Source organism: Lolium rigidum, chromosome 7 (genome assembly GCF_022539505.1).
Source record: "Lolium rigidum isolate FL_2022 chromosome 7, APGP_CSIRO_Lrig_0.1, whole genome shotgun sequence".
Classification (NCBI taxonomy): domain Eukaryota; kingdom Viridiplantae; phylum Streptophyta; class Magnoliopsida; order Poales; family Poaceae; genus Lolium; species Lolium rigidum.
The window spans coordinates 135,030,146-135,088,184 of NC_061514.1; the positions used below are offsets into that span (position 1 = coordinate 135,030,146).

Genomic DNA, 58,039 nt, shown 5'->3' on the forward strand with positions numbered 1-58,039 from the left:
GGCGTCATGCTGAGGGCTTCTTGCTCATCCCGGCGCGCCTGATCTACGGGGAGATGGAGGGGACGGCGACGCAGATGGCACGTGCAAGGGCCGGCGCCATCGGTCTTCGAGGGAGAGGGAGGGGCGGGAGGAGAGAGGTGGGAGGTAGAGCCCCGCGGGGAAGAAGAGGAGGAGCAGGTGATTGGGGGAGGAAGAGGATGCAGGGATTGGGCAAGTGGGGAAAGGCGGCTAGGGTTTTCACAGCTCTTTTTATGCACCCGCGCAGTCAAAATATAGACGGCTGAGATGCAACGTAAGATCCATCCGACGGTCAGAAAATGGACATCCCGGTGGATGCGCTGTGAGGCCCCCTATGGGAGGCATCTATTATAGGTTAGATAATGGATCTGGAAATCTTCGTATTTTCTATATACTGGATAGTAATTATTTTTTCCCTCATCATAATACTATGTTGTAGAACATTGAAACATGCTGGTTGATCTTTAAATGTGTGGCAGATGTTTGCTGTTGTTCGTAGAGGATCATGTCCTGGAGGCCAAGGCCAAACCCATTCTAAAACGGATTCAATCCACTGCCGATGGTGTTGCCCACAACGAAGATGTGATCGAAAACCATCCAACAAACAAACCTTTGATGTAGTGTGAGTAACAAAGTTGTCACTGCCACACAAGTTATTTTTTTACTATTGACCATTGAATTATGATGCTTAATATGGACACGGGATGACATGGGTGAATTTTTTTAGTTAAAAACATAAAACTATTTGATATTGCTTTGTTCTGCAGCGCGACTTGACAGAAGCGAGGAGATGCGGTGATGCGTGGTAGGGTAAGACTATGAGCATTTTAACATGGAGGTACTTGACAGAAGCGAGCCAATGCCCAACATCTAGGACGATGAGACAGTCTAGAAGGATGGTGGTTGCTTGGCTACCAATTGCTACGGATGATCTCTTGACCATTTTCCACAAAATTATCTTGTTGACCATTCTGGTCAGCATGATGGACATGACAAAGGATAAAAAGGTCTCGAGGTTTTTGTGGGAAGTTCTTTTGACCGATGGCTATATGTTGGTTTCTTTGTGGTAATATCCTCTTATGATAATATACTTACACCATTCGTATAGATACATTCACACTTTTATTGTGCTTGCAGTGTAAAATAGATTCACAATTTATTATTTTTCTATCCCGCCGCAACGCGCGGGCACTATCCTAGTACTACACTATACTACCTCCGATTCAAGGAATAAGGCGCCCTCATTTTACGTGTTTTTCGTTTGACTAAGAGTTACTTCAAATATATAAAGATTATTTGTATGAAATTAGCATCATTAGAAAGTGTTTTTCAATACGAATCCAACGATACTAATTACATATAATATAACCAAGGTTTTGTTGCTCAATTTTTATGGTCAAAGTTCGCCTTGAAATACGCGTGCGCCTTATTCCTTGGGACGGAGGTAGTAGTAATTAAATCACAGCAAGTGATCAATTATTTGCCATAAAACTTGCACATTTAGATTCTTCTTGACGTATTCATAAAAGGTGAGCACATCCAGCAAGTAAATTTCAATGAGAAAGAAAGTATTATTGGTATTGTGTGGCATGAAAAAAATATTAATCTAGGATAGAAAATAGGAAACGCGTCCTAGTACCACGTCCCGTTGACATGTACTCCGTATATTATTCCTTAGTATATACGGATTTTGGAAAGGAAAAAAAGGTGTAACCGGCCACCACACGCTTATCTGTGACACGCGTAGTATGCATGCAGGCAAGAATGCAATCTCCCTTTCTCACCTCCCTAGTTCCTCTGTCCCCGCAAGTGCGGTCGCCGTCGATTCCAGCTCTCCCTCCTCCAAACGGCGATTCTCCATTTCCCCTATCCCTAGCCGCGCAGCGCCTGCGCCTCAGACTGTAGCAGCCCAGCTCCAGCTGCCGCAGGCGCGTCCCGTACTCGCCGGACGCCAGCCACTTTCTCCCTGCTCCGCTCGCCAGTCACGCCACCCGTCGCGCCGCTCGACCGGATCGAGCCCCGGAGCAGACTGAAGACACGACCCTCAGAACTCGGAGCTCCTCCTGGCAGCAGGACGGCTAGTGGGAGAACAAAGACGGCGCAGGCTGCAGTAGGTACGACGCCCACGGTTGGCGGCCGGATGTTGGCGAGCTAGGCTAGGAAGATGAGCCTCACTGACGGGGATGGCGTGCCGCATGCTGCGGCGTGCGGCGGTCGGGCACGCCCCCGAGTCCGGCAAGGACCATTGCAACAGCGGCGTCGATGGAGAGCTTGTCGCGACAATCTGCGAAACGCTCACTGGAGCATTCAGCAGCCAAAACACAAGTAAATGTCCGCTCTTGTTCCTTGTCTTTAATTTTGCTTTAGGTTGCAAAATGAGTGGCCAGTCTGGTACACATATACTCACTACAGGAAACGACATCTTTACCGGGTATCAAAAATACCCGGTGAAGGGCTAAAAACACCCGGCGAAGATTTCGCCGTGTATAACACTCGGCGAAGACGACACGGCAAAGACATGGCCGGCGAAAAACCTTCGCCGGGTGTTTTTTGTCGGACACACGGCAAAGATCCTTTACCGGGTGTCAAGAATAGACACACGGCGAAGTAAAGCGGAACTCCGTTTCCCTTCTGTCTGACGGCGCACTTTCTTTGCCGTGTGTCTTTTTCGTGGTGCACGGCAAAGAGTAGACAATGGCCACGTCATCGCTATTTCTTCGCCGGGTGTTTTATAGTGGGGTACACGGCAAAGAGCAATGAAGGCCACGCCATCGCAATTTCTTCGCCGAGTGTTTCCTGCTGGGGTACACGGCAAAGAGCCATGAAAGCCACGTCATCACAATTTCTTCGCCGAGTGTGCCTGCGGCTGGGACACACGGCAAAGAGCCTAGCACAAATGTTTTCCCCCTGTTTTCTCTAAAATTCCTGCATTTCACACACAATTATGCATATAATGTACAATATAGCAGAACATTGAACTCCAATACCAACAGTTAACATATACTACATTGATGTTACGAATAACACACATAAAGGAGTAGAAGTTGACATATCCAGCGAAGATGATACAAGTTCACCAATCCTCGAACGCGACAAACAAGTAGAATGGTCACAAGTGCTAAAACCACACGAACTGAATCATTCTTCCTCCTTCATACTGGTTATTTACCCCTCCACTGGTTGGTTGGTTTATACTGTGCAGTGAACTTCTTTTTTCCTTCCATCGTCACACCGTGCTCTCGAAGGTATCCCGGAGCTGCACCGGCCATGGCTGCTGTTGCGATGGAGCGTTGGCGAGCCCCTGCAGCATCTTGATCACGTCCACCGTGTCGTCCAGGTAGTACTTGGCCATGCTCGGCTTCTTCCCGACCGTGCACGCGAACACCTCGCTGGTCAGGGGAGCTTCACCCCATTGTTAGCCGGACACACAATGCTCTGTAACATGTCCTCGTCGGACCGGTCGTCTCCGATGCAGAGAATTAAATCCGGTGGCTTCCTGCTGCGCACCATGGATGACAGGAGGCTCTCCACGACCACGCCTTTACTGATGCCCTGCACGACATGGAGATATTTGTGGCGTGTCAAACAATATTGATACTGAGAAGTGGTTGCTAGAGAATGACAAACACAACTAGTTATCCAATTGAGCCACAAGTCGCTCTTAGGTAGAATTGGGACAAAACAAGAACGACCAGGTGTTATGCCCACGAATTCTCGTATCCACACCAGGGACTGGCCCAAGCAGATTCACTATCTGTTTCATGGAGAAGATATATAGATTGTTTGTTCCAGGCAATCAAGCATGTGGCGGTCTGGTGGATGAGGACTAGATCAGATTGGATTGGATCCGTTGCCTTTAGTTGGACAGCTACGTTTGGTTGCTTAGGTGGTGTTCAAACATGTTTTTGTACAAGTCTATACAAGCCAAATTAATTAATTTTCTTTCATTTGACCAACTGCGAACAAACAGATTAATTGAACATAGAAAACCGCAGGAGGAACAGCCAGCCACAAGGAAGCTTGCACGCACTTACCTGAGGATTAACCTCCACGATGTGCGGGCCCCTCTTCACGACGAGCGGCTCATTCGCGAGCACGCTCTCCAGATGGTCAAGCAGCTCTTTCCTTGTGGTGATGCCAGACTATGCTGGCATGAGCCGAAATCTGGATCTGCCTCATGGTGATGCCAGACTATCGCGCATTCCTTATGCTCGATATATGAACCATATGTTGCCTCGGTGTAGAGGCTCATCACAGGTTCAGCGGTTTTCTACCAATCGAAGTCTGCTACCAACCCACAGGTCTCCCATGGAGAGTCCCTGCTCCACCTGCAATCGCCAAGAGTTGATGGACATCACAATTTGAATCTGAATGCATTCCCCCAGTATTCTAAAAGAACACTAGAACAGTAAGGTCAACACTTTATATATATTCATATGATAATTGGGTCAATGGACCAAATCACACTCTTCACCAGCCGTCCTAAATTTATTCTTGAAGCAAGAATGTTGATTCCAGGCGAATTTCAGAGGTATGCCATAGCTTAGCCATCTAGTATATCTGTTGGTTGCTCATTATCAAATGTATTGGTTCTAATATCATGGCTTAGTTCACATGCTTCCTAAGATTTGATGCAAATCTAAAGCACAGTAAAGCAACATTGTACCAAATCTAAAGCAGATCTTGCTAATATGATTGCTTAGTTCACATGCCAAGTGTCCAGAGATCTCACCTAGTGAAGTAGCCATGGTCAGCGGCAATGCCAAGCTTCTCACACGGCGCAAACCACTTGCTCCATTCATCTTGCACCTCCGCCTCCTCCTGCACCTCCTGGACGTCGCGCCCCTCGCTGCGCGCCGGGTTGACGATCTGCACGAGGACGGCGCGGCCGCGGAGCTCGGGGTGCTCCACCAGCAGCTGCTCTGATGAGGACATCTCTATGATAGATACAACCCATACTCCTACAACCACATCTCAGGTACATTCGTTACTAGGAATCCTTCCTGATATATATGAGAATATGATGCTGCCTAAATCAAATGTATTTATATTATTTAGGAATGGATCTAGCATGGACGCCAAGCATTGGATTAGGAATGTGCATGGAGATGGCAGCAGACCTGCAAGGATTCAGGATGACGTTGCAAGCGAGGATTTCAGAACATTGAAGCCACCATAGTGAAGCAGCGATGCTTGGATGAATTATACAAGTTACTCCGACATAAAATTCGTCCAAAGAGTTATTTGTGGTGCTGCGTCACCTTATTTAATGGGCCAGGCCCATGTATTTTCGGATTAGGTATTTTAGGGAATTTTAAGAGGCCATATAAGTGGAGGAAGGCCCATTTAGGGGTGTTTTTGGCCAACCCTAGCTGGTTGGACGAAAATCCCTTGACTTCCCCCATATATATCCCTCCGTAGCCGTCATTAGAACTTGGATTTTTGATTAGATTAAAAGTTAGCCAATTGCTGCAACTACGTGTACTTCTTTTGAGGCCAACGCCCAGAACAAGACCGACTATTCAGAATCCCACCATTATCAATCAAGCTTTCATCTCTATTCGCAATATTCTGATTGCATCTTTAGTTCTTACTTGTTCTCGATTTCAGGTAGGAATTAAGACCCTTGCTGGTCAGGCTGATCGTGCTCCCGCAAGATCAGTAACTCCCGGAGATTGTCCTAGCGATTGCATTGGCGCACGAGCTTTGCACGTGTAGTCGGATCGTCAAGCACGAACTCCACCAACAAATCGATTTATCTTCATCTCATCGAAAGATCGGACACCTTTGCCCTATCAAGTGGTATCAGATTTCAGGTTGCTCGGTGAGATTACAGTTTTCCTAGTGTAGATTTGTTCTTACCTATAACCCAGAAAAAACCCTACAAAAAGAAGTTAGATTAGATCACCCGTCCCATAGCCCCTGCCAAGCCTTTGCATGATCTTTTCAGTTTTTGCTTTTTGAGTCTTTGTCTGCAATCGTTGTGTCGCGTGCTGGTCTTAGCGTCTAGAGTCGTTAGAGTTTCGAGTTCTGGTCATAGTAGTCACGTCACCGCCGCACCATCTCCGCTTGCAGTCCTCGCCATATCACCGCCATCATACACTTCCGCCACATCTGCCATCAACTCTTTGTTGTTCCCCTTTGATTCCCATCATAATAGGGTCTTTCTTGATCTTTGTTTCTGAGATTTTCCGGGTTTTAGATCCGTTTTCTTGGTCAATTTCGCGTTTTCCGTCGGAATTCTGATAGCAGTCTAGCTGCAAAAAAAAAAAAAAAAAAAAAAATCGAAAAAAAAATTTTCTGGGCGCCCGACCATAGAGACCTCTATGGTCTAGCGCCAAAGGGGTAGATTCTGCAAAAAAAAAAAAAAAAAAAAAAATCCGAAAAAAAAAAAAAATCTGGGCGCCCTACCATAGAGACCTCTAGGGTCAAGCGCCAAGATTGAGTCCAAAAAAAAAAAAAAATAATAACCTGGGCGCCTTACCATAGGTGCCAGTTTCGCTGCCTCTTGTATCTTGTGCCACGTCGTGACCTCGTTGGTGATTTAGGCTCGCGTCTCTAATACGATCTAGCCTAGGACCAGCACAGTACCTTCGTTGAGCGTTTACTCAATTTGCAACGCTGATTTGATTACTGTGCCACCATATCACTATACTTTGCCTTCCCAGAGCTCCACAGATTTCTCCACGTGCTTTGTGTCGACACCTGGTAATCGCTTTGTGCAATCTCGGGAAGAAGCTGATCTTTGCTGGTTGCCATATCGCCTTCCTCCTGTTTGGTAAGAACTTGTAAGAGCTTTGTATTTTGCTTGACGAATTGCGCGTGAACCACGATATTCCGTAGTTTGTAGGCATATACATTTGTGCTTTTTGGGTACTAACCATGACAGGAATTGAGGACCCAGCCATCGACCCGAGTACCATGACGACTACGGAGATGCATGTACAAAAATTTACAGGAGATCATGATCAGGTTATATCTTTACCAGTTTATGAGGGTAGATATAATACAAATGCTTATTTTGATTGGGAGTTTGAGGTTGACAATATTTTTGGATGCCATGATTTTAATGAACATGAGAAAGTAAGAATTGCCGCCCAAACTTTTATTGATCTTGCTTCCGTTTGGTGGGACTGGAATTATAAAGAGAATATTGATAATACACCTACTACTTGGGTAGATTTAAAATCTGTTTTGCGACGTAAATTTGTGCCTCTTTCTCATCAACGTGAACTGCTCCGCAAACTTGAACGATTAGAACAAGGTAGTAATACTGTGCATGTTTACTATCAGGAATTTAAATTTTACATGTACCGTTGTGATATAAAGGAATTTGAGGAAAGTACTAGAAACATGTTTTTCAATGGCTTGAACCCTGATATTAAGGTTATGTTTAAGTATATTCCTCGTTCTACTATTGGTATATATGTTCGAGCTTGTGCTTTTGAGAAACACATACAGGAGAAAACGTTGGACCATTCCAACTCTTTCAAGTCATGCACACTAGCACCGGTTGTTTCTTCCAACGTTCCACGCATGGATATTGTTGTGCGAGTCGCCCAGCCACAGACTTGTGACACGTCGCTGCGAACATCTTCTACGTTGGAGTCACAAGGTAAAAATGAAGGTACTGATTTTGTCCTTCCACATGTGACTGATGAATTCCATGATGATTTACATATGTCATGTGATCATTTGTCTATTGAGTTGATTGAGGATAGAATGGAGATGCTTCCTAGTTTTGTTCATGAACTTGAAATTGATGAATGCAATGTTGATATTCATATACCATGTGATGAGGTAGAAAATGATTTTGCCACACCGCCTATATTAGAGGATCATACTACTGATTTGCATGTACCATGTGGTAGTACCACTGAGATTGATGTTGTTGTGAGCGCAATTAGTACTGTATTGAATTCTTCTTTGACGATGTGCGCGTCCACTGAAATTATTAATACTGAAATGGATTCTTCTATTGATTTAAGTACACCCACTAAATTGCATGCTACAATACCAAATGTTTTGGGTGCTTCTTTTGTGGATATTCATGCATCTATCAATTCGAGTGTCCCAAATGAGTTACATGCTAAGAAAGATTTGTTGTTGGGTGTACCAGTTGATCACTTTAATCTGTCTTGGAATATGAGTGCACCCACTGAAATTATCATTGATATGACTAGCAATCTTTTGGTTGACTCTAGTTATGACAGACCTACAGATTTTTGTGTACCATGTGCTGTTTTTCATTCCTCTATTGATATGAGTGTACCAACGGAGACTTTTGTTTCCAAGGATGATCATGTGTTAGGAACTTGTGTAACTGATATACCAACTATGTTAAACACACCTACTGTACAAGTTCATTCTTCCATATCTCTGAGTGCACAAACTGAAATTCTTGCTCCTGATATCGCACCTTGTGACTTGAAAGATGACTCTAGTATGGATCATATAAAACTGGTTATGAATAATGAAGTGTTGTCTAAGATTTCTCATGCTAATTCTTTGTTTTCTGTTGTGATGGATCCACCTATATCCTTGTCACATGCTAGACATCAAATTGATGAACTTCCTTGTTTAAAGAGTGTCTACGCCCCTGATGTTACTTTTCATTTGGTTGGGGAGTATGTCAGCACCAATATTTTTATGGTACATAGGATTTGCATCATGTGTGATGATTCTTATAGTTCCAATAAAACTGAATTTGTGAATATGCTTTCTCATTTTGATATGACCTCCAATGTTGGTATTCATTCTATGCCAAATAACTTGCTGCAAAATTGTTTAATTCAACATGATGTGGCTAGTAAATTTGAGACCTTACATTTTGGTTTACCAAATTTGGGATGGTTTAATGATGAGCATTATAATTTGAAAGGAGTTAATATGTGCTTCACTTATATCTGCAAACTGAGTTGTGATAAATGTTTAATGGGGATTAATGATCTTCTACGCTACTACAATACTGGTATATGTACAAAATTAAATGGGAAACATGACAGAGCTGTTAAAATGGATGACATATACATATACCATGCATATACCTTGTCTCTTTTGTTAGCATGTTTACAGAATAAACATCGCCGAGGACGGCTTTTCTTTCAAGAAAGGGAGGATGATGAGGACATGATTACCTCCGATTGAAGGCATATCTTGGTGAAAAAGATGAGACTACGTCGAGGACGACTTCAATTCAAGTAGGGGAGGATGATGAGGACATCTCTATGATAGATACAACCAATACTCCTACAACCACATCTCGGGTACATTCGTTACTAGGAATCCTTCCTGATATATATGAGAATATGATGCTGCCTAAATCAAATGTATTTATATTATTTAGGAATGGATCTAGCATGGACGCCAAGCATTGGATTAGGAATGTGCATGGAGATGGCAGCAGACCTGCAAGGATTCAGGATGACGTTGCAAGCGAGGATTTCAGAACATTGAAGCCACCATAGTGAAGCAGCGATGCTTGGATGAATTATACAAGTTACTCCGACATAAAATTCGTCCAAAGAGTTATTTGTGGTGCTGCGTCACCTTATTTAATGGGCCAGGCCCATGTATTTTCGGATTAGGTATTTTAGGGAATTTTAAGAGGCCATATAAGTGGAGGAAGGCCCATTTAGGGGTGTTTTTGGCCAACCCTAGCTGGTTGGACGAAAATCCCTTGACTTCCCCCATATATATCCCTCCGTAGCCGTCATTAGAACTTGGATTTTTGATTAGATTAAAAGTTAGCCAATTGCTGCAACTACGTGTACTTCTTTTGAGGCCAACGCCCGAACAAGACCGACTATTCAGAATCCCACCATTATCAATCAAGCTTTCATCTCTATTCGCAATATTCTGATTGCATCTTTAGTTCTTACTTGTTCTCGATTTCAGGTAGGAATTAAGACCCTTGCTGGGCGGGCTGATCGTGCTCCCGCAAGATCAGTAACTCCCGGAGATTGTCCTAGCGATTGCATTGGCGCACGAGCTTTGCACGTGTAGTCGGATCGTCAAGCACGAACTCCACCAACAAATCGATTTATCTTCATCTCATCGAAAGATCGGACACCTTTGCCCTATCATGCTCCATCCCCAGGAACTTGAGCCCGATCCGCTTGAAGAAATCGACGTCGTCGACGCCGACCATGAGGCGCCGGCCCTTGTAGGCCTCGGAGACCTGGCGCACCACGTCGCCCGATGGTGGAGGAGGCTTGCAGGCGGCGGAGGACGGTGGTGGAGGAGATCGGCGCGCGGGGAACGACGGCGGCGGCCAGGAGACCGGTCGGCGCATGGGGCAGGACGGCGGAGGCTTATGTGGGGCGGGACGGTCGGCACATGGAGCAAATCATGGAGGCGGCTGTTGGGGGCGGCGACTGCTATGGGGCGGGACGGCGGCGGCTGCTAGGGGTAGGACGGCGGAGGCTTATGTGGGCAGGACGGCGGAGGCTGATGTGGGGCGGGACGGTGGCGGCTGCTGGGGGCGGTTGCTGGGAGGAGCGGGCAGCGAGCTTGGAGGAGGCGCGGGCGGCGAGCTTGGAGGAGGCGCGGCTGCTGGGGGCCGCCGGCGGGATTGGATGAGGTGCGGGCGCGGGATAGGGTTAGCAGGCGCGGCGTTCTTTTCTTTTATTTTTGACGAAGCGCGGCCCAATTCGGTCAAGATTTGGTTAAGTCCTGAAACGAGCTCTTCGCCGGGTGTTCTGCCCTAGACACACGACAAAATCGGCTTAGCCGGGTGTCTTCTCCAAAATACACGGCACATATATCTTCGCCGGGTGTCCTTTTCCAAAATACACGGCACATATAGCTTCACCGGGTGTATTTCCCTACATACACGGCAAATCAGTTTTTTTTTACCAAAATACACAGCATCGTCCCATATTATATAATTATTATTCTGGTTTGTAATTTATAAATGTTTTCACCATTATTATTTCCATTTTCTTTATTCAGGTCGTTAGAATTTTTGTTAAATGGGGCCACACGAAATGATGTATGGCCAATGGAAATGCATAGTTTGCCAGAACGAGGCCATACCGCGCACATGTGTGTTCTCTGGGACGGGAATCAATGATGTGTGCCTGGATTTCATATCGTGGCCACTGAAAACCCATTTTCCATTGAGTGTCGAAATGGGTTTTTTTGTGAAGCAGGTATAGAGGTGCGAACTAGGTCAAGGGAAACCCTGCACAACTGTCGAGGGTACTCCTCGGCAAAGCCCTCCGTTTGGAGCTTAGGGTAGATGGAATCATGTAGGCTGACACGAGACATTGGTTATCAAACAAGCGGGGAAAGCGATTTACCCAGGTTCGGGGCCCTCGATGAGGTAAAACCCTTACGTCATGCATGTCTGATCTTGATTATGAAAATATCGGGTTACAATGGGGTGTCGAAGGTTTCGGTTGTGATCTCGTCGAGAAGCTAGGTACTACGAGAACCTAGCTCTGGACTTGCGGTGGCTAAAATTGCTAAGATTGCGTGTGTCCCTCGTAGCCCCTCTCCTGGCCCTTATATAGAGAGCCAGGTCTCGAGAGATCTGTCCGGGTACGACTAGGTTACAAAGGACCCTAGTTCTAGACTTTCCTTGTTTGATTCGTCTTTTCGTCTTGTTCTTCAAGGAATCTTCTTCGGCACCGACGTAGCAGTCCACCTTGCCATCGAGTGTCTTCATGGGCCTCCAGTTGGGCCATTCGGGATAGGGCAAATAGTTACCCGAAGGGTAATGCCCACGTCAGTAGCCCGCGAGTGTCTAGCCGAAGATATTTCGGGTAGAGACTAAAGCATGCTTCCACCGAATATTCTTTCCCCTTGATAAATCTTGCCCTTCTTGCAATAGCGTCATCTCCTTCTATCGGGTGCGCGTCCAGCGCTCCCGATGGGAGTAGCCCCCGAGTCTAGGTACGGATGCTTGCAGTCGTGCATAGACTCAAGTTGAGCCACTCGAATGTTTTCTTCTGCCGAAGCTTTTTACAGGTCTTCATAAGTCATCCGATATGTTTATATCGGGGCTTCAATTTTTCAAGTAAAGTTTAATGCGTAAAGGATATCGAGTAATGTGCCCAGCTTTGTTGCTTAACTGCCGATTGCAAAACAACGCTACTCTACACAGAATCAAGTCCCCGGGCATGATCCTGGAGTGCAAAAAAGTTTGTCGGGTGCGCAATCGGCGCTCCCGATGGGAGTAGCCCCCGAGTCTGGGCACGGGTGCTTGCAACCGGGTGCAGACTCGAGCTAAAAGATACGAATGTCCCAACCTTTTCTTCAGATATTCTTTCCATGCCCTTCTTTGCAAAATAGTCTTCGAGTCCAAAATTTATCGGGTGCGCGTCAAGCGCTCCCGATGGGAGTAGCCCCCGAGTTTAGGTGCGGGTGCTGTAACCGTGCGTAGACTCAAGCCAGCCCATCCGATAGTTTTGACTTTTTCCTCGGATGCTTCAAGCGGACTTCACGACGTCACTGATGACATAATTATTGTTGTAGTTCTGACTGACAGGACGTGACCTGACGGACCCATCCTACTTCTGCGCGGTTCTGTTTAAGAAATGACCACTACTTGCGTGCAGTTACCAAGGTGACTCCTCGATTTCTGCGACCGATGATGAGAAGAAATCTCCTTAACAAATTTCTTCATCACCTCCTTCGAGTGTATGAGATTCAACTATGGCAATTGACTCCCAACTCAATCCTTCATCTTGCCATTTTCATTACCCTCTGTGAATCGTTCTTGGGCATTGAGCCTCTTCTTCGGCACCGACGTAGCAGTCCACCTTGCCACCGAGTGTCTTCATGGGCCTCCAGTTGGGTCGTTCGGGATAGGGCAATAACAGTTACCCGAAGGGTAATGCCCACGTCAGTAGCCCGCGAGTGTCTAGCCGAAGATATTTCGGGTAGAGACTAAAGCATGCTTCCACCGAATATTCTTTCCCCTTGATAAATCTTGTCCTTCTTGCAATAGCGTCATCTCCTTCTATCGGGTGCGCGTCCAGCGATCTCGATGTGAGTAGCCCCCGAGTCTAGGTACGGATGCTTGCAGCCGTGCATAGACTCAAGTTGAGCCACTCGAATGTTTTCTTCTGCCGAAGCTTTTTACAGGTCTTCATAAGTCATCCGATATGTTTATACCGGGGCTTCAATATTTATCCCGCGGTTCTTACGGCGAAGCGCTGCCGTAGATCTCCACCACTGATGACCCACAAGTATAGGGGGTGTATCGTAGTACTTTCGATAAATAAGAGTGTCGAACCCAACGAGGAGCAGAAGGTGTTGACAAGCAGTTTCGATGAAGGATTCACTGTAAATGCTCACAGACAAGTATTCAGGGGTTTTGATATAGCAGATAAATAAAGTACAAGTAAATAAAATGCGAGAGTAATAGTTGCAGCGAGTGGCCCAATCCTTTTTAGAACAAAGGACAAGCCGGTTTGTTTACTTATGATGACCAAACGTTCTTGAGGACACACGGGAATTTAGTCTAGTGCTTTCGCTTCATATAGTTGATTAATCTTCATTGTTTTGATAAGTGTTGTGTGGGTGAACCTATGCACAAGGATAGAAGAACGCATACGCAACACGTTCCACACACCCACCCCACGCGCTAGCTCTCCGGGAAGCCGTAGGATCCCCCGCCGTCTCCCGCCGATACCGCTGGAAACATGCCGGATTTGAGCTACGCGCCCGCTTTTCCCCGCCCCTGACTTTCTGGAAAAATCATTCTTAGTTCCGGAACGTGTCATTTTATGTGGCCATCCTTTTTGGTTTCGGACGTCTCCCAACAGGAGTACTGCCGCGCTCGACGCGGCGAAACGGGAGGTCTTTGCCTAGTGTCTTCATTTAATACAAGGCAAACAATATCTTTGCCGTGTACTTTCCAGATTACACCCGGCGAAGACAATTTCTACCGTGTGCTTTCTAGAATACACACGGCAAACAAAAGCATAGGTGGGTGGGCCTCCTAGAAAATTTGACTTTGCCGTGTACCTCCAAAAAACACCCGGCAAAGATGCTCTTTGCCGGGTATCTAACGGGAGACACCCGGCGAAGAAAAGGGCCGTTACTAGCCTGCCAACTATGCGCGTTATATGTCACGTGGCAGCTTTCTTCGCCGTGTGTAGCTCTGAGGTACTCGGCAAAGATTGTCTTCGCCTGGTGTTTCTCTTTGCCGAGTGTATTTTACCTGATGTGCCGTGTCATATTTCTTCGCCGGGTGCTAACACCCGGCACAGTTTTCTTTGCCGTGTGTTGTTTTTTGGCACCCGGCGAAGAGTGGCTTTGCCGTGTACCCGTGAAAATACACCCGGCAAAGGAAAATATACACGGCAAAGATACGTTTTCCGGTAGTGACTACCCGCTTCTCCTATGATTTATAACTTCTCACTTTGTTAGTTCATTGCAAAATCAGTGTTGGATGTGTTGTACCTTGTAATTTCTAAACCTGCAAAATTTGATTGTGAGCTCCAAGATGATGTTGAACTATGGACTCTCTACACACAAAATATAAAGTTCCAGAATTTTTATCTGATGCGATCCATGAATAAGATTAGTTAATAACCTGTATAGGCAAGGCATGTTTTCTGATGCAAATATTGTTGGCGTTGCTGCTCATCCAATTTCCTTTCCCATTAGGAGCACTGCAAAAATGAGCTCAATTTTGTTGTCCTTTCAGATGCTTCTGTATATATTGTAAAAGTTCTAGATTTAATCTTCCTCACTTTGCTACTCTGCTTGGCTCCTCCCTGCATTTCATAGAACCAGCGCCCAATTTTGTATGCTATCTTAATTTTTTCACGAATTGCAAGTTCAGACCACATGTCTTATATTTTCCATACATCATGCTATTAGCCTATTACTGTGATCGTCAAAGTTAAGTAGACTGCAGCATAGACCATAGTGCACATTTGACCCAGTCTTTCGACTGAACTTCTGCTAATTTATAACTGTTGACACCAAATCAATCCATGAGGACCGGCCAGAGCGAAGCTGCTGGTATGGCAAGCGACGCCGCTCGTCTAGGAAGCTACCTGCGCTCGTGGATGCCGTCCTCGCCCTGTGGCAGCGTGGTATTGCCGGGGCATGTGTTCGAAGGGCGGCGACGCGGGAGCTCAAGGCTAGATGGGGACGCCGAGCCAAGATGCCCTAAACTGTATATGGTCTTCCTTCTTAGGCCACTAAAAGAAATTTTATTTCCTGTGTGTTGTCTGATTTCGCAAGCTATCTTCAGATTCCTCCGTGGCAATTACAGGATAATGATAGCATAATTGCGCCTCTTTCAGTGTTACCTTTACTTTGTTTAGTACAGCGTGTTCTATTTTCCATGTGCCCTTAAATGGTTTGAAATTAAGGAGAATCGTTAGGAATTGATCATACAGAAGGTATATCGACTCCTTGCATAGAGTAGATAGTCATATCTTGGTACTGCATATAGTAACCACAAAAGTAGAAGAAACACAAAGCTGCACAGCTGATAATAAAAAGGATACATAGTGTAGCAGTAGCATACTATGAACTAACCAAGGCAAATTCACAGATGCATCAACTGTCAACGCTAACTTAGACATCAGATAGTTGTAGCTGCTTTCTGTAGACATTTGATGTTAGTTCCTTAAGCATTGAATCTTGGCAGCTGTTATCTGCAAACATATGGAGCTAGCTCCTTAATTAAGCAACAAACGGTCTATTGACCATAGACCTGCTCCTGCAAAAGAAAAGAAAAACAGACGATCAGCTCCTGTTTTGTGCACACAATTGAAACTGACACACTGTTGATTAGGCTGGCATGCAACCGTGTTGAGATGATAATATGACAATGCAATATGCAACAGTAGACTACCACGCTGTTGACTAACATAACAATCAATGTTCAAGAAATCGTGAATCGCTAACTTATCGGTCCGCCTCAAAATGGAGATTAATCGCTTATCGGACGATTAATCGATTATATCGGTCGGCCATTTATCGGCTTATTTTTTTGTAAATTTTAGTTTTTGGCACTAAATTTTCTAGAGTATGCTATGTATAGATAATATTGAAGCATTGAATAGAAGCATTTACTTGATTCCTTGCATTTGAATCAAAAAAATGAAATTGTTTGAGCTAATGCATGGTTCTACAAGACTATAGAACGAAAATATCAACTTTCAGACCGAATTTCAGTAAAATTTCACTGAAAGTCGGCCAAAATATCGGTCATCGGACTAAAAATCGGCTGAAATATCGGTGCAGCGATAAATTAGCCGAGATGCCGAAATCTTATCGGTTACCACCCGATTCACGATAAATCGGCCGATTAATCGGTATCTCGGCCGATTTTTTGAACAGTGATAACAATACATTGGGTGGCATTTATACTTAACACTGCGGCGTGCATACTTTCTATGGCAGTAAGTAGGCTGATAATATTTTATGAGCTTTCTGGGATGGCTCGAGTCAGTAAAATAGATACATTGACATGCTTACTTCTTTATGGGCCAAACTTGATTTGTTGCTGCAGGTAAAGTTTTGGTCTGTACTGCATGGAAAAGAGTTTAGCATTAGTAATCTTGACCATATTGATGCCTCTCTTGTTTGTGTAAAGATTCTTTGGAAAACTGACCTGACAAAGGATAGCCCTGTACCTACATCTCCTAGGGATAATTAGCTAAACAAAAACAAAATTCATGGCTTGAAGATGAAGGCTACAAAATACAAATCAATTACTTCAAAATTTTGGAACCACGGTACCGATCTGAAAAGAGCTTAAAACAGTACAAATGAAGAATATTATAACACTCAAAGAAGCCATGAAGCTGTAACTACTGTACCTGCATCACGATCGGGAGAAAAATTATCAGTCTGCTACGCATGGAGAACCGAGTGCCGCTCTCGGTGCAAGGGAGTACCAAAAGCAGAACCAATTGAAGCAGCAACTATTACCTGCCAAAAGAACAATGCATACTCAGAAAGAATTTTCTCGAAGAAAGCTTAGAGACAAACAATTTGCATTGGAACACATAAACATATGACATAATAGACTTGGCCTTTGGTAATAATCATCCAAATATTGACCTCTAAAAATTACATACAACTATATGACTGAAGAAAACTAATGCAATAATAATGATAAATTCTATAACATCTTTACATCTTGTTTTTTCTTTATATGAAACAATCTTTAGTTCCACTTAATTCTGCTATATTTTTATGCAGAAGGGAATCGTAATAATTTAAGTAAAAATCCTGCTTGAGTCAGACAACAAAATCTATTTTGTTGAGACCTTAAATTATGTTATAAAGAAAATGGGTTCTAAGCTCAACCTGTCCTAGTGGATTGTAAATCGATAAAGTGGCAACTACTGATTTGTACATGCCTACATGACAACAATAACCAAGTAATATCTGCTTCAGTATGTGCATGTGGTGTTACCTATGCAACCCTGCTATCCTTGATTGAAAAGTAGACCGGTTTATCCTGAGAGAAAAACATTAAGCCATACAACCATACCCACCACTCCCCGGACCTGAAATCGTCAAACGCGCACTTATCATTAGCTGAACAGAACAATCAATTTCTATACACAAAGCTCAACAAAACTGAGGAGACCAACCAGTGGCATAGTTGGATATCGTACAGGGCAAGAGGACATGCCCGGTCATCGGTAACATCACTATGTCCACCTCAGCGTTACGTAGTACATTTTCTGAATACCATTGATGGCTGCTGTTGAGAAGAACTGAACAATTTGAGCTGTGCTACTGGTGCTGCATAATGATGCTTTTCCAAATTGTTTGTAGCTAAAGTAAACAGCAAGCAGTCATCAGAATTATGCAAAAAATATGCAAATGTGAGGGATCAGTGAAATCAAGCAAAAAGGATGAGAAGCAGTGGAGACCTGGTGGTGGAGGCAAGTTGACGTCGTCGGCGTCCGATGGGCCGTGGAGGAGCAAGACTTCAGCAGAAGGTACATGAGATTCCAGAGAAGAGGGTCATGGCATAGCTGAGAGTATCCATACTGGAGGAACTGGACATCGCAGTAACATCGTGCTCAAGGTCAGCGAGAACATCCATACCTTCTTCCGCTCCGCCGGCAGCGAATGGTTGTCCTCAATCAATGCTTGTTAAAAACCTATTTTTCAGAGAATTAGTCATTGTTTTTCAGTGACAGAGATCAAGCTTCACATAGAGAATCACAGGAAGAGAAAGTAGATTGTCGAGCATGCGAGCCGTTACGGCGAAACAACTTGCCTGAAAGATCCGAGCGGGCGGCATGGACAACTTGCTGAAGGAGCCGAGTGACGCTAGGAGGTTCAGCCGAAGTCGCCAAGGAGCCAGCCAGCGCCGAACCTCCGGCGTGGGACTGCTCCCGCCGCGGTCAACGACCATGCCGGCTGCAGCTTGCCCCGGCCAAACTTCGGCGGACCTGGACGGCGGACCTGAACGCGGGATGCCGTTTGCCGCCGCATCCACCGCGCTGGCCAAGCAACGCCGCCAGTTGCCGCCTATCTCCGGCGCTGGTGCATGGCTCCACCGCACCGTGCCATACATCCTCGGCCGGCTGCAGCGCCTCTCAACGGCAGGCTGCAGTCTTTTTTCTCCTACCTCCATTGAAGCCGGCCGCCGGAAGCCTCATCTCCAGCAGCGGAGATTGGTCCGCAGGCTTTTCTTTTTCTATACCTAATAATAAAGGAGCTAAGGTTTCTGCCAAAAAATTTCGTCAACGCTTTTTTTTGGACCATTTTGCCCTCCCACCAAATTACATATTATGCACCAATGCCATCAAAATAACGCTTCGTGGTTTGTTTCCTGCCTCGCGCTGTGCTCCTCTCTTCCTAATTCCGATCTGGGCCTGTCAAACTAATCGTGGGCTGGGTCTCGATTGGAGCAAAGAGAGATCGTGGGGCATCCAAACTCCACCTGGAACCCTACATATAAACTGGAAGAAATAATCCCCACGAGTCCAGCCGCCGAAACCTTGCCTCCTTTGCGGTTTGTTTTAGGGTTTCTTCATCGAGGACGAGGATATGATTGGGATGAATTTCCGTTGGCGTTTCTAGCCAACCTGGCCGGCAGGAACCCTGAGCATGCCCAAGACGTAAGCGAGATCCTTGAGTTCGTGGGCGCCGACGTTGAAGAGGACCGGGAAGCAAGCAGCGGGCCGTGGTACGGAACATGAGTAGCAACGACAGGGGAGGCCCAAGAGGATTCCCACTCGTCGGCGTACAAGGCCATCGCGTCGACGAAAGGGAGCCTGGCGGCGTGTCGAGGCCACAGACGACATGGAACATGCGTACGTGGCACGGTCCGTCGCACGGACGGATTTGTTCGTAATCGAACGGGACTTGCAGCGTCTTAAATTCTGCTCGCAAGGCAAAGATTGGATTTGGCGGACAAGAGCTAATGATCGATCGACTAAACTAACCGACGATTGGAACTACGTCACGTACAACCACAGATCCGCCAGCTGATGGAGCTGCACGTCGCCGAAGCCGCCCTTCCCATGCCATCACCACTTCGTGCACGCGGCACGCCGACGGGTGCAGAGTCGGCATGGGTGCCAAACACCTCGCGGTCTTCCAGCTCGACATCCAGGCCGTGCTGGTTCTCCTCGGCGTGGAATCAGTTTGTTCTTATGTGCATGATTCCTTCATCCTCGCGAACGCGCTCAACTTCAAGGGCATCAGTTTGTTCGACTACCACCTCATACAGCCCAAAAACTTCTATCTGCCGCAGTGCCGGTGCCAGGCAAGGACGAGTGTCGTTCATGTGGAGCTGCTACCGTTGTCCCGCGAGCAACAGTACATCGCCTGCTTCTTTGATTGGAAGACCTTGAAACTCCTTTACCGTGAGGTGGCGAACGACGTGTACCTGCAGCCTACCAGCAGGCAGCAGCGGCAGTTCTCCATGTACCTCTATACCTAGCGTCCGAGCGAGCGCCACCGCATGCAGGTCATGCTGGAGAAGAGCTTTCGACTTGAGTTGCTCGAGGTAGGCTAGATGGATCTCTCGCTGTCTTCTTTTGGTTAGAATCCTGGGTCCCCTCTCTCTCTCTCTCTAGAGTCTAGAGCTACACGGCCTGGGCTGTTATTGCGATCCACATACTCTTTTGGCTGAATTGTGCCGTTCGATGGAGAATTTGAAGGCACTTCTCGAGGTGGACTGATTTGCGTTTTAATGTCTCTGTGCTATGAGAATATGTTATTGCTAGAGATTATGTATATTGCATAGGAAGCGGATATTAATATAGAAAATAGTACTACCTCCATCCCAAGGCTTAAAGCCTATTTTTTCAGAAAGTCAAACTATGTCAAATTTGACCAAGTTTTTATCAAAAATTATTAACATGAAAATTACAAAATCAATATCATTAGATAGATAATAAATATATTTTCATATGGTATCTACAAAATATCATATTTATTCATAAATTCTTCTAAAATTTGGTCAAATTTTACTTCGTTTGATTTTTCAGGGATGGAGGTAGTACGAAATAAAAAATAACCCGTAGCAACGCACGGGCTTTTTCTGCTAGTAGAGAAAAAAAGGAGGAGGACCACATCCTCCACTTAAAAAAGGACGTGCCAAGCCACGATCGCCCAAAACCGGGATCACCCGAGATTATAGGTGCACATAAGGGCATGTACAATGGTTATATCTTAGTGATGCCAAGTAGAATAATTGATGACATGAAGGAAAAGAGAAATATAAAAAAAGAGTTTACCTTCTCTTAGCTAAGAGATCAACACAATCTCCTTCACCACATATTTAGGGATGTCTCATTACTAGAGATAAGATTAAAAAATAACCCATTGCATATCATGTTTTATTGTTATATCTCGACCACGTGGCGGTGGCGGGGTTAAGATAAGACAATCTTATCAACCATTGCACATGCCCTGGAACAATATAATAAGGAAAAAAGTGGTAACTGTTTTGGAAAGAGCGGAATCACCGGCTGCCTTCCGGTAATCATGATTTGTAGAAAGGAAAAAAAAAGGAAGAAAAGAAACTAAACGGGCCTATCTATTGAAAGCCATCGCGCGTCTACATGAAAGTCAGGTACGTGGCAAAACCTGATTAGATAAAACCATAAAAAAAAAACAGTGGCCAAATCGTTCTCCTTCCGGTAAACCGGATCAGCTTTTATATAGGTTATTGTTATATTATTTGAACTAGTTTTGTGGGTATTATTTTGTGACGACACATTGTGTTCTAAAAATAGATGAGCAGACATCGCATTCTTTTTTTCTTGATGAAGAGTGGCTTTCTATTTTTCTTCCGATCGCACAGTGACATCTAAAAATAGAATTCTTACCGCATAGTGCCTTATAATTTTTCTCCACCGCCTTCTAAAAATAGATCACCACATGAAATTCCATTTTTTCTTATCACCGCATAGTGTCTTCTATTTTTTATGGCCGCATAGTGCCTTCTAACAATAGACGACTGCGCACTAAGCATTTTTTCTCATCACTTAGTTCCTTCTAATTTTATTCTAACCGCATAGTGCATTCTAAAAATAGATGACAACATGCCTTGTAATTTTTTCTGACCGCAAAGTATCATCTAATAATAGATGACCGCACAATTCGTTCTAATTATTTCTCACCGCATAATGCCTTCTAATTTTTTCTGACCGCATAGTGTTTTCTAATATTAGAGCATTTTTCCACTATAAATATGTCTACTCGTTACCATATCTTGTCACTTCATCATATCTCTTTGCTGTTTTTTGCTCCTTGTGCTACATGTAAGTTTTTGGTTTGCTCTTCCTTTTCAATGTATTATTTGTATGATCTTTTCCTCTTTAATATGTTTTTTTTTGTGTAGCCTTGTTTTGAAAATTTCACTGCTACACTGAAGTTATGGCTGCAAGAACTCCATGCTCGATATGCTCGCAACCTAGAAACTTGTGCACCCCGCCTTCTTCTAGATATTTGACAGAGTTTTCTATCAAGATGTTGCCAGAACATTTCGAAGAATATTCTGTATGTCTTTTTCATAAAAGTTGACATAATTTCATTTCATAAATAGTTTCTTTTTGTGTAATTCTCTTATTTGTTCTTAAAAAAAATATGCAGATTCTCCCTTGTTACTATGCAAGGATTTAATTTTTATGCCCATCAAAAATTATAAAAATTGTAGCTAGATCAGCTAGCTACTTGGACGCACATGTTGATGACTTCACCACACATCATCTCTTATTGGATGATTGTGGTTCATACTTTGCCATGCAAGGACCATATTATAGGTCCTTGTTATCAGCATTTCATATCACTACTATTGGAGATACAATCAAATTTTCATGGGATGAAGATAAAGACATCTATAATGTCTCCGTTCTATATGGAATATATGAGCCAAAATATTGGTTTGGATTCCCAGGTAATTTTATTTGAATTTTTTATTTTATTAATTTGAATTTTTTCTATTTTTTTTCACTACTAATTATATAACATATTTTTTTAACAGAGTGCAAAAATCTACTCGCTGATTGTGAGGAAGCTTTCTATAATATTTACTTTACGGAAGCAATGGATGTTTCCCAACAAGAAATGAACATAATTGTCACTCGCTATAGGAAGTATATGAGGAGTCCGCATTATCGTAACCCAATCAAATTTAATTATCGTAACCATAATTAAATTAGGAGCATGGTTACGATAATGCGGACTCCTCATATACTTCCTATAGAGAGTGACAATTTTGTTCATTTCTTGTTGGGAAACATCCGTTGCTTCCGTAAAAGTAAGTACTATAGAAAGCTTCCTCACAATCAGCGGGTAGATTATTTCACTCTGTTAAAAAAATATGTTCTATAATTAATAGTGAAAAAATAGAAAAATAGAAAATTAATAAAATAAGAAATTCAAATAAAATTACCCGGGAATCCAAACCAATATTTTGGCTCATCTATTCCGGATAGAGCGAAGATATTATAGATATCTTTATCTTCATTCCATGAAAATTTGATTGTATCTCTAACGGTGATATGAAATGTTGATAACAAGGAACTATAATATGGTCCTTGTATGGCAAAGTATGAACCACAATCATCCAATAAGAGATTATGTGTGGTGAAGTCATCAACATATGCGTCCAAGTAGCTTGCTAGTCTAGCTACAGCTTTAATTTTTGATGGGCATAAAAATTGAATCCTTGCATAGTAACAGAAGGGAGAATCTGCATAGTTTTTTTAAGAACAAATAAGAGAATTACACAAAAAAAGAAACTGTTTATGAAACAAAATTATGACAACTTTTATAAAAAAAAGACATACAGAATATTCTTCGAAATGTTCTGGCAACATCTTGACAGAAAACTCTGTCAAATATCTTGAAGGCCGGGTGCACAAGTTTCTAGGTTGCGAGCATATCGAGCATGGAGTTCTTGCAGCCATAACTTCAGTGTAGCAGTAAAATTTTCAAAACAACGCTACACAAAAAAATAAAACATATTAAAAAGAAAAAGATCATACAAATAGTACATTGAAATTTATAAAAAAAGAAGAACAAACCAAAAACTTACAAGTAGCAGAAGGAGAAAAAACAGCAAAGAGATATGATGAAGTGACAAGATATGGTAACGAGTAGACATATTTATAATGCAAAAATGCTCTAATATTAGAAGACACTATGCGGTCAGAAAAAATTAGAAGGCATTATGCAGCGAGAAATAATTAGAACGAATTGTGCGGTCATCTATTATTAGATGATACTTTGCGGTCAGAAAAATTACAAGGCATGTTGTCACCTATTTTTAGAATGCACTATGCGGTTAGAATAAAATTAGAAGGAACTAAGTGGTGAGAAAAAATACTTAGTGCGCAGTTATCTATTTTTAGAAGGCACTATGCGGTCAGGAAAAAATAGAAGGCACTATGCGGTGATAAGAAAAAATAGAATTCCATGAGGTGATCTATTTTTAGAAGGCAGTATGCGGTGGGGAAAAATTATAAGGCACTATGCGGTGAGAATTCTATTTTTTAGATGGAACTGTGTGGTCAGAAGAAAAATAAAAAGCCACTGTTCATCAAGAAAAAGAAGAATGTGATGTCTACTCATCTATTTTTAGAACGCAATGTGTCGTCACAAAATGATGCCCACAAAACTAGTTCAAATGATTAGTAAGTTCTATTGAGATTGAAAATGAGTGCTTACAAAAGCATCAGTATATAGAAAACGAGCCAGTATACTTCACACATAAAACTAATTGTGTGAAAAACGAGTGCTTACAAAAACATCAGTATATATGACGCGGTGCATTCACATTGAAAAATGAGTGCTAACAAAAACAACAGTATATAATTCACAAACAAGCATCCATATTCACACATGCTTACAAAAAGAGGAAAAAATCATACAGATAGTACATTGAAATTTATAAAAACAGAAGAACAAACCAAAAACTTACAAGGAGCACAATGAGCTAAAACCAGCAAAGATATGATGAAGTGATGAGATACGGTAACGAGTAGACATATTTATAGTGAAGAAATGCTCTATTATTAGAAGACACTATGCGGTCAGAAAAATTGGAAGCCGTTGTGCGGTGAGAAATAATTAGAGGAAATTGTGTGGTCATCTATTATTAGATGATACTATGCGGTCAGAAAAAATTACAAGACATGTTCTCATCTATTTTTAGAATGCATATGCGGTCAGAATAAAATTAGAAGGAACTAAGCGGTGAGAAAATAAAATACTTAGTGTGTGGTCATCTATTTTTAGAAGCACCATGCGGTCAGAAAAAATAGAAGGCACTATGCGGTGATAAGAAAAATAGAATTCCATGTGGTGATCTATTTTTAGAAGGCACTATGCGTGAGAATTCTATTTTTAGATGGCACTATGCGGTCAGCCATGATGGCACTGTGCGGTCAAAAGAAAACATCAGTATAAGTGACGCGGTGCATTCACATTCATATCGATTTGCATCATATTAATGGAAATGCCTTTCCAGTTGGAAAAAAATACAATAATCTTCATCCTCAAATGAACAGAGAGCCATGATCATGAACATAATGAGAAGTGTAAGTGAATGTTTTGTTCTAATAAAGTGATATTGCATGATTAAGGTTCTCGAAGAAAACATATTACACAATTACGCCAATACACAAATTATACATTCAATTCCAAAATCATCGCTCAACGTGCGGCTTTAGCCTAATCAGCCTCGGACTCTGTCCTTCTCTGTGTTCTCCAGAAGACCCTGCATGAACAACACCGCATAGCTGCTTAGAACATCCTAATGCCCAGACAGGAAGATTTACTACTACCAGTCACCAAGCAGGGATTGCTATTATTACTCCGACAGCGTCCGGCACGCTAACAATCTCCAATCTATTATCATGAGTACCAACTAAGTCAATTACAAAACAAAAAAGTTAGATCGAAGCTTTACCTTCCAAACAATCTCATCTAGGCACAAGCAGATCCTCCCCGTACTTGTTAGAAAAAATATCATGTAGGTGGTTTCCCACAGACATCCTTCACCGCCGATGTAACATCGAAAATCACCTCAGACACCGCAAGCAGCAGATAGTGCAAAGCATAAGGCAAACGCGAGGTGAAAATAATAAAGGTTTAAAAGGGAGTTAACAAGAACAGTATACTTCACAAAAAAGCATCCATATTCACACATGCTTACAAAAAGCATCACACATGCTAACAAAAAAGCATATCCATAACAGGGAATATCAGGGGACACATCAGAGAACACATGATTGCAAAAACATATCCATATTAGGGGATATCAGGGAATACACACTAGCACAAAGCCCGTGCGTTGCTACGGTGCCATGCTAATTAAATCAGAAGAATAATATTTTATATTTTAAAATTCGTAGATCAATCGAAACCGAATGGCATGTAGTCATTGTCCTATCTTTTGTAACGTGCAATTGTGAAATTATAGGACAAGAATTTTAAACATATGATAGTAAACTTATAGAAGATGATTTGCAATAGTCTGCTCTTAAATACTCATGATCTGCAACAAATGCAAGGTTAGTACTGCAGTAATTTATTTCGAACTTCCTTCTTCTTGCGTTGTGTAGTATTCGTGTATGACACGAAAGACGCTTTGTGGTGTTTTGTGAAACTGTTTGGTTTGAAAGTGCCTGAAACTGTTGGCTAGCAGTTGTGCCCAGCTACCACGGAGGAGAGTCGTCAACGGTTGGGTGGAGCTGGGCATCCTAAACTGACACTTGCTATCCTCCGCGGGTGTTGTTCTGGTAGTTCGCCCATGGCCCTTCTCGTCGCGAACACACGCAACAACATACTCCGGCTTGTTAGCTGGTCCTGACCGCCTGGTGTTCGACGAGTCGGCACGCGGCGCTAGGCCACGAACTCGTGGCGCTGCATGACATGGATCACTACGGTACCTGTTCTTGTCCATACACGGAGGCACGAAGTGACCGCAGAAGCCCTCGATCGGTGAGGCGGGCAGAGGGTACCATCAAGCATCCGCGCTGTGCCTGCAGGAACAGCTAGTCCCGACCGCCGGGTCCTGGGCTTCTGCCATGGCCTCGCTCACTCTATAGGATGTCGCCATGCATGTCAGTGTTCTCTTGTCCTGGTGCGGAGGCACGAAGTAGCCATGGAAGGCCGCTCGGATTTGCTCAACTTCGTTTTATCCACGCCCACGAGTTTCTCAACTCACGTGTAGCATGCACGCTCGTGTCACAATCCTTGAGGTAAGTTACATACAACAACAGCTCGTTACTCAGCTCGTGTCTCAGCTCTCACGTTCTCGCTTGCTTGTACTGACGCTTGTACGGAGCTCCGTGTCTCAGCCCCAGTAGGACTCGAGGTACCAGAGCTGTCTGTAGAAGTTGGTGGCCATCTAGTTCATCTTATCCCACGGCACAATCTGCACCACCATGGCCCCTGTCAGCAGGAAGATCTAGTTCATCGTCCCGGCGCTGTGCACATGCACCCATGAGGAGCACGTCCGCGGAATTCAACGTTTCCGCCAATCGATGGCCGTCTCTTGCCATGGTCACTTGGCCAGCAGTGGCGAGAGCCAGAGATACGAAGGGGTCGAGCTACTCGTGGAAGCCTCGTCGTCGACGCGGTCAAGGGCGGCGATTGGGCAAGTGGCCATGCAGAAGAAGGGGTCGGTGCTGGGCTGACGAGGCAGGATTCAGACCCGGTAGGAAAAACTGAAGAAGCACTGAAGCAGGCGCGGATCATCCGCCTGACTCGCTGACACGGAGCTCGTCACGCCGCCAGGCATGGTTAGCTCCGGGCATCGGTCGACTGCAGCGCCGGAGCAACTCTCGCGCGTAAGGCCTCAGCGGCGTCGACGAATAGCCCGACGGAGCGTACCGCCAACCCAAGGGTCGGGGGTGAAGTTCTAGTGGTGTACACGCCCAGGAGCTCCAGACCTCGATCATGACGATGTGATCCTCAGTGGATCTTTTTTTAGTAGAGATTTCCGTATAAGCCAATGGGAATCCCGGCTTTTTCTATGGACGAACATTTGTTTCCTTTTTTTTTTTTTTGACCTACCAACACCACCGATCCGCAACTTATTAGTAGAGATAGATTCCAAAAGCTTGCAAAATACTACAAGTATGCGATTACATGAATATGACATATTCATGTGCAAAATATACATATCCCAAAAAATCTTGCTACCACTACTAGTGTATCAACAGAAGAAACTCTTCTACAAGCCAAGTCTCAAAAAGTTTCACGAAAGTCTTTGCTTCTTGAAACTCTCCACTTCTATAGTCATATCATTCATCTCCGATGAAACAAGTGCGTGTGCCACAACTTTCCGAACTTTGCTAATCAAAGCCTATAATACAAAAATAAACATACATGGGAAAACTTGAAAAGTAAGAAACAAAGATATAATCTGTGAAAGACAGTTCCCCTCAAACTAAGAGCATGTCTAACAGGCCCCGTATTTTTCCGCCCCTTAAAACATGAGTAGAGGGCCCTGTATTCACTTTTCACCGGCCGAAAACTCAGACGAGCTAGCAGACCCCGTATCCCTAAACTGTAAAAGAGAATATTCCAAGAATATGCCAAATTAATTTTTTTTTCTTTTTTACCTCATCTTCTTTCTCCTTCTTCCTCCTCTGGCTGCACGCCATGGTCCTGTCCTCGCCCGCCACGGCCTGGCCGCCTCCGCTCCCGCACCGGCCTGGCCGCCCTCGCCCGCCACGGCCTGGCCGCCTCCGCTCCCACACTGGCTTGGCCACCCTCGCCCGCCACGGCCTGGCCGCCTCCGCTCCCGCACCGGCCTCCGGCCGCCCCCGCCCGCCACGGTCCCGTCGCGCGACGCCCCCGCCCCCGCCCGCCACGCCCCTGCCCCCGCCCGCCACGGCCCGGCCACCCCCGCCCCCGCCCGCCACGGCCAGGCCTCCGGCCGCCCTCGCCCGCCACGGCCAGGCCTCCGGCTGCCCCTGCCCGCCACGGCCTGCTGCTGCTCGTCGCGCCTCCGGCCTGCTGCTGCTCGTCGCGCCTCCGGCCTGCTGCTGCTCGTCGCGCCATGCCATGGACCGGCCTCCGGCCGCCACGGCCCCGTCACGCGACGCCGCCCCGGCCGCGACCGGCGCGATGCACAGACGATTTCCTGAAAATTCAGCCCGCCACGACTAGGGGGTTCGCCCTGTATTCGGCCTCCCACCCTGTACTTGTAAGGGGCGAGGAGCCGCCCCGTACCCAAAACTGTAAAAATTCGATACCGGGGGCTGATTTACGGGGTCTGCTAGACGGCCGGGTAGAGCTCTACCCCGTATATCGGCGGTTATTTTACGGGGTTGGGGCTTTTAAGGAGTCTGTTAGACCTGCTCTAAGTAACTTGCAGGCTCAAACATCTTGAATTCCTGTCCCTCCCAATGTTCCATGTAAAGGAATGAGAAAACACCGCAATCAAACCTGAAAAGAAATTAGTGATAAACCAGCAGGACTGATAAACAAAGAAGTTGTGGATCAGAAAATAAAACAAAAAAGGTCAAAGATAAAGTAATCATACGTTGTAGTTTGCTGAGGCAAGTTATGCGGGATTTCTGGTACATAATTGTCCAGTGTAAAATTAAAGCACTTATTCTTAGTACATGCTTTATGAAAAATTATAACCTGTAACAATGTTCATTTACTCTCAGTACATGATATATGAAAAACTTGAAATAGAAACAATATTAATCATAATTAGTGGAAAGAATACAAAGGATGAAAAAAATTACCATATTGCTAGCCATTATAGCCTTCTTCTCCTTATCACTGTCTTGAAGTGAGTTAAGGAAGTTGATTTTCTTGAAGAGCAAATTGATGGAAGTTATTGTCCGGTGATTATCATTCACTAGCGGGAAATGCAACTGAAAAAAGAAAAATCAAAATAATTATGATCATAAAAAATAAAGAAGAACATAAAAGTTAGACAAAAATGCTAAGAAAAGAAAAGGCTATCCCCCAGTAATACCAGATCACACTTAGCAAGGTTGAACTTCTTGTTCATCTTTCCAAGTTCTCTAATGACAGATTTGGAATAGAATTTCTCAGGTGGCACATTGAGCTTCGACTGCAAAAAAAGGATGTATTCATGAATCAGGAAAATAAAAATTAAAAGAAACAAGTATGTTAGGTGATATGGGGTGGCCCGATCTTCTCAGTAAGAAACGGTGGTGATGATGATCACGGGGTGATGGCAGCGGAGAAACACGACGATGAAGTGGATGATAACTTGTATGACGCAACGAGATCTCTCGATTGGTCCCTGTCGCCAATGCAACAGCTCTCAACCCTGCAAGATATTCGCAAATCCACACACTTGCGCACGTAGCCGCCGACCACGAAGCGGTAAGTTGCAACCGTCTAATTCCCAATGGAACAGCAGATCACACAAGACTTTTTCAGGATCTACACAATATCAAGCAATATGGTGTAGGGATTCAATAGTTTTGCTAGAGCAAACAACTAAGAACTAGGGTTTATCTTAAACGTGGTCTAAAGCAGCTAGGGGGCGTCCCGGGCACTTATATAGGTGTTCGGGACGAGTTCTGGTCGAAAAGATACAAGAATAACCGACCCAGAATAGATCTGGTCGAGACAGACTCGGACTGGTCCGGTCTGGGATCCGGTCGACTGGGCTATGGACCGGCCGGTCCGGTCGGTGGTCCGGTCAACCGGGCGGCAACCGGGAAACTGCGAAGTTTCCGATTTCTGCCCGGTACGATGCACTTCCTCCGGTTGGCGGCCGGTTAACCGGGCCAGGGAGCGGGCGGCCCGGCGTGGGGGCCGGTCTGACCGGGCGCTGGACCGGCCTGGACTTCTTCTTCTCCTCTCGCGCATTCCTCCCGCTCCTCCCTCGCGCGTCCATGAGATATCTTCATGTCCAGCTCCTTGTCCAGCCTTCATGTCCAGCTTCACGTCCAGCTGCTCCTCTCCTCCTCGGGCGATGCTTGTCTCCTCTTCATACCCGATGATACATAAGTAATAGGACTTAGGTAGTATAAAGTTCTCATCAATTAAGGTATCGTTTAGGAACAAGTTCACCTGTTGTTTAAGTAGCTTCGCACGAGCTCGTGTCATTGGTCCAATCCTCGACTTCATTGGACTTGGGCTTCACAAACAGGTTCATCTTCGGTTGGTAATGACGGAGGTAGTAGTGAGGTAGGGATGTCCTCATCATCTCCCCCTTCAAAAGGCGTCGACCCCGACGCTCCAAGGTCTTCTCCGTCATATGGTGTCAAATCAGCAACATTGAAAGAATTACTCGACACCAAACTCATCCTCCGGAAGATCTATCGAGTATGCATTATCATTGATCTTGGCAAGCACTTTGTAAGGACCAGCACCACGAGGCTTCAACTTAGACTTCCTCAGCTTCGGGAACCTATCCTTGCGAAAATGTACCCAGACCAAATCACCAGGCTTGAACAACATCTCCTTGCGCTTTTTATTCATCCTTGCAGCATTGCTCTTGCCTTTCTTCTCAATCAACTCTTTAGTCTTCACATGAATCTTCTTCACAAAATCTGCCCTCTTTGATGCCTCCATATTAACTCTCTCATGTATGGGCAAAGGCAACAAGTCAAGTGGAGTAATGGGTTTGAAACCATACACCACCTCAAAAGGACATAGCTCCGTGGTAGAATGTACCGCCCTGATGTAAGCAAACTCCACATGCGGCAAACACTCTTCCCACTCCTTCAGGTTCTTCTTGATCATGGATCTCAATAGTTGTGACAATGTTCTATTCACCACTTCAGTTTGACCATCAGTTTGGGGATGACAAGTAGTGCTGAACAGCAGCTTCGTCCCCAGCTTTCTCCAAAGCGTCTTCCAGAAGTAGCTCATAAACTTTACGTCACGATCAGAAACAATAGTCTTCGAGACTCCATGTAGACGTACAATCTCCCTGAAAAACAGGTTAGCAATATGCGACGCATCGTCACTCTTGTGGCAGGCAATAAAGTGGGACATCGTACAAAATCTATCCACTACCACAAATATAGAATCATGGCCTCTCTTAGTACGCGGCAAACCCAACACAAAATCCATACTAATATCCTCCCATGGTGTAGTAGGTGCCGGTAAAGGAGTATACAAACCGTGAGACTTCAGCTTGGACTTGGATTTGTTGCAAGTAATGCATCTCCTCACATATCTATCCACGTCCCGCCTCATCTTTGGCCAATAAAAGTGGTCAGCTAGCATGAGTAGCGTCTTCTCACGCCCAAAGTGACCCATCAAACCTCCGAGCATGTGATTCCCGCAATAAGAGCAAACGCACGGACGATTCCGGAACACATAGTTTGTTAGCTCTAAACAAGAACCCATCATGTATGTGATATTTTTCCCATGCTTTACCAAGAGCACATAAGCGATATGGTTCAGCAAAATCATGATCGGTAGCATACAAATCACATAGTATCTCTAAACCAGGAATTTTAACATCAAGTTGAGTTAATAGCATATTCTTCCTAGATAGAGCATCAGCAACAATATTATCTTTTCTCTTCTTATGCTTAATAATATATGGAAAAGACTCAATGAACTCAACCCACTTAGCTAGACGCTTATGCAAAGTAGATTGGGCTTTCAGGTATTTCAAAGCTTCATGATCAGAATGTATGATAAATTCTTTTGGCCACAAATAATGTTGCCAAACCTCAAGAACTCTAATTAAAGCATACAATTTTTTATCATAGATAGGATAGTTCAACTTAGTTTCTCAGAAAAATATGCAATTGGGCGACCCTCTTGCATCAACACACCACCAATTCCAATACCACTAGCATCACATTCTATCTCAAATTGCTTATTGAAATCAGGAAGTGCAAGCAACGGTGCAGAAGTTAACAATCTCTTAAGTTCATCAAAAGCATGATCTTGGGCTGCGCCCCACTCAAAAACAACACCCTTTTTAGTTAAATCATTCAAAGGTGCAGCAATAGTACTAAAGTTGGGCACAAATCTGCGATAAAACCCAGCTAGACCATGGAAACTTCTTACTTGACTCACATTCATGGGAGTAGGCCAATTTTGAATAGCTTCAATTTTAGACACATCTACTTCTACTCCATGCTTAGAGACAACATAACCCAGAAATATGACCTTATCTTTGCAAAATGTGCACTTCTCAAGATTACCATAGAGTTGATTATCACGCAACACTTGCAAAACATGTCGAATATGTATAGTATGATCAGATTCATTGCGGCTGTAGATTAATATGTCATCAAAATACACAACCACAAACTTGCCAATAAATTCACGCAAAACATGGTTCATCGAGTCTCATGAAAGTGCTAGGTGCATTAGTTAACCCAAAAGGCATTACTAACCACTCATATAAACCAAATTTTGTTTTAAAGGTTGTTTTCCACTCATCCCCTTCTTTCATCCTAATTTGATGATAACCACTACGCAAATCAATTTTAGAGAACACAGCAGCACCACTCAATTCATCTAACATATCCTCTAAACGGGGAATAGGATGACGATATCGAATAGTAATGTTGTTTATAGCTCTACAATCTACGCACATACGCCAAGTACCATCTTTCTTAGGAACTAGAATAACAGGAACAACACAAGGACTAAGGCTTATGCGGATATAACCTTTGTCGAGTAGCGCTTGTACTTGCTTCTGTATCTCCTTCGTCTCTTCGGGATTAGTGCGATATGGCGCCCTATTGGGCAGCGAAGCTCCGGGAATCAAGTCAATTTGATGCTCAATACCTCGCAATGGTGGTAGTCCTGCGGGTACCTCCTCCAGAAACACGTCGCCAAATTCCTGCAAAACATTAGAAACACCAAGAGGAAGAGGGGTCATGTCGTTAGTAACCAAGACCGTACCCCTGTACAAAAGCACAAGAGGCATGGCCGTAGGATCCTCACTAAATTCTCTCATATCTTCTTTGGTGGCTAATGAAACTAAGGAATTCACTCTCTCACTTTTCATTATATCACTCACGACATTACAATTCTCTCGCCTATCTAGAGGTGCATCCTCCAAATTCACTTCAATCTTCTGACGAGACTCATTGACAATTTGTTGTGGTGACATAGGCTGTAAGTTAATTTTCTTGCCCTTGTACTCCAAGTGATATGTATTGGCGCGGCCATTGTGTTGCACAGAACGGTCATAGAGCCAAGGCCGACCCAATAAGAGATGACAAACCGTCATAGGAACCACATCAAAATCAATGCAATCCTTATACGGTCCAATCTCAAACTCAACACGCACCATGTGGTTTACCTTCATCTCACCATTGTCGCTCAACCACTGAATATAGTATGGATGAGGGTGCGGTAGATACTTCAACTTCAGCTTGGTACATAACTCTTTGCTTGCTAAATTGCGGCAACTCCCGCCATCAATAATGACCTTGCAAGCCTTGTCAGGACCAACTAAAGCCTTTGTTTGGAACAAATTGCAGCGCTGAGTAGATGCACTAGGCAACACATTAAGAGCTCGCTGCGACACAACAATGGTGCGAGTATCAGACGGATATGCATCTTCACCATCAGTGTCAAAATCATCATCTTCTGGAGCATTAGGATCAACATCATCTCCAGTCTCGTATTCATTGTCCTCATTGATAACCATGACTTTGCGGTTAGGACAATCTCTCTTGAAGTGACCCTTGCCACCACATGTATGACAAACCATATCACGGTTACGCGCGAGTAGACACATTAGAGCCACTCGTACTTGTAGCAGATTCGGACTTCTTTGTGTTAGACACATTGGAGACCGGTTTACTAGGCGGAGTAGAGTAAGGTGCGGAGCGCGTCGAAGGCGCCGGCGCCGAAGATGGTGCCGTGCGGGGTGTGAAACGCCCACCTCCCGTAGCTCGACCTTTGAACTTTGCTTCGTCGGCCAACCGTGATTCAGCTTCTCTTGCATGATGTAACAATTGATTCATATTGGTGTAGCTGTAGTGACGAACAATGCCTTTGATATCATACTTCAAACCGTTGAGGAAACGCTGCATTGTCATCTCAAGAGACTCACGGACACGGCCACGCTGCATAAGCATCTCCATCTCCATGTAGTATTCATCCACAGTCTTCACACCTTGTCTCAATAGAGTCAGCTTATCATATATATTCCGCAAGTAATTTGTAGGCACAAAGCGAGAAGTCATTGCCTCCTTCATGGCACGCCATGTGCGTATAGGCTGGTCACCATCCTCTTCGCGATTACGAACAAAAGCATCCCACCAACGCAAAGCGTAGCCATCAAACTCGGAAGAAGCAAGCTTGATCTTCCGGTCTTCAGTATAATGTGGATGTAAGTTCCAAAACTTCTCAATCTTGAGCTCCCAAGTGAGGTATTCTTCAACATCAGCTCCTCCTTCAAACTTGGGGATAGAAAACTTGGGCTTACCCAAGCCATCTTCCTCATCTTGTCCACGACCATTGCGGCCAAGTGGAGCCCAACCGCGAGGACGATTACCACGTGGTGCATCACGAGCATTGTGTGCGTCATCTTGAAGCTCAGGATCTTCGTCATCGTCTTGTTGTTGTTGCGCGGTCAAATTCTCAACAGCTAAGCGCAAATCAGCAAGATTACGTTGTACATTCGTCATTTGATCTTGCATGGTAGTGACGGTCACATGAGTAGCATCCAGCTTTTGGGAAATTTCATCAATCTTCCCATTAAGCACCTCGTCCTGATCGCGGAATTCACGTCGCATCTCATTACGAAGAGCCTCATACTCCCTCCATGTGATGATATCTCGCAGCACTCTTGTTTTCCTGGTTAACAATTTTATGATCACTAGCGGACATCGTTAGTAGATTAGTGCACTAAATCAAAAATATATGGTGGTACTCTCACAACTCACTCAAAGCTGATAAGAAAAGGAAATCTTACCGTTCCAAAGTAAATTAGTGTTGCTTACCACTTGTAGTAACAACTAGTGCACGGATGTAGCGAAGCGAATATCAAGGGTATAAGAACAAATCACACGACAAAGCAGGGTATATGTGGAGCTGTAGGTAGGCTACCTATTTGCACCAATAACAAGCTCTAGCGGCCGACCGTAGACAACCAATGATACTCACACAAGGCGATATAATGGGGCAATGCAACTATATGTGGGAAAGGTTGCAATGCACAAGAGAGACGCTAGCAAAGCTCAACGAGACAGGCACAAGATTGCTCAACTACGGGTGCAGTAAAGTAAACTTAGGCCTTCACTTGATTCAACTAGCACAACACTTTTCTTTTGTGGAATTTTCTTTTTGTAGAACACACGCAGCTATGTAACTCTTTTTGCTTCTTTTCAATTTTCTCCTTTTTTTTGACTCAACTCCTTGATAACACGGCCAGAAATAGGCAAAGCACTGATAACCTAACGAGCAGCCTGTCGAGCGGTAAAACTAGTCTCTTCTGGGGAAGTTCCTAGTCACTTTATATCGATAGGCTGTGTCTATGGTTGGGAACAAGCACACTCTACGCTATGTGGACTCGGAGTAATAAAAACTGACACACTATGATAACTAGATGATAGAGAAAACACAAACCCTAACAATACTAGATGGAAAGAAAAAGATACGCAAAAACAACTACGAAAAGCAACTAAAACTCGAAATTAGTGCAATCTAAGGCTATGGCAAACCCTAACCCTAATTTTTTTTGGCTTTTTCTGGATAGGAAACACTCACAACTCAACTATGGGGTGGATTGTGGATGGCTTACCGAGGAAAACTGGAAATCTGATACCAAGATGATATGGGGTGGCCCGATCTTCTCAGTAAGCAACGGTGGTGATGATGATCTCTCGATTGGTCCCTGTCGCCAATGCAACAGCTCTCAACCCTGCAAGATATTCGCAACTCCACACACTTGCGCACGTAGCCGCCGACCACGAAGCGGTAAGTTGCAACCGTCTAATTCCCAATGGAACAACGAGATCACACAAGACTTTTTCGGGATCTACACAATATCAAGCAATATGGTGTAGGGATTCAATAGTTTTGCTAGAGCAAACAACTAAGAACTAGGGTTTTTTCTTAAACGTGGTCTAAAGCAGCTAGGGGGGCCTCCAGGGCACTTATATAGGTGTCCGGGACGAGTTCTGGTCGAAAAGATACAAGAATAACCGACCCAGAATAGATCTGGTCGAGACAGACTCGGACTGGTCCGGTCTGGGATCCGGTCGACCGGGCTATGGACCGGCCGGTCCGGTCGGTGGTCCGGTCAACCGGGCGGCAACCGGGAAACTGCGAAGTTTCCGGTTTCTGCCCGGTACGATGCAGTCCCTCTGGTTGGCGGCCGGTTAACCGGGCCAGGGACCGGGCGGCCCGGCGTGGGGGCCGGTCTGACCGGGCGCTGGACCGGCCTGGACTTCTTCTTCTCCTCTCGCGCATTCCCCCCGCTCCTCCCTCGCGCGTCCATGAGATATCTTCATGTCCATCTCCTTGTCCAGCTTCACGTCCATCTTCACGTCCAGCGCTGCTCCTCTCCTCCTCGTGCGATGCTTGTCTCCTCTTCATACCCGATGATACATAAGTAATAGGACTTAGGTAGTATAAAGTTCTCATCAATCAAGGTATCGTTTAGGAACAAGTTCACCTGTTGTTTAAGTAGCTTCGCACGAGCTCGTGTCATTGGTCCAATCCTGACTTCATTGGACTTGGACTTCACAGCAGGTTCATCTTCAGTTGGTAATGACGGAGGTAGTAGTGAGGTAGGGATGTCCTCATCATTAGGAAAAGGTACATAAACTTGGATTAAATTAAAATAAAAAGGATAAGAAATCAGACCGCAAAAAATGGACTAAAAGAAATCTTCCTTAAAGAACTCTTGTCATCTTTGACTTTATCGTTTTGTTCATTGAATAATTGCACAAAGGCATACATGACTTCATTAGCTATTTCTCCTCTTGGTTTCAGAGATTGGTAGAACCTTCCATAGGTTAGTGTGTGGCCATCTAAATCCACAACAATGCTAAGAAAACAAAAATAAAAAGTGTAAAATTCGAAAAAAGAATGAAAGCTACAATACTTATCTCTCTTGATAAGTAAAGGGATTTGGTAATTTGTGCTCACCTTGTCTCTCTTGATTTCTTAGAATTTTTAAACAACATTTTACCAACATACTTATCGTAAAAAAATTCTGCCGAGTGATCAACAATCAGATTAAGCCTCTCTTCAGAATTACAAGGTTTCTTTGCATATCTTTTCTTTCGCTTTCTCTTGCCAATAGTACTAGGGACAGTATTCGAAACGTCATCTGACTCCACTTTGGGACTGCTAGCTGAATACAAAAAATTTAGATATCAACATAAAAAAACAAAAGGATAAGGTGAACCACAAAGGATAATGTGAAAAATACATACTGCATAATGGTGTATGAGCATTAGAGAATGGAAATTGAGGATCTTTAGATGCATAAGACATACCGATCCTCTCCTTCGCGGAGTGGCTTTTGAAGGCGGCGGTCCTCTCCTTCTCGGTCGGTGCTCCGGTGGAGGCCAGCTGCGGATATGTCGTCTTTGCTTCGCTCGTGTCTCATCGGAGGCATGGTGCGTGTCGTCCCCGTGCCGGAGTCCGTGTGGTGGAGGATCCGGCGTTTGTAGATCTGGTGGGATCTGTTCGCTTTGACCAAGCTGGCGTCGTCGGCCGGCGCGCATGATGGAGGTGCTTCGGTGCCGAGGAGCGCCGACTTCCTTGTTGCTTGGGGACTCCGTCCAGTCCAAGTAAAGTGTGGTGGAGCAGCGGCAGATTTCGCTGGTGTGGCGTGCTGCGTGTTGAAGACGATGATGGGGCTCAGGAGGAGGCTGTTCTGTATGAATCTTGGTTAATATGATCAGTTCTTCCTTCGCAAAAAAAAATAAGACATAGCGATATCAATTCCTATATTTACATCTGTCTCATCACAATCTGACAAAAATAGAAAAAAATAAGAGGAAAAGGTAAATCACCTTTCTTGCAAACACAAAAGGTAAATCAATGAAACATAAAAAAGGAAATAGCAACTTCAAAAAAGGAAAATACCTTTAGCTGCTGATTTAATAGTATCTGAATGAGCTTCAACATTGAGTGATGAGGAGGGAGGTGCTGAGGCAACATAGCCAATGAGAACATTTTCCATGGAATGATCTACTTCCATTTCTTGGCTTGATATATAAACTGCATCAGTTATGCTCGCACTAGAATCTTCAAAGTGAAGATGTTTAGGACTAGCAGTAGCATCTTCAAGAAGAGTTTTTGCCTTCATGAGTGAATCTCCTTCAAAAATAATAAATAAAAAAACAAAAACATTTGAAAAACTAATCATACACTAGAGTTTATGAAATGAAAGTATATTTAGAAAGCAACAAAATGCAAAACATACTAGAAGTTGCCGACTCATTATACTGAGGGTGAGAAAAGTTAGCTGCACTGGATATTAAAACAACTGAATCTTGATTTGGCATGACAAGATTAGCAGCTGGAGACTGTTTTGGGTCCACACTATGAACATGAATAGCACCCTTAATCTCAACTGCAAAAACAAAGAAAAAAAGTGATAAGAAAAAATATAAGAGTGGCAGCTTCTTACAAAAGAGAGAAGAACTAGGAAAAAATAAAATTTAAAAGAAAACACTTACTAGTTGCAGATGTGTCAGATTTTGACTTACCTTTATCCAAAATAGGTTCATGATGAATCTTAGTAACAACATCAGATGGGAAATCTTCTTGAGGTGTACTAGCAGTACCATCATCTAGCAAAGTATTTTCCTTGATTACTGAATCTCCTTCAAAGTTAAAAGACATAAAATAAACAATGAAAATCAAAAATAGATGAAAATCTAATCATATAGTAGACTTCCAAAATGAAAATAAATTTAAGAAGCAACAATGAGAACATACTAGAAGTTGACGACTCGTCATAGTGAGGATGGGAAAAATCAGCTACACTAGGAATATTAGCACATGGAGACTGTTTTGGGTCGAGACTATGACAACTACAAAAATGAAAAAAAGAGTGTCATCTTGTTACAACAGAAAAAGAACAACTCGGAAACAAATGCATTTAAAAAAACACTTATTACTTGCTGATATGCCAGATTTTGATTTATCTTTATCCAATACAGGTTCATTATGGGTCTTCATAACAAGAACAGAAGGGTGATCTACTTGAGCATCAGCATCAGCATCAGAAGGTTCATTATAAGAGCTAGCATCAGCATCCTTATCTTTATCCAACACAGGTTCATTTTGATTCATAACAATATCACAATGGGGGTCTGCTTGAGGTGGGCTAGTATCAGCATCACAGTTACTTTTATCACCTTCATAAATTTATTAAGATAACAAATAGAAAAGTAAAATTAAAACAGAATCATAATACCGATTATGTATTATAAGTAAAAAAAAGAACACATACCAGTAACATTTGAGTCAGCAGGAGCCTTCTTCTGTTCAGTGACAAAGTCATTGCAATGTGAACTCTTGGCAACAGTTTCGTCATGCTCGTCCATAAAATAAACATGATCACTTGCAGCATATTCTTGTCATGGGCTTGAAACAATATTGCTTGCACTACCTAAAGAAAAATAGAAAATATATGAAATCCAAATACTTGCTTGTAGTACTTAAAGAAAGAACAATAATTAAAAGGAGTGTGCTCTAGCCAAGGTTGGAACTTGATAAAATAACCCTGATAATTATCTACGTCACTAGCAAAAACATGCAAACAAACTTTGGAATCTCCAACAAATGTATGCTCTACAAGATCAGTGCATTTCTTAACTGTATAACTTGTAGGTGGTTGAAAGTGTGTCTCAGATGTAGGAGGCTGTCAGTGCGTGTCAGTTGAAGGAGGCCTGTAGTGGGTCTCAACTGGAGGTGACTTGAAAGGCGTCTCAGCTGGAGGTGGTGCGACAGTGCTCAGAAATAGCAGAAAAAATTTATGTGGACATTAAATCAAAACTTGTCTCGAGCAATTTTGTAACAACAGCAATCTTCTCTCTGTGTGATTTAATGATAGAACCAACAATTTTCTGTAACTGAATGGAAAAATGAAGAAAGTTACGACAAATTAAACTAGACAATAAAGGTGAAATCAGGAAAAGAACTAAAAAACATCTCCATGTAAAAAAGCTTAAACTTATTTGAAGGTACGTGAGAGATAGAAACATGCAGAGGTATATTCCCAAGATTGTTTGAGTATACATTAAATGGATCTGAATTCATATTATCCTGGCTTGAACTTGGCACATTTGAACCATAACCAAGCGAAGACAATACTAACTGCTGCCGCTTAGACTGACTAAACAGCATCAACAAAAGATGAAAAATGACATAATCCATTGGATAAAAGAAATCTTACATCAATTGCTCCGAAAACAAACCTTCCTGAAGATTTAATTATATCAAACTATTTAATTATATCAAACTGAGTAACAAGCTTGAAGTTAGCATTGTCAACATGGAATAACATTGGAACACCATAGTCAATACTATGGTGAATAGAACGTGCGTTTAGTTCCAAGAAGTCCAAATAAACAACCTACAACCAGAGAAAAATGAAATAATTAATGTCAGCCTACACAAAAAAAAGATACAAAAACAACTTGACCAGAAAATGAAAATGGAGTTTTCCTTTCTACTTACTGCTAGAGAAGGAAGACAGTCACCAACATAAAATTGTTGTAGTTGGGATGCCATTAGGAAATTTCAACAAAAAAAAATTTAAATTTGCAACCTCATTGAGCAACACTTGAAAGGAAAGAGCAGCCCAGTCAACACTAGTCATCGTAGCTAGATCAGTCAGAGAATAAAGAAACCTCCAATCAACTGTATCAGATGTGGAAGGGCAAAGAATAGTGTCCAGAAGAACCATCATGAAGGTCCTCATAAATGATTTCTCATCCTCATCACCTTTGAGTTGATCAATAAGCGTTCTCATGTAGATTTTGTTACCGATACCCATGTACTTCGCCTTGAGCAAATTTACCTTATCTACTATAACAGAGTCCTTGCTAGATAAATTTGTTATGGTACCACCTAAAAATAAAATAGGAAATTTATCCCGTTAACAAAAAATGAAAACACATAAGACAGTAGACATCAATCTGCAAAAAAAGAATATAAGATAAAGTGACGAAACAAGACAAACGAATAAAATACCTGAAGGGATTCCAACAAACTGCTGAATCATATTCTTGTCAAAGTTTATGCGCTTATGTTCATGACGAAACAGAGAAAGCTCAGGCACCATCTTATCCATTACCCAATCAATAAGGACCATAGGAAAAACAACCTCGTGTTTGAGTTTGAGAATTAGTACATATCCATATTTCACAACGAATCCAACCTGTTTTGGTGTAAGACTTTTCATTGCAACCTCGAAGCGCCGAACAGAAAACCTCATCTTGAAATGAACAGGAGGATCATCACATAGATCATCTTCTACAGAATCCATATCTGGAGAATATAAATTATTTAAGAACATATAGGAACCATAAAATCATCCTGATTTGGTAGCAGATCATTAAGAACATAAAACAACCTGATTAGTGCCTAATTGCGCCTAACTACACTAGAAAAGCAAGCAGAAAACCCACAATAAAACAATGGCTAGAACCCTAATTAACAATAACAATGGCTAGAACCCTAATTAAGAATAGATAAATAATGGCTATAATCTTAATCTGCAACAAGTATGATAGAAATCTAACCCCCCATAGGTACCGGCGAAGAAAAATGGAGAAAAACGGGGATCAACGAGAGATCCGGCGAGACGTGAAGCGGCGCGGTAGAGGTGCTCGACGGGGACGGGGACCTTCCGTGCGATGCGGGACGAGTGGCCGCAGTAGAAACACTAGAAGAGGGTGAGCGGGAGCGACGAGAGATCCGGCAAGACGGGAAGCGGGCGGCGGAGGTGCTCGACGGGGACGGGGACCTTCCGTGCGATGCGGGACGAGTGGCCGCAGCAGAAACACTAGAAGCGGGCGAGTGATGCGCGTGAGACACACGTCCGTTGGGAACCCCAAGAGGAAGGTGTGATGTGCGCAGCAGTAAGTTTTCCCTCAGAAAGAAACCAAGGTTTATCGAACCAGTAGGAGCCAAGAAGCACGTTGAAGGTTGTTGGTGGCGGAGTGTAGTGCGGCGCAACACCAGGGATTCCGGCGCCAACGTGGAACCTGCACAACACAATCACAGTACTTTGCCCCAACGTAACAGTGAGGTTGTCAATCTCACCGGCTTGCTGTAAACAAAGGATTAGATGTATAGTGTGGATGATGATGTTTATTTGCGAAGAACACTAAAGAACAATTGCAGTAGATTGTATTTCAGATGTAAGGAATAGGACCGGGGTCCACAGTTCACTAGTGGTGTCTCTCCCATAAGATAAATAGCATGTTGGGTGAACAAATTACAGTTGGGCAATTGACAAATAAAGAAGGCATAACAATGCACATACATATATCATGATGAGTACTATGAGATTTAATCAGGGCATTACGACAAAGTGCATAGACCGCTATCCAGCATGCATCTATGCCTAAAAAGTCCACTTTTAGGTTATCATCCGAACCCCTTCTGGTATTAAGTTGCAAACAACAGACAATTGCATTAAGTATGGTGCGTAATGTAATCAACACAAATATCCTTAGACAAAGCATCGATGTTTTATCCCTAGTAGCAACAGCACATCCACAACCTTAGAACTTTCTATCACTGTCCCAGATTTAATGGAGGCATGAACCCACTATCGAGCATAAATACTCCCTCTTGGAGTCACAAGTATCAACTTGGCCGAGCCTCTACTAGCAACGGAGAGCATGCAAGAACATAAACAACATATATGATAGATTGATAATCAACTTGACATAGTATTCAATATTCATCGGATCCCAACAAACACAACATGTAGCATTACCGATAGATGATCTTGATCATGATAGGCAGCTCACAAGATCTAACATGATAGCACAATGAGGAGAAGACAACCATCTAGCTACTGCTATGGACCCATAGTCCAGGGGTGGACTACTCACACATCGATCCGGAGGCGATCATGGCGATGAAGAGACCTCCGGGAGATGATTCCCCTCTCCGGAAGGGTGCCGGAGGCGATCTCCTGAATCCCCCGAGATGGGATTGGCGACGGCGGCGTCTCTGTAAGGTTTTCCGTATCGTGGCTCTCGGTACTGGGGGTTTCGCGACGAAGACTATATGTAGGCGGAAGGGCAGGTCAAGCGGCGTCACGAGGGGCCCACACAACAGGCCGGCGCGGCCGGGGCTTGGGCCGCGCCGCCCTAGTGTGTCGCCACCTCGTGGCCCCACTTCGTTTCCTCTTCGGACTTCTGGAAGCTTCGTGGAAAAATAGGACCCTGGGCATTGATTTCGTCCAACTCCGAGAATATTTCCTTACTAGGATTTCTGAAACCAAAAACAGCAGTAAACAACAACTGGCTCTTCGGCATCTCGTCAATAGGTTAGTGCCGGAAAATGCATAATAGTGACATATAATGTGTATAAAACATGTGAGTCTCATCATAAAAGTAGCATGGAACATAAGAAATTATAGATACGTTTGAGACGTATCAAGCATCCCCAAGCTTGGTTCCTACTCGCCCTCGAGTAGGTAAACGATAACAAAGATAATTTCTGAAGTGACATGCTATCATAATCTTGATCATACTATTGTAAAGCATATGAGATGAATGCAGCGATTCGAAGCAATGATGAAGATACTGAGTAAACAAATGAATCATATAGCAAAGACTTTTCATGAATAATACTTTCAAGACAAGCATCAATAAGACTTGCATAAGAGTTACTCATAAAGCAATAAATTCAAAGTAAAGGCATTGAAGCAACACAAAGGAAGATATAAGTTTCAGCGGTTGCTTTCAACTTCAACATATTTATCTCATGGATAATTGTCAACACAAAGTAATATAACAAGTGCAATAGGTAAACATGTAAGAATCAATGCACACGAGTTGATACAAGTGTTTGCTTCGGGATAGAAAGAATAGGTAAACCGACTCAACAATAAAGTAGAAGATAGGCCCTTCGCAGAGGAAGCATGGATTACTATATTTGTGCTAGAGCTTTTCATTTTGAAAACAAGAAACAATTTTGTCAACGGTAGTAATAAATCATATGTGTTATGTATAAGATATCCTATAAGTTGCAAGCCTCATGCATAGTATACTAATAGTGCTCGCACCTTGTCCTAATTAGTTTGGATTAACACGGATTATCATTGCATAGCATATGTTTCAACCAAGTGTCACAAAGGGGTACCTCTATGCCGCTTGTACAAAGGTCTAAGGAGAAAGTTCACATTGGATTTCTCGCTTTTGATTATTCTCAACTTAGACATCCATACCGGGACAACATAGACAACAGATAATGGACTCCTCTTTAATGCATAAGCATTCAACAACAGATAATATTCTCATAAGAGATTGAGGATTTGTGTCCAATGTTCTTCTCTAACATTATGCATACTCAAACCATTTGATCATGAAAATCGCCCTTACTTCAGACAAGACGAACATGCATAGCAATTCACATGATATTCAACAAAGGGTAAAAGAGTTGATGGCGTCCCCAGAAACATGGTTACCGCTCAACAAGCAACTTATTAAGAAATAAGACACATAAGTACATATTCTTCACCACAATAGTTTTTAAGGCTATTTTCCCATGAGCTATGTATTGTAAAGGCAAAGAATAGAAGTTTAAAGGTAGCACTCAAGTAATGTACTTTGGAATGACAGAGAAATACCATGTGGTAGGTAGGTATGGTGGACACAAATGGCATAGTATTTGGCTCAAGGATTTGGATGCACGAGAAGAATTCCTCTCAATACAAGGCTAGGCTAGCAAGGTTGTTTGAAGCAAACTCAAGTATAAAAGGTGCATCAAAGCTCACATATGAACATATTGTAACTATTATAAGACTTTACATTGTCTCCTTGTTGTTCAAACACCTTAACCAGAAAATATCTAGACTCTAGAGATCAATCATGCAAACCAAATTTTAACAAGTTCTATGTAATTCTTCATTAATGGGTACAAGGTACATGATGCAAGAGCTTAAACATGATCTATATGAGCACAACAATTGCTAAGTATCACATTATTCAAGACATTATACCATTTACCACATGCGGCATTTTCCGTTTCCAACCATATAACAATGAATGAAATAGTCCAACTTTCGCAATGAACATTAAAGATAAAGCTAAGAACATATGTGTTCATACGAAACAGCGGAGCATGTCTCTCTCCCAAACAAAGAATGCTAGGATCCAATCTTATTCAAACAAAATAAAAATAAAAACAAACAGACGCTCCAAGTAAAGCACATAAGATGTGACGGAATAAAAATATAGTTTCACTAGAGGTGACCTGATAAGTTGTCGATGAAGAAGGGATGCCTTGGGCATCCCCAAGCTTAGACGCTTGGGTCTTCTTAAAATATGCAGGGATGAACCACGGGGGCATCCCCAAGCTTAAACTCTTCACTCTTCTTGATCATATTGTATCATCCTCCTCTCTTGACCCTTGAAAACTTCCTCCACACCAAACTCAAAACAAACTCATTAGAGGGTCAGTGCATAATTCATATATTCAGAGGTGATATAATCATTCTTTACACTTCTGGACATTGCACAAAGCTACTGAAAGTTAATGGAACAAAGAAATCCATCAAACATAGCAAAACAGGCAATGCGAAATAAAAGGCAGAATCTGTCAAAATAGAACAGTCCGTAAAGACGAATTTTAGAGGCACCAGACTTGCTCAGATGAAAATGCCCAAATTGAATGAAAGTTGCGTACATATCTAAGTATCACGCACGTAAATTGGCAGATTTTTCTGAGTTACCTACAGAGAACCATACCCAAATTCGTGACAACAAGAAATCTGTTTCACGCGAGTAATCCAAATCTAGTATTGACTTTACTATCAAAGACTTTACTTGGCACAACAATGCAATAAAATAAAGATAAGGAGAGGTTGCTACAGTAGTAACAACTTCCAAGACTCAAATATAAAACAAAAGTGCAGAAGTAAAATAATGGGTTGTCTCCCATAAGCGCTTTTCTTTAACGCCTTTCAGCTAGGCGCAGAAAGTGTGAATCAAGTATTATCAAGAGATGAAGCATCAACATCATAATTTGTTCTAATAATAGAATCATAAGGTAACTTCATTTTCTTTCTAGGGAAGTGTTCCATACCTTTCTTGAGAGGAAATTGATATTTAATATTACCTTCCTTCATATCAATGGTAGCACCAACAGTTCGAAGAAAAGGTCTTCCCAATATAATGGGACAAGATGCATTGCATTCAATATCCAAGACAACAAAATCAACGGGGACAAGGTTATTGTTAACCATAATACGAACATTATCAATCCTCCCCAAAGGTTTCTTTATAGCATTATCAGCAAGATTAACATCCAACTAACAATTTTTCAATGGTGGCAAGTCAAGCATATCATAGATTTTCTTAGGCATAACAGAAATACTTGCACCAAGATCACATAAAGCATTACAATCAAAATCATTGACCCTAATCTTAATAATGGGCTCCCAACCATCTTCTAACTTCCTAGGAATAGAACTTTCAAGTTTTAGTTTATCTTCTCTAGCTTTTATGAGAGCATTTGTAATATGTTTGTAAAGGCCAAATTTATAGCACTAGCATTGGGACTTTTAGCAAGTTTTTGTAAGAACTTTATAACTTCAGAGATGTGACAATCATCAAAGTCTAAATCATTATGACCTACAGCAATGGAATCATTGTCCCCAACATTTTGAAAAATTTCAGCAGTTTTATCAGTTTTAGCAGTTTCAGGTAATTTTGCACGCTTTGCACTAGGAGTAGAAACATTGCCAACACAAATTATTTTACCATTGATAGTAGGAGGTTTAGCAACATGTGAATCATTATCATTGCTAGTGGTGGTAATAGTCCAAACTTTAGCTACATTATTCTCTTTAGCTAGTTTTTCATTTTCTTCTCTTTCCCACCTAGCATGCAATTCAGCCATCAATCTTATATTCTCATTAATTCTAACTTGGATGGCATTTGCTGTAGTAACAATCTTATTTTCATTATCCTTATTAGGCATAACTTTCAATTTTAAAAGATCAACATCAGAGGCAAGTCTATCAACCTTAGAAGCAAAAATATCAATTTTATCAAGCTTTTCTTCAACAGATTTGTTAAAAGCAGTTTGTGTACTAATAAATTCTTTAAGCATGGCTTCAAGACCAGGGGGTACACTCCTATTATTGTTGTAAGAATTCCCATAAGAATTACCATAACCATTACCATTAGCGAGCAGGATATGGCCTATAGTTGTTACCGTAATTATTCCTATAAGCATTGTTGTTGAAATTATTATTTTTAATGAAGTTTACATCAACATTTTCTTCTTGAGCAACCAATGAAGCTAAAGGAACATTATTAGGATCAACATTAGATCTACCATTCACAAGCATAGACATAATCACATCAATCTTATCACTCAAGGAGGAGGTTTCTTCAACAGAATTTACCTTCTTACCTTGTGGAGCTCTTTCCGTGTGCCATTCAGAGTAATTTATCATCATATCATCAAGAAGCTTTGTAGCCGCCCCCAAAGTAATGGACATAAAGGTACCTCCAGCAGCTGAATCCAATAGGTTCCGCGAAGAAAAATTCAATCCTGCATAGAAGGTTTGGATGATCATCCAAGTAGTTAGTCCATGGGTTGGGCAATTCTTTACCAAAGATTTCATTCTCTCCCATGCTTGAGCAACATGTTAATTATCTAATTGCTTGAAATTCATTATGCTACTTCTCAAAGATATAATTTTAGCGGGAGGATAATATATACCAATAAAAGCATCTTTACATTTAGTCCATGAATCAATACTATTCTTAGGCAAAGATAGCAACACATCTTTAGCTCTTCCTCTTAAGGAGAAAGGAAACAATTTCAATTTTATAATATCACCATCTACATCCTTATACTTTTGCATTTCACATAGTTCAACAAAATTATTAAGATGGGCAGCAGCATCATCAGAACTAACACCAGAAAATTGCTCTCTCATAACAAGATTAAGTAAAGCAGGTTTAATTTCAAAGAATTCTGCTGTAGTAGCGAGTGGAGCAATAGGTGTGCATAGGAAATCATTATTATTAGTGTTTGTGAAGTCACACAACTTAGTGTTTTCAGGAGTATTCATTTTAGCAATAGTAAATAAAGCAAACTAGATAAAGTAAATGCAAGTAACTAATTTTTTTGTGTTTTTAATATGGAGAACGAGATAGTAAATAAAGTAAAACTAGCAACTATTTTTTTTGTGTTTTGTTTTAGTGCAGCAAACAAAGTAGTAAATAAAGTAAAGTAAAGCAAGACAAAAAGAAAGTAAAGAGATTGGAAGTGGGAGACTCCCCTTGCAGCGTGTCTTGATCTCCCCGGCAACGGCGCCATAAAACAGTCTTGATGCGCGTGAGACACACGTCCATTGGGAACCCCAAGAGGAAGGTGTGATGTGCACAGCAGTAAGTTTTCCTTCAGAAAGAAACCAAGGTTTATCGAACCGGTAGGAGCCAAGAAGCACGTTGAAGGTTGTTGGTGGCGGAGTGTAGTGCGGCGCAACACCAGGGATTCCGGCGCCAACGTGGAACCTGCACAACACAATCACAGTACTTTGCCCCAACGTAACAGTGAGGTTGTCAATCTCACCGGCTTGCTGTAAACAAAGGATTAGATGTATAGTGTGGATGATGATGTTTGTTGGCGAAGAACAGTAAAGAACAATTGCAGTAGATTGTATTCAGATGTAAAGAATAGGACCGGGGTCCACAGTTCACTAGTGGTGTCTCTCCCATAAGATAAACAGATGTTGGGTGAACAAATTACAGTTGGGCAATTGACAAATAAAGAAGGCATAACAATGCACATACATATATCATGATGAGTACTATGAGATTTAATCAGGGCATTACGACAAAGTACATAGACCGCTATCCAGCATGCATCTATGCCTAAAAAGTCCACTTTCAGGTTATCATCCGAACCCCTTCCGGTATTAAGTTTCAAACAACAGACAATTGCATTAAGTATGGTGCGTAATGTAATCAACACAAATATCCTTAGACAAAGCATCGATGTTTTATCCCTAGTAGCAACAACACATCCACAACCTTAGAACTTTCTGTCACTGTCCCGCATTTAATGGAGGCATGAACCCACTATCGAGCATAAATACTCCCTCTTGGAGTCACAAGTATCAACTTGGCCGGAGCCTCTACTAGCAACGGAGAGTATGCAAGAACATAAACAACATATATGATAGATTGATAATCAACTTGACATAGTATTCAATATTCATCGGATCCCAACAAACACAACATGTAGCATTACGGATAGATGATCTTGATCATGATAGGCAGCTCACAAGATCTAACATGATAGCACAATGAGGAGAAGACAACCATCTATCTACCGCTATGGACCCATAGTCCGAGGGTGGACTACTCACACATCGATCCGGAGGCGATCATGGCGATGAAGAGACCTCCGGGAGATGATTCCCCTCTCCGGCGGGGTGCCGGAGGCGATCTCCTCGAATCCCCCGAGATGGGATTGGCGGCGGCGGCGTCTCTGTAAGATTTTCCGTATCGTGGCTCTCGGTACTGGGGGTTTCGCGACGAAGACTATATGTAGGCGGAAGGGCAGGTCAAGGGGCGTCACGAGGGGCCCACACAACAGGCCGGCGCGGCCAGCGCTTGGGCCGCGCCGCCCTAGTGTGTCGCCACCTCGTGGCCCCACTTCGTTTCCTCTTCGGACTTCTGGAAGCTTCGTGGAAAAATAGGACGCTGGGCGTTGATTTCGTCCAATTCCGAGAATATTTCCTTACTAGGATTTCTGAAACCAAAAACAGCAGAAAATAACAACTGGCTCTTCGGCATCTCGTCAATAGGTTAGTGCCGGAAAATGCATAATAATGACATATAATGTGTATAAAACATGTGAGTATCATCATAAAAGTAGCATGGAACATAAGAAATTATAGATACGTTTGAGACGTATCAGCGAGCGGAGGAGAAACGCCGGAAGCGGGCACACGGAGGAGACACGCCGGAAATGCGAGCGCGCGGCGGAGAAAACACGCCGGAAAAGCGAGGGGCGGAATAGGTGGCGGCGGCAAGAAGAACCGCCTCACGTAGCAACTACTAGCGAGAATAACGAAGAAAGAACAATGTACGAACAAGTGTTGTCTGAAAGGAACAAGAATAACGAAACATACCACGAAAGCGAAAATGGGCCTAGCCCACGAAGTAATCCCTTTAGCGAACCGGTACTCGGTAGCGCGCGCTAGCGAGCAGTTTCCAACGCTTAGGACCGGACTCGGTTCACGAAGAGAGACTCCACCGCCGCCGCCGCTCCACCCTGCACATGCGCAGCCGCCGCTCCACTGCCGCCTCCACCCCGTACGCACATCCATCGATGCTGCCACCGCCAAACCCCCTATCAACTCGCCAGTCCACCCCACCCTACACTCCAACGGAGGTGACGACAGATGAAACACCAGAGGTGGACGTTGCCCCCAACTCCAACCCACAGGCCTCCTCCCGTCCTCCGGGGAATCCACCATGCACGCGGATGCCACACGGTATGCCGGAGTTGGACGCCGATAGCAGTTGAAGATGTGAAGGATAGTTGTTATACCGTAACATGTTTAGAGATAGAGGTTGTTAGTAGTTTGTATATGGGCTGATTCGGTTTATAAGGATCAGTCCAAATCTCCTTTATCTCCTCTCCAAGTTGTAAACAAACTCAATGTAAATCCTGCCAATGTTGCGGCCTATATAACATGAAACCGATCCCGAGACAAAGGGTATCGTTCAACACAAATTATCACATGGTATCAGAGCCACCCTTCCAAAAACACATCTAAACCCTAGCCATGAGCTCCTCCTCTAGCGCTGCCATGAGCAGCCCCCTGATACGTCTCCAACGTATCGATAATTTCTTGTGTTCCATGCCACATTATTGATGTTATCTACATGTTTTATGCACACTTTATGTCATATTCGTGCATTTTCTGGAACTAACCTATTAACAAGATGCCGAAGTGCCAGTTCGTTATTTCGCTGTTTTTGGTTTCAGAAATCCTAGTAAAGAAATATTCTCGGAATTGGACGAAATAAAAGCCCAGAGGCCTATTTTCTCACGAAGCTTCCAGAAGTCCGAAGACGAAAGGAAGTGGGGCCACAGGGGAGCCAAACCCTAGGGCGGCGCGGCCCCCCCTTGGCCGCGCCGCCCTGTCATCTGGGGCCCCTGTGCCCCCCCTCGACTTGCCCTTCCGCCTACTTAAAGCCTCCGTGACGAAACTTCCAGTGCCGAGAGCCACGAGACGGAAAACCTTACCGAGACGCCGTCGCCGCCGATCCCATCTCGGGGGATCCTCGGAGATCGCCTCCGGCACCCTGCCGGAGAGGGGAATCATCTCCCGGAGGACTCTACACCGCCATGGTCGCCTCCGGAGTGATGAGTGAGTAGTCTACCCCTGGACTATGGGTCCATAGCAGTAGCTAGATGGTTGTCTTCTCCCCATTGTGCTATCATTGTCGGATCTTGTGAGCTGCCTATCATGATCAAGATCATCTATATGTAATTCTATATGTTGCGTTTGTTGGGATCCGATGAATAGAGAATACTTGTTATGTTGATTATCAAAGTTATGCTTATGTGTTGTTTATGATCTTGCATGCTCTCCGTTACTAGTAGATGCTCTGGCCAAGTAGATGCTTTTAACTCCAAGAGGGAGTACTTATGCTCGATAGTGGGTTCATGCCTGCATTGACACCGGGACGATGACGAGAAAGTTCTAAGGTTGTGTTGTGCTCGTTGCCACTAGGGATAAAACATTGATGCTATGTCTAAGGATGTAGTTGTTGATTACATTACGCACCATACTTAATGCAATTGTCTGTTGCTTTGCAACTTAATACCGGAGGGGGTTCGGATGATAACCTCGAAGGTGGACTTTTTAGGCATAGATGCGGTTGGATGGCGGTCTATGTACTTTGTCGTAATGCCCAATTAAATCTCACTATACTCATCATGATATGTATGTGCATTGTCATGCTCTCTTTATTTGTCAATTGCCTAACTGTAATTTGTTCACCCAACATGCTGTTCGTCTTATGGGAGAGACACCTCTAGTGAACTGTGGACCCCGGTCCAATTCTCTTTACTGAAATACAATCTACTGCAATACTTGTTTTTACTGTTTTCTCTGCAAACAATCATCTTCCACACAATACGGTTAATCCTTTGTTACAGCAAGCCGGTGAGATTGACAACCTCACTGTTTCGTTGGGGCAAAGTACTTTGGTTGTGTTGTGCGGGTTCCACGTTGGCGCCGGAATCTCTGGTGTTGCGCCGCACTACATCCCGCCGCCATCAACCTTCAACGTGCTTCTTGGCTCCTCCTGGTTCGATAAACCTTGGTTTCTTTCTGAGGGAAAACTTGCTGCTGTGCTCATCATACCTTCCTCTTGAGGTTGCCCAACGAACGTGTGAAATACACGCCATCAAGCATATTTTCTGGCGCCGTTGCCGGGGAACTGAAGAAAAGCTACACCACAAAGATTTCCAACTCCCACGTCAACTACGCACCAAAGCATATTTTCTGGCGCCGTTGCCGGGGAGATCAAGACACGCTGCAAGGGGAGTCTCCACTTCTCAATCTCTTTACTTTGTTTTTGTCTTGCTTTATTTTATTTACTACTTTGTTTGCTGCACTAAATCAAAATACAAAAAAATTAGTTGCTAGTTTTACTTTATTTGCTATCTTGTTTGCTATATCGAAAACACAAAAAAAAATTAGTTTACTTGCATTTACTTTATCTAGTTTACTTTATTGTCTTGCACTCTATATTAAAAATACAAAAAAATTTAGTTACTTTTGTTACCATGTCTAGCTCTGAACCTGTTACTTCTTCGCCTGAAGAATTAGTCTTCACTTTTAAACAAGGGGATGAGGAGAGTTTTAAGGATGCTTGGTCTAGAATTTTTACTTCTTATCGTAAAACTGAACCTCAAATGACTCTAAGTTTGCTCCTTAGTAATTTTTATTTTGGTCTTATGGTTCGCTATAGATATGCTTTGGATACTTTAGTGGGAGGAGATTTCCTTCATTGCAATGGGGATCAAGCTTTTAATGCCATAAAGAAGTTGGTTGCATCATATGATTCAGCTAATAACTTTGATTCAGATCCTCACTAGCATATATAGTAGATTAAATACTCCGGAGATAAGTACATCTCGCTTGAATGATAACTATTGCCACGTTCGTAATCGTCTTGAACAAGTTTTAGTGAACTCTAAACTCTCATTGTGGGATCATGCTTGTTAAAATTGTTATCGGTGATCGAACCCTCCATGCCCTACTTGTGATATTATGTATGAATTTTGCCTTATGCCTGAAAGTATTTATAAATCTTTGAAACTTTGGGGAGTTGAGGAAGGAGGAGAAGAGATAACTCTCATTGATAACTCTACTATAATCCCTAAAGGAATAGCCGCAGGTGTACATACAACTATTTGTGGAAGAACAATATCTATTGATTATCTTGTTGTTGAAACAGGAAAACTCACACTCGGAAGATCCCCTGCTGAAACTATTGGGAGCAGTCATTGATGTTGGAGAAGGCACTTTGAAATTCACCTCTATACCGGGAGAAACTCGTATATTTCCTAAACCAAAGGGAAAGAAAAACAATAAGAAAGGTAAGGGTAAAGCCCAAGGTAATGTTGATGCTTCACCCTTGATAATACTTGATACACACTTTCTGCGCCTAGCTGAAAGGCGTTAAAGAAAAGCGCTTATGGGAGACAACCCATGTTTTTACCTACAGTACTTTGTTTTTATTTTGTGTCTTGGAAGTTGTTTACTACTGTAGCAACCTCTCCTTATCTTAGTTTTGAGTTTTGTTGTGCCAAGTTAAGCCGTTGATAGAAAAGTAAGTACTAGATTTGGATTACTGCGCAGTTCCAGATTTCTTTGCTGTCACGAATCTGAGCCCACTGCCCTGCAGGAAGCTCAGAAAATTATGCCAATTTACGTGCATGATCCTCAGATATGTACGCAACTTTCATTCAATTTGAGCATTTTCATTTGAGCAAGTCTGGTGCCATTTTAAAATTCGTCAATACGAACTGTTCTGTTTTGACAGATTCTGCCTTTTATTTCGCATTGCCTCTTTCGCTATGTTGGATGAATTTCTTTGATCCATTAATGTCCAGTAGCATTATGCAATGTCCAGAAGTGTTAAGAATGATTGTGTCACCTCTGAATATGTCAATTTATATTGTGCACTAACCCTCTAATGAGTTGTTTCGAGTTTGGTGTGGAGGAAGTTTTCAAGGATCAAGAGAGGAGTATGATGCAACATGATCAAGAAGAGTGAAAGCTCTAAGCTTGGGGATGCACCCGGTGGTTCACCCCTGCATATATCAAGAAGACTCAAGCGTCTAAGCTTGGGGATGCCCAAGGCATCCCCTTCTTCATCGACAAATTATCAGGTTCCTCCCCTGAAACTATATTTTTATTCGGCCACATCTTATGTGCTTTTTCTTGGAGCGTCGGTTTGTTTTTGTTTTTGTTTTGTTTGAATAAAATGGATCCTAGCATTCACTTTATGGGAGAGATACACGCTCCGCTGTAGCATATGGACAAATATGTCCTTGGTTTCTACTCATAGTATTCATGGCGAAGTTTCTCCTTCGTTAAATTGTTATATGGTTGGAATTGGAAAATGATACATGTAGTAATTGCTATAAATGTCTTGGGTAATGTGATACTTGGCAATTGTTGTGCTCATGTTTAAGCTCTTGCATCATATGCTTTGCACCCATTAATGAAGAAATACATAGAGCATGCTAAAATTTGGTTTGCATATTTGGTTTCTCTAAGGTCTAGATAATTTCTAGTTTTGAGTTTGAACAACAAGGAAGACGGTGTAGAGTCTTATAATGTTTACAATATGTCTTTTATGTGAGTTTTGCTGTACCGTTCATCCTTGTGTTTGTTTCAAATAACCTTGCTAGCCTAAACCTTGTATCGAGAGGGAATACTTCTCATGCATCCAAAATACTTGAGCCAACCACTATGCCATTTGTGTCCACCATACCTACCTATACTACATGGTATTTTCCCGCCATTCCAAAGTAAATTTCTTGAGTGCTACCTTTAAAATTCCATCATTTACCTTTGCAATATATAGCTCATGGGACAAATAGCTTAAAAACTATTGTGGTATTGAATATGTAATTATGCACTTTATCTCTTATTAAGTTGCTTGTTGTGCGATAACCATGTTTACTGGGGAACGCCATCAACTCATTGTTGAATTTCATGTGAGTTGCTATGCATGTTCGTCTTGTCCGAAGTAAGGGCGATCTACACCGAGTTGAATGGTTTGAGCATGCATATTGTGAGAGAAGAACATTGGGCCGCTAACTAAAGCCATGATTCATGGTGGAAGTTTCAGTTTTGGACAAATATCCTCAAATCTCTAATGAGAAAAGAATTAATTGTTGTCAAATGCTTAAAGCATTAAAAGAGGAGTCCATTATCCGTTGTCTATGTTGTCCCGGTATGGATGTCTAAGTTGAGAATAATCAAAAGCGAGAAATCCAAATGCGAGCTTTCTCCTTAGACCTTTGTACAGGCGGCATAGAGGTACCCCTTTGTGAAACTTGGTTAAAGCATATGTATTGCGGTGATAATCCAGGTAGTCCAAGCTAATTAGGACAAGGTGCGAGCACTATTAGTACACTATGCATGAGGCTTGCAACTTATAAGATATAATTTACATGATGCATATGCTTTATTACTACCGTTGACAAAATTGTTTCATGTTTTCAAAATCAAAGCTCTAGCACAAATATAGCAATCGATGCTTTTCCTCTATGAGGACCATTCTTTTACTTTCAATGTTGAGTCGGTTCACCTATTTCTCTCCACCTCAAGAAGCAAACACTTGTGTGAACTGTGCATTGATTCCTACATACTTGCTTATTGCACTTATTATATTACTCTATGTTGACAATATCCATGAGATATACATGTTACAAGTTGAAAGCAACACCGCTGAAACTTAATCTTCTTTTGTGTTGCTTCAATACCTTTACTTTGAATTATTGCTTTATGAGTTAACTCTTATGCAAGACTTATTGATGCTTGTCTTGAAGTGCTATTCATGAAAAGTCTTTGCTTTATGATTCACTTGTTTACTCATGTCATACACATTGTTTTGATCGCTGCATTCTCTACATATGCTTTACAAATAGTATGATCAAGATTATGATGGCATGTCACTCCAGAAATTATCTTTGTTATCGTTTTACACTGCCGGGACGAGCAGAACTAAGCTTGGGGATGCTGATACGTCTCCAACGTATCGATAATTTCTTGTGTTCCATGCCACATTATTGATGTTATCTACATGTTTTATGCACACTTTATGTCATATTCGTGCATTTTACTGGAACTAACCTATTAACAAGATGCCGAAGTGCCGATTCTTGTTTTCTGCTGTTTTTGGTTTCAGAAATCCTAGTAAAGAAATATTCTCGGAATTGGACGAAATAAAAGCCCGGAGGCCTATTTTCTCACGAAGCTTCCGAAGTCCGAAGACGAAAGGAAGTGGGGCCACGGGGAGCCAAACCCTAGGGCGGCGCGACCCCCTTGGCCGCGCCGCCTGCATCGTGTGGGCCCCTGTGCCCCCTCTCGACTTGCCCTTCCGCCTACTTAAAGCCTCCGTGACGAAACTTCCAGTACCGAGAGCCACGATACGGAAAACCTTATCGAGACGCCGTCGCCGCCGATCCCATCTCGGGGATCCTGGAGATCGCCTCCGGCACCCTGCCGGAGAGGGGAATCATCTCCCGGAGGACTCTACACCGCCATGGTCGCCTCCGGAGTGATGAGTGAGTAGTCTACCCCTGGACTATGGGTCCATAGCGGTAGCTAGATGGTTGTCTTCTCCCCATTGTGCTATCATTGTCGGATCTTGTGAGCTGCCTATCATGATCAAGATCATCTATATGTAATTCTATATGTTGCGTTTGTTGGGATCCGATGAATAGAGAATACTTGTTATGTTGATTATCAAAGTTATGCTTATGTGTTGTTTATGATCTTGCATGCTCTCCGTTACTAGTAGATGCTCGGCCAAGTAGATGCTTTTAACTCCAAGAGGGAGTACTTATGCTCGATAGTGGGTTCATGCCTGCATTGACACCAGGACGGTGACGAGAAAGTTCTAAGGTTGTGTTGTCTTGTTGCCACTAGGGATAAAACATTGATGCTATGTCTAAGGATGTAGTTGTTGATTACATTACGCACCATACTTAATGCAATTGTCTGTTGCTTTGCAACTTAATGCTTGGAGGGGGTTCGGATGATAACCTGAAGGTGGACTTTTTAGGCATAGATGCGGTTGGATGGCGGTCTATGTACTTTGTCGTAATGCCCAATTAAATCTCACTATACTCATCATGATATGTATGTGCATTGTCATGCTCTCTTTATTTGTCAATTGCC

General features: G+C 43.0%; 1 long non-coding RNA gene and 1 pseudogene across 6 annotated transcripts; both read right to left on the reverse strand.

Moving 5' to 3' along the window:
• Window positions 1–2,991: 2,991 nt before the first annotated feature.
• LOC124672037 lies at window positions 2,992–4,953 on the reverse strand (annotated as a pseudogene).
• Window positions 4,954–15,371: 10,418 nt separating this feature from the next.
• LOC124676990 lies at window positions 15,372–18,112 on the reverse strand. 6 transcript variants are annotated; one of them, XR_006993903.1, is made up of 8 exons: window positions 18,061–18,107; window positions 17,883–17,939; window positions 17,598–17,784; window positions 17,417–17,510; window positions 16,815–16,926; window positions 16,607–16,688; window positions 16,471–16,517; window positions 15,372–15,709 (listed from the first exon to the last, which is right to left on the reverse strand). It is a non-coding gene; the product is annotated as an uncharacterized LOC124676990 (long non-coding RNA). The 6 variants fall into 6 exon arrangements; XR_006993901.1 differs by lacking the exon at window positions 17,883–17,939 and having other exon boundaries at window positions 17,956–18,112; XR_006993899.1 differs by having other exon boundaries at window positions 17,883–18,112.
• Window positions 18,113–58,039: the final 39,927 nt, after the last annotated feature.